At 42.9% G+C, this 72089-nt stretch overlaps 1 protein-coding gene across 2 annotated transcripts; it reads right to left on the reverse strand.

The window, feature by feature from the left end:
- Positions 1–4255: 4255 nt before the first annotated feature.
- On the reverse strand, positions 4256–33001 carry LOC147436766 (Protein kinase superfamily protein). Of its 2 annotated transcripts, XR_015184756.1 has the most exons (14): positions 32295–33001; positions 22656–23096; positions 21729–21832; positions 9440–10131; positions 9280–9320; positions 8796–8864; positions 8611–8711; positions 8450–8528; positions 8240–8338; positions 7916–7984; positions 7649–7698; positions 7328–7504; positions 4718–4855; positions 4256–4621 (listed from the first exon to the last, which is right to left on the reverse strand). XR_015184756.1 is itself a non-coding variant. In XM_086486190.1 (13 exons), the coding sequence occupies exons 1-13, from the start codon at positions 32742–32744 to the stop codon at positions 4780–4782; spliced, it is 2448 nt and encodes an 815-aa protein (XP_086342316.1). In that variant the 5' UTR covers positions 32745–33000; the 3' UTR covers positions 4256–4779. The 2 variants fall into 2 exon arrangements, 1 of the variants encoding a protein (XP_086342316.1); XM_086486190.1 differs by having other exon boundaries at positions 4256–4855; positions 32295–33000.
- Positions 33002–72089: the final 39088 nt, after the last annotated feature.

Here is a 72089-nt window from a genome sequence, read left to right on the forward strand (position 1 = left end):
TCTTTATATGTGCTCGCTTGTTGTTTGCACGTGTGCTTGCAAGAGCTCAAACTCTCTTCTTCTCTCTCTTTACAATAATAATGCACTTTCACAATAACTTTGGAAAGTTAAGCTTAACGTTTGGCGCAATTATTTGTGAATTTTGCAATGAATGAGAGTTTCCAGATTTGGGTGCTCATGGCACTTAGTCAACCGGCAAGCTTTAAGAAGTTTAACAAACATCATCCATGGAAATGGGAAATTTGCTTAAGACATCCACCACAATATCTAATGCTATGGAACGTTCGTCCCTTTACTTGTATTTAGATTGGTTGACCAGATATCTTTGAGCGATAGGCCATGCTAAAAGACCATTGGCCACATGAAATCCCAATGCCTCAAGAACGATTAGCACTTTGAACTTTCTCTGATTTTGTAGGTACAAGACAACAAGCATTAGTACAAATCTTCTAACTAAATAAATAAGTTTGATTTGAATCGAACATAATATCATACTTAAACCTTTTGTGCAAATGCAAATTACAATCTAGCGCCAATTTCAGTGCACTTTTCCAAGTTTTACATTGAGGAATGTGCAAATGAGCACATGAAATTAATGCACGTTATTGAATACATTATGACCAAGAGCCAGATTTACATAGTTTCACTACATCATTACAATACACTAATGAATTACAAACATGTGCCATACTTACAAATGCTAAAATCTCCTCAAGTGCGCAGATCTAAACTAGAGTCTATAAACCTAGTCTATCCTAGATTGAAATTGCTTGATTTATAGCAATTTAAAGAGCCCTCAAGGTCGTGGGGAGGAGGGTTGCACATCTGAGCCCTCCATTTACTGTGCTGTCTACTACAGAATCCCACCCCAAAGCCGTTGGATGGCTGCCAAGTCAGCAGGCAGAATTTCAAAGTTGTATGCCAATCAGGGCTGCCCAAGTCAGCACGTGGAATTTGCTACAGCGCCTAACAACTCAGCGCTCAGAATCTCGTATAATGTGCAACCAACCACGCAAGACCAAATCAGCATACGGAATACTGTACCGCCTGCAACTGTGTTTGTACATTGAACGCAATGTTGCAATCTTGGTCCCTCTCCCCATGACCATTAACGGCTGGAAATGGCCCGGCAGTGGCCATTCCTTAAAATAATGTGCTCCCACCATGGCTCCCGGCCTCCCATGCGATCGCCTATTATTTCAAGAAATGGCCACTGGAGGGCCATTCCCTACACCGTCAAAGTCTAGGGTCAGGGGGCAGGCCTTCCCAGCCACTCATCTACACGCCATTCTGAGTCAGAATGTTTTGCCCACCGTTAGATGCTCGCCATGTCAGCATGCGAAAACTTGGAACCAAGCGGCAAATGATTGACCCCGTAATTTCAGCGGCTTAGCAACTGAGCGCAATTCAGCCCTGTGTGACGCCTGCCCTCTGTGTTGTTTGCGCAACTGCATGGCCCCCTCCCCTGGACATTTGACGGCTGGGAATGGTCCCCTGCTGACCATTCCGTGTTTTCAGGACGATCGTCAATGGCTCCCAGCATTCGCCGGTCGGGATGCCGGGAGCCATTAGTAGTCACCCTGAAAAAAGAAAATGGTCATTAGGGGACCATTCCCTACATCGTCACAGTTAGGGGAAGGAGGGCCAATATTCCAACTAGAACTCGTTTCCAGCTACTGATGTGCGCAGCGTGGATTGCTTAGACCTGCTGCGTTCTTGTTGCTGAGTTGTCGAACGCAGATGCCATTCCCTACGTTGACTGCGCTATTGCTCAGATTCCAGGCTTTGAGTTGGAAGCATTAATTGGCCAGGGGTGTGCAGAATTCCCAATGCTGACGTGGCATTGATCTGTGCACTGCAGGCTGCAATTCCAACGTAGAATCCTCAGGAGACGTACGGCCGAGATCTGACCCCGACTATGACGACCGGGAAAGGACCTGCACTGTCCTTTCCCCGTAAAACGGGCGACCACATGGCGATCAATGGAGGCCTAAACTAGAAGCTATAAACCTAGTCTATCCTAGATTGAGTTTGCTTAGTTGTTTATAGGATTGAAAAAAGCTGATTAATCAAGGGCTCACACACTTGATAATCCAAATCATCCAAGGCTCTGATACGAGTTGATGGTCTACAAGTTGCAAAAGATAGTAGCAAAATGGATCCATTGATAGAACGAGAAAATAAGCAGACAAATAGTGTGAACACAACTTTTTTTTTTCTCATTTTGTTCGATGTATGCTAGTACAACCTCAAGGACTTTCAGCATGCAACTCACACAGATATCTCTTTCCCTCTAAATCCACATATTGAATCTTACATTCTTCATTTGGAAGGGGGTTTACATGAGCAACCATAGCTTGAGGCTTAATCCCATACCTTGTAGACTTAAAATTCATGCATATTTTTGCTCTCTCTCTCTCTCTCTCTCTCTCTTCAGGAGGGGTTTCTCTACTCTTGATCACATCCTAACCCTACAAGCCACTATTGAGGAGGGCAGGTCACATGGGAAACAGATATATTGTAGCTTTGTGGACTTCCGCAAAGCTTTTGATACAAAACCCAGATACTTATATGGGTATAGTTTTCAGTGGGCCAATTTTTTTGTTGAGAAGAGCAATAGAGACTAGATTGACCAAAGCCTATGTAGCCTTGGGCAAACTTGAGAGGATGTGTTCGCACGTTCAGTTTTAGGAACCTCGAACTGAACTTCAGGTTTTTTATACATTGGTGACCTCAGCTATGATGTATGGGGTGCAGATTTGGGACCCCTCAGTTGGTTGTCACGGCAAAGCGAGCAGCACTAATTGATGGAAAGGGATGGACAAGCCCTTGGTATCTATGATTTCCCGGATGATTAAAGCCAAGGTCATGCAATTACTAAAGCAGAGCTAGTTGCCCCTCCGGTGATTATTGAGGCACTTACTAAATGAGTCTCTTTCATACATAGCTGGTGGGACCTTCTCAAACACAGATATGCACGGCTTGCTCTTGAGTCTTTCCCAACAATTGGCCTTACAAGGAGACATGGCCTACTAGTATGGACAAATAACTTCGTGGTTCCAGATGCATGGTCTCAAAATGGATAGACTACCTTCCTTCTAATACTCTTTGGAGGCCCCCCCTCTCATACTAGACTTATACGCCAGGACTTGATTTAGATGGACCTAGGAGGACTTGGATAGAACCTACTAAAGAGTTGGGCACAAATATGGCTTTTTACAAAGAACATTTCTCCAACTCACCTCATATGGCTTTGTAGTCAAGCCAGTTATATGGATACACATTTATCATATGGGGTGCGAGGTGCTATTTGCCAAATACGCACATTCTCACACTAGCTTGAGATTGAGACAGGCAAATATAGAGGAATTTCGATTCATGCCAGGTATGTCGTGTGTGCCCTAGGGAGCCAAAGACAGAGCTACATTACATGTCATTGCTCTACAAACTATGAGATTCACGGGCGATTCCATTGCTTATTCAAGGAGGAATTTGGACCACTTTCCAGAGTTATGGGATATCCAAGATCAAAGATGCTCGAGTCTGTTCTTGCTTGAGTTTAGGGGAGATAGAGTTTGCTTGCTGAGGCAACCAAAGAAACACTCAACGACAAGTTATGATAATTTCAAGCCAACCACTACCACTAGACAAACAAGTTTAGCAACAAAGTTCAGATCGCACCTCCAATAGAGGCACACTAATTGACCATGCGATGGACCGCTAGAAGATTATTCCCTTCTTAGTAGCTTAAGTTTTCTTGCATCCCTCATTATCTTGGGCCTTTGTATTGACTAGAAAGCCTCTAGTCTTTCCCCCACTTTCACTTTCACTACAACATTTTGTTTAGGATGTTTAAGTCTTTCTTTCAACACACAGACTATGTATTAGATTCACTAGTTTGTAACTTGTTGGTCTTGTAGATCATTTTGGCCTTTTGAAGACGTTTAATATAGCATTTCATCTCTCTCTCTCTCTCTCTCTCTCTCTCTCTCTCTCTCTCTCTCTCTCTCTACATTACGCCTAGAATAACCCCATAAAAAGACTGCTTAGACGCTTTGGCTACCAATCATTAATCATCACCAAGGATAGAAAAGAGATCACTACAATACCAAGGATCACACAAGCTAATAGCCATCCCAACATGCCCAAGCATTACTAAAGCTTATGCATCAGTAATTGAAGAACAAGAAATTCATCTGACTGAGCGAGCTCTGCAAATAATAGCTACCCAGTTTTCCTAAATGTACAAAATTAATTAAACAAAAGCAGCTCTTGATTTGCTGTGCTTCTTATTATTAACAAAGGATGAAAACTGTCGTTTACAAGGATCACTCACAAATGCCGACCGTAGCCTTTGAGCACTGCTCTCATTACTTTTTGGCAGTACTCAGAAGCTCAACTTTGAGGGCATTTTGTGTCATGAGACATGGATACACACTTTCGGCATATCCAGCAACGTTTTTGATGTTGTCACAACATGGGCAGGTCTTTGAACTACCCCAATGCAACATACAATTTTTCTGAGCAGTTAATGGCTATATATGTAATTTGTGACCTATCAATACAACTCCCAGCATGTGCTCATTCCGCGCTGCCAAGGTTGTATTGCACACATCCACCACTATTTTACAAACTACAGATGTGAGCATCTCACTCCAAACACCCACTAAAAACAATAACCAACACAAGCCAACCACAGCAGGATCTCATTCTTCACCTGCATGCTTCCAGCAAAGTAGCTGACAATCTTCTTATTTGATCCCAGGAACGCGCATCTCTTCAATCCTTCAACAATCTGTCTAGGGGTTTCAGAGCGACTGTTATCTCAGAGAATGTTGGCCGCATCTTTGGATCACTGTTGCAAACAACAAATCTCTCTCTCTCTCTCTCTCTCTCTCTCTCTCTCTCTCTCTCTCTCTCTGCTAGTCTTTTGCATATCACGGTTGTACTCCCCTACGCTTCGACTCTTGAGACTTTGGAGAGCTTTGTAATATTGCACTCCATTGGCAAACAAAGAAATGCTCCAGGCAATCATGGAGATAAAAGTATCAATCACTAATAGTGTCAAAGATTTATCTACATGTATGATATTATAGGCCTCTTTATGGCTTAATTACTAACTTCAACTGGACTGACGATGGGTATCAAATGAAATGTTCTTTCACAGTACAACGTGATTATAGCTTCATAATATCAATTCAAGGCTGTTATAAAAGCATTCAATGCAATCAGCCTACAGATGCACATATGAGCAATCTTTCACAAGCATGCCATCTTATTGATTGGAACTGTCTTTCCAAGCAGATTTAACCCACACTCTTAAGTCATTAGTTATTTCTGTGGCCGAGCCTAACCTCAATATGTAAGAGTTGCAAGTCACATGCGCCCTTTGGGTTATCTAGGTGAGAGTGAGCATTTTCCATGTTCACCATAACATGTGACTACTTACTAGTGACCATCCTAAAATTAACTATCTACCTATCTTTAGTTTTGCAAAGAAAAACAAATTTTCAATAAAATACATGCACTCTTTTTCTACTAAGTTGTAAAAATCTCCGGGAGCCTAAAGCTTCAGAAGAACAGAAAGGAGTCTGATGCCCGAGCAAAAGATGGCACACGCCACGTATTCACATCTGATGTCACAAACATAGTTGTGTCCCAAGCATCATACTCCATATCTCCAGTATCTTGCTCAACTAGAGATATGGAGGTTGAGATGGGAAGTAGTATCTGCATGATAATAACTATGGGACTCAAATAGTGTTGAAGTCGCTACCTATGATCAAGAAATCCGCATAAGGCACACACATATGTAGGTGCTTATATCGACATGGTACCATGCAAAACATCACCAAACCGGGAGGACAACCACATAGCGTGACGCAAACTAATGCGCCATGACCACGCACCGCCACTAGTCATCAATGCTCCACAGATTTCCATGCATGACATTGGTAGACAGAAGCCTGTTGGTCATCCACACATACTGAATTGGTACGGGTCATCCAGACATGAATGAATTGGTCCATGTTGAGAACTAATGAGGAAGGACGTCCGTCTGAATTCTAACCAGCCAAATGGAAAGCCTAGGTTGTGTGGTGATGTACAAGCTGAAAACCCAGCTCCTGTGTCCATGTCTCTGCACCCGTGAATGGGCGGTTAAAGGAGGGTATAGGGTACTCACAATTCCCCCAAATGGAGCTCGCAGAGCTGGATGGCATAACAGAGCAGTCGCATGTGGATTGGAGCCGAACCATCATCGCTAATCTCAGCTCTGTGAAACTGCCAGGAAGAGGGGCTACTCTATAAATGCTCAAGCAACACGCACCAAGGGAGACGTTAAAAGGAGAGGTGGGGGGGGTAAAGAGGTGGTGTCCATAGGCGAAGAGGTCTCTGCAAAGCTGTGTGTGTGTGTGTGTGTGTGTGTGTGTGTGTGTGTGTGACAGTGTGTGTGTGTGTGTTTCTCTGGTGATGCTTGCTTGGAGTTCTCCCAGTGGGCACTTTTCTCAGTGCACGTCATATCTGCTCTTCTCGTTGTGTTCATTGTTCGGCTTCGAAAGAGACTGTTAAGTCACCTGCTTTGGGATTGCTGCATTACTAGAGTTTTTCTTCGCCGCATATCATCTTGTATGCGGCTCCTTTTCCCATCTATGGTCTTCCACAAACGGTTTTGGGCTTCTGGCATTCTCCCGCCTTCCTTACAGCGATTTGCGATCATCTTTATGTGGGTCAGATTTTGGGCTTATTGGACACTATGGCGTCAACGTAATAGCTGCATGTTCCATCGCTTTGATGCAGATCCCTTTCAATTTTCCAACCTTCTCCTTGGGCAATCTTTACGTTTTGCCTTGAAAGTTGGTGATATCACCCCCAAGATGTATCAGCTTTCCTATGAATGCTTTTAGCTCTCATTCACAGTTGAACACTCTTCTGTTCCTTCTTTTCCATATGATCCTTTCTGTGGGTTTTCCTCGCCTTGAAGTTTCCTACTTGTAAATTAATCCCAAAGATTTACAGAAGTGTGTGTGTGCGTGAGTGTGTAAGTGCACGTGTGTGCATGTGTGTATGTACGTATGTGTATGTATGTATGTGTATGTACGTATGTGTATGTATGTATGTATGCATGTATGCATGTGTGTGTGTACCTATATACAGAGACACCAACATATATATATCTACATGCGCATGCAAACACACTGACACTACCAGCACTTTCGGTTTCCTTCCCTTTTGTTCTCCACAGAGCGTACAATTTTTGGCCTTTGTAAACTTCAGAAATACCTCAAAACCATCTAATCGCAGACAAAAAAGAAAGGAATTTCCCCACCTTTGCCAGCAGCCTGTTATGATTCTCGCAACTAGAGGATCTAGATTTTTTGGGATTTCAAGACGCCTATTTTGAAAACCAACGGCACCGACAACTTGCATAGGATTCATGCCACTCCACGGTTGCTGCAATGTGGCTAATTCCCACAAAATTACTCCAAAACTATAAACATCACACCTGAGAAGCATTTTGAACCAAAAAAATTCAGTCCATAGAGTTAACAGCATCACAATGAGATTCAAACTTTTAGAAATTGAAGCTCTTTTAGTGCACAAAATTTGAGTATACTGTGAATTCCATTCTGACGGTCCAAGAGCTTACTTCTCATTTGAAGGCTCATTTCGTAGGACTTCCGGTGCCATCCACTCAGGCTGAAAGATCCAAAATGACATGGCTTGTGTTAGAAATAATTAAGTAATTAAATGCGAGTACCAAGCCAGTACCAAACGAAACCTTGTTTAGAAGAGCCTTTTGGTGCTACTACACAAGTTAGATAACTTGTACCTAGAGACCTACATTAAGAAAGACTCATTGCTTGGCAAATTGACAAGCGAAAGATGGGACCACAGACTAAAACAGAAAACGCACTGTTCCAGCAGTTGATTTCGATGAAAGAAACGTATGATGCTTGAGGCGTGACAAACCAAAATCACAGACCTGCAACAAAAAGTGATATTCAATGCTTAAAGAAATAAGTAAAAACAGTAATATTCCCTATCTGGCACAACAATTTAGGTGTTACATCTTCATCACTGATAATTTTAACAAAAACATAAAGGACTGCCAATGAGCATTCAAGGCCAAGGGCTCCCTGCCACCACAAACAACTAGACGACCCCAAAAAAAAGATGGTGAAAAAAGAGCTCTCAGGCTGAACTGAAGTGCTAGCTTTAAATTGACCACAATACAAACCTTGACCACCCAGTTCTTATCAACAAGCAAATTTGGAGATTTCAGATCACGATGGACTATTATTGGCCTGCTTGTGTGTAAGTAATTCATTCCTTCTGCCTGTAGAAAAGACGTGTGTAAGGTTAATGGATGCTTACACTTATACACAGACTGAACGAAAAGACATCTGCTAAGATTTTCAGAAACACAGTTTGAGTCAGGCATGCTCACCACATCAAGGGCCATCTTGAGTCGTAATCTCTCATCAATCTGACAATTAGGACGATGCAGTAACCGAAAGAGACTTCCTCTGATATTGAATCAGAAATTCACAAGGTAAGCAATTGGGTGTTGTTATATGGACCAATTAAGGCAAAAATGCTCAAGGTTACCTGGGAAGATATTCGGTCACAATGGAAAGATTTGGTGGACGCGTCACAGCACCAACAAATAGTACTACATTGGGATGCTGCATACGTCGCATAATTCGAACCTGATATACCATAGAATAAGGTTTAAGTGTACTTGCCCTTAAAATTCCTTGTCTGCATCTATTTGAATCAAACAATTGCTCTACCTCGCTTATGAATTCATCAAGTGCATCCCCAAAGAAGTCCTGATCAAGAAATTTTTTGACTGCCACCTCCTGCAGGGCAGGATATGACCATTTTGAATTAAATAAAGTGCACATAAGCATATTGAGTCAAAACTTGAACTAAAGACATGTCTTTAGAAAATAAATCATGCCAAGTTCGTTTTAATTTTCTACCACTCATAACCAGATTTGGCAGAACTGTAAGTATCACACAGAGATGACAAAAAAAAAAGTTGATGTCTCATGCAGCCTTGTCATCATAAACACAGTGAGAACAGTGTCCGCTTTACTTCATTCAACAAAATTAAAACTGAACATAGATGGCTCCAAAATGCCTTGCGATAAGCTCAGCAATAAAATTATTCGTCAAACTTTCAAGGGCAACAAAAGACACACAAAAATTGTCAAATTTGAATCAAAGAATTTCATAGAGCTGAACAGAACCAAGCACAGCCTAGTGACTCACAGTTCCACGCCAGTCACCATGATGGACCTCGCCATATGAACCTGCCATGAACCACACCCATACAAGGTAAGAGGAAATATTTGTTAAAATACCATCCACACCTATGCAACTCCCATGCGTTTCACCCAATGTTTAGACTCATTTACGCAGGAAAATTTACCCAAACCAATGCGTTCTCCAATCACAATCTCGTCCCATGGTATCTGCCACTCTGCTACGTTCTCAAGCATCGGATCCCCTTTGTTATTCACATGCTTGGTCCAACACTCCATATATCCTGAATCTGTTCTTAGATTCAAACATGTGTCAGTCAGCTGTTCGCTTGTTCCACTATGAGTGGCACCATTGTCATACTCAGGTAAGCATCTGAGGTCGACCCCATCAGTAATAACCTTTGGACCAACTTGAGCATCCTGCAGAGGCTCTAGAGACTGTATTCTGAAAGGAGAACCTGTTGCATCCCCGCTAGCACCTAAGCAAAGGACTTTCTCAAACCCTGGCTCACCTTGAAAGCCCACATCTACTGATTTGCAAGGCAGGCCCTGCCAAGCCTGACTATTTCCTTCTGAGGCATCCCTTGAATGACATCTGGGTAACATGTCGGGTGATGAAGTCAAGACACTCAGACCTCCTTTGGCTGAGTCCAAAGCCTCATTGTTACAAACAGCACCTGAAGTTGCATTAGCAAGAGGAAGACTGCCATTCATTAAGTGGTTTTGGGCCTTTTCGATTTGAGAGAAGAGTTCCTCCACCAAAGCTGTGTTCTCAAAAAGATCAATATTCCCAGTAGCTCCAACCATTTCAGCCGGTAATAAAGTGCCTGGGGCTCCCATTAAATCAACTATAAATTCTCTGCAATGCAAAATCACTCTCTCTCTCTCTCTCTCTCTCTCTCTCTCTCTCTCTCTCTCTCTCTCTCTCTCTCTCTCTCTCTCTCAGCTGCTACGCAGAGATCGAGGGTTTACGAGCTCCAGGCCAGGCAGGTTTCAGACGAGCTTTCTCCACCACTGATCACATCTTCGTTCTGCGCTGCCTCATTGATGGGGCAAAGGCGCGGAAGAAGAGGCTTTACTGCTGCTTTGTGGATTTCCGCAAGGCCTTTGACACAGTCCCACGCGAGAGACTCTTCCAGCGCCTTCACAGCATTGGGGTACCAACAGAGATGATTTGGGCCATATATGCTCTCTACGAGAGGGTGACGGGTCGAGTTCGTTGCCCAAGCGGTTTTTCAGAGACCATTGCTAGCACCATTGGTGTTAAGCAAGGATGCCCACTCTCCCCGACACTCTTTGGGCTCTACATCGACGAGATCTCCGACTACATACTGCGAGCAGGAGGAGAGGGGAGCGACTTGGCAGGTACTCCGGTCCACATCATGTTATATGCTGATGATATTGTGTTGATTTCAGAGTCACCCGAGGGCTTGCAACGCCATCTTGAGGCCTTGGACGAATTCAGCACACACAGGGGGTTGACTGTGAACCTTGGCAAAACCAAGGTTATGATCTTTCACACATCCAGTGCAGTGAGGAGCACTGCCACCTTCACAGCAGCAGGAGGACAGGTTGATGTAGTCACCTCCTATGTCTACCTTGGCATCACATTCACCAGCCTACCAGGACCCTTCACTATGAGGCAGGTTGCTGCTGACAGGCTCACCCGAGGATATGCAGATCTGGCCATGCTAGAACGGAGATGCCACCAGGCACACTTTCAGGAGCCCCGCACGAAGGGGTGGCTTTTCGACACCTTAGTCACCCCGGCCTTGATGTACTCGGCGGCAGTATGGGCACCAGGATTGACAGCTGACCAGTGGACACAGCTTGAGAGGCCACAGGTATGTATGATCTCACGCTTGCTCCGCAGCAAGAAGACAGTGCCACATGACATTATTAGAGCCGAGCTCGCCACACCACCTATGGTTGTAGAGGCACTATTCCAGACAGTCTGCTTCATCCAGAGGATGAGAGAGCTACCTCCTGACAGACTTACTCGTAGAGCATTTGAGGCAGCTATACAGCTATCAGAGAGTGGGCATGAGAGAGCATGCTACTCACAGGTCAGAGCATGGTTTGAGGGACACGGTCTTGACATGGAGAGCCTACCACCATTCCAGTACGACCCCCACTCACCATATGTTCACCTCTCTCGCAGTGAGAGGAACTTGGTATTGAGACAGGATCTGTGGCAGCTATACACTAGGAGAGTTTGGGAGTCACCTGGCTTGGGGACGAGGATGTCAGATTACAGAGACCAGTTTCTCACCATATTGTCTGGGGGGTTCATACAGAGACCACGCTACATGGACACATATATGCCACATAGCTCACGGGTGGCGATTGGTCAGCTGAGAGTGGCTTCACACAGGTTAGAGATTGAGATCGGGAGACATACTGGTGTTCCCAGGGAGGAGCGAGTCTGCAGAGCCTGCACAGAGGAGGTGGAGAGTGAGGAGCACTTTGTATGTAGATGCAGAGCATACACTGAGATCAGAGGCAGGTATGAGGCCTTATTCAAAGGACAGCCCACTCTCCGAGAGATCATGGACTCTCGAGATCAGAGACAGCTCGGACGTTTCTTACTAGAGATACAGAGCCATCGGGACACACTACTACAGCCACACACAGCTACACAGACAGAGGGGAGACAGTCGCAGCTCACAGACTTCTTTCAGAGGATTGCCGCCCCTCCCTCACCAGACACTCAGAGGGGAGTGACACTCCCACAGGCGGGGGTGAGCCGAGCTAGACGACGACCACGAGTCACAGGCTACAGGGGCGCGAGCTCCCACCACCGACAGATCGAGGAGATCCGAGCCCGGGAGCGCCGTGCCACTGAGGAGCGAGTGACTCAGATGAGGGCCGACCCGACAGCTTTCATCCGGGTAGCCTTGGCACCAGACCCGCCCATGTACCACATCTTACATCCCCCCATTAGTACAGGATGGAGCTAGATAGCTTGATGCATTCTCATGATTGTACTACCTTGAGCATATAGACATGCATATACCCCTAGAGATAGAGCTCCATCCCTCCTCAGATACTCCACTACCTACATTCAGTTCAGTTTTGTTTCATTTGTCTTTCCGATAGACGGATGACATACACACCATGTACATTTGATTTGTCTCATAGGCCGATTTCGGCCTGACATAGACGTTAAAAATCTTTCTTTCTTTCTTTCTTTTCTCTCTCTCTCATGGAATTGTAGTGGGTCACTTCGTCTTGATGTGGGGGCATTTGAGGACAGATTTACGGGGAGAGACATCGTCTTTTACTCACAGACACACCACATGTCACCAGGAGGTGTCTTTTTCCTATTGCCTTCTTTAAATATGTACTATATATTTTTATTTATTTAAATTTTTACTTGTTTTCCACGAAACCCTTAAAAAGGTGCAAGTGGACATTGCATGGCTAGTGTCAAACTGATGCGGCCGAACGGGTTTCTCACATCGGGAGTCTAGGTCGATCAGTATGGGATTGGTCGGGCAAGTTAGCACTGAATTCTGATGAGTATGGAAGCCTGTGTGCGCAAAAGGGAGTTTGGGCCACTCACCAAGTCACTTACAACTTTATAAGCTGGTGGGAACTAGGAATTTAAACCAAAGGGGCAAACTCGACACATCGCAGCAGGAGGTGAACCTGCAGGAAACTTCAGCAAGAGGGGCTGCCCAAATGAGGGTGGTGGCTGATTTTTGGTCTTCCTTGTGAATTATAAAGTGTGTGTGAGTAGGGGGTGCAGGTTCACAACTCTAATGAAAAGCTTGCCTTCTCCTTTGTCTCATGTAGGGCGATGATTTGTTCTCGTGCATCTCTCTCTCCCCCCTTTGCACATATCGTAATGCCCCACTAGTTGGGCTACTCAAATGATCATGTACAGTTCTGAGGGTTTTATGCGCGTTTACCAAGGCAAGAGCCTTTTGAACAAGTACCGGATTAGCTAATTGCTAATCCCCCACAAGTACGCACAATTCCATCGCAAAAGATTGCGGATTTGGAGAGTTTTCTCGCGTGAAAACTCATCCAAATCACAAGGAGACTATCCCGTTGCATGTGGGAGCCCTTGAAACACGTGTAGACAGGGTAGTTCTCGTACGACGTACGAACGTTTCGTCCCGTTCGGCCAGACCCGTCCCGCCTTGTACGTTCCGTACGGTCAGTTTTTATGCAACCGGTTCTAACTGTTGGCGCTTTTGACTGTTGACTAGGGACCGTTGAGCACACCTTTTGGGGCCGTTTTGGGGCGCAAATTCAAGCAGTTTAAGCACATTGGATTTTATGTGTTGGGGCTCCTTGAGCTTTGGATGCTCCTTCCACATGTGACATGAAGCCCATGTGACATAATGACATAATACATCAGATGCCACTTCTCTCATGCTTTCCCTCTCTCCCATGCTCTCCCTCTCTCATGCCAAGTTTCTCGCACGATTACACAAGAAGGTCGTCATCCATGGAGTTACATCGGCTACAACTACAAGTAGAGGTGCAAGGGCTTCCACTCCCCGTAGTGGATGTCACAAAATGATGACGTGGCATGACCCTGCGGACACTGCTGACATGGACAAACTGTACGGATTGCTAGTGTGGCCACTGTATCGCTGCTGACGTGGCAACAGTACGAACGTCTGCTTTTTGCGATGGCATGCTGACGTGGCAGGCTGTACGAATTTCCGTGAATTACACTAGCTACTTTTTGGCAGTTTTTGGAGCCAATTGCTTTTTGGGTTGAATGCTTTTAAGTTACAATCCTTTGGGGCTCTCCTTTTGGCATCCCTTGTAATGTTTATAAGGAGCCTTGGGCCTCACTCTAGAGAGCATCTGGACCCAGAGTCTGAGAGCAGAGGTTCCTTGGGAGTTGTGCTTTGCAATGATTAATGAAAGATAAATACAGAAAAGAGCGCTAGACTTTGGGGCCAATACATTTGGGCACGGAACTCTGTCGGACCGTGTCGACTCTCTCTCTCTCTCTCTCTATTCGAGTTCAGTGATTATGAAGTTTCTATTAGTGTGTTGCTATTGATTTTCTCGCTTCGAGTGTCAAATCTGGTTACAGTGGTATCAGAGCACAGAAAGATTCTTCTTCTATGGAGGATCCAATCCTTTTTGCAACACATGTAGGTTTTTGTGAAAGAATCTTCGTGTCCCGACCTCGAACTTATTAGCCACTCCCACCCTTCGTACATCGCATATCGGGCGCGCTCCCACCTTCATCGCTCTATCTTACAGGGCATAAGCCATAAAGAATTTTAGATTACTCATGGGTTCTTGTGGAAAATCTGACACAGATAACTCTCAGTGGGAAGGCAAAGAAAAGTTGAAAATCCGATGCAGGAACTGAAGAAAAGAATAAAGATTTGGGCAAATTTTTCAACAGAAAAGTTTGCTAGAACGGAATACAAACGTCAACTACATGTTGGCATATGTGTGAACAGATTGATTAAGTACTCCACCGACCCGAGATTGGCGAAACACCTGAAGAATTACCTCATCGATGAGTTTTACTCGAGATGGCATGAGGCCATTGACACTCCTCTCAGGTCCAGAGAAAAGCTGAAAGGAGAGACGAGTGCCGACTAGCGGAACCTATACTCGTAGAAAGAGGTGGACAGAACTCTTGAAAAGAAGATGAAGACGACCACCATAAGAAAAGCCAGAGAGTTATAGAGCAGCAGCCGAGTGCACGGAAGAAAGGAAATAGGAAGAGACTGATACCAGACTTTGTAGGGACCGCCGACCTTGATCAAACGAATGGAAATATCGAACTTTGCACAGCATGGGGCGAAGTGGGAGACCAAGAAGCCCTCATTTTCTTTAATGGAGGAGCCAAGGCCAACTTCATTGACGGCTCGACTAGGAATTACATACGACATGCTGAGGCCACAGGCGGAGGCAGTTCTAGCGGCACCCGGACGAGATGTTGCCATTACACCGATCACTAGCAAACTTTGTTTGCAATGTCACGAATGTTTGGGGCACGAGGACTTTTATATCATGCCTTTAAAAGGGTGTGATGTCCTCCAAGGAATCCCTTGGTACCACAAGAAGAACGTCGTGGTTGACTACCGGGCTAAGAAAGTGACTTTGACGAATGACAAGGGCAAAGAGATTATACTTCACGCGAAAAAAAGAAACTGAAAGGCGAGTCCGTCACACTTGATGAAATCTAGTTTCTTTTTACTCGATGACGATTGAAGGTCGAATATGTTTGACTTCGAAAACAAACGACAAGATTTTCTGCAAACATAGGCTGATTGTTTCTCTGAGGACGTACCAAGTGAGTTGCCTCCTTCACGTCCTGAAGATTACATGATTGATTTTCGGGTCGTACACCACCAAACCGACCACTTTACAAAGTTAGCGGAGGCCAAAATAAAGAAACAACGAACCAGAACAGATTTTTACATTACGAGGATCGATGATATACTCGACAGACTTTAGGGTTCTACTTGCCGAATTAATCTGAAGAGTGATTATCATCAAATCTGTATTGCTCCTGGAGACGTATACAAGACAGCTTTTAGGACGACTTTTTGGATTTTCAGAGAGTACAGATCATTTGTGGATACTTTCTTTGACAACATTATCATTTTCCCCAAGAATGAAGCAAAACACAAACACTACCTTTTGCAGGTTTTCCAAGCACTGCGGAAGCATAAATTGCTTATAAATGTGAAAAAGAGCAAGTTTTTCTTGCTTGAGATACATTTCTTGGGACACATCGTCTCAGTAAAAGAGGTAAAGGTGGACACAGCCAAAATTGTGACTATTGGCCTGATTTAAAGAATGTTTATGAGGTTCGACGCTTATCTGGGCTTGTGCTCATAATTATCGGTGATTCATTCAAAAATTTCCAGAGATAGTTTCTCCTTTGCATATGCTAACTCAGAAAGGAGTTCCTTTTACTTGGGACCAACAGAGATTGCAGCCTTTGAGACTCTCAAAGAAAAGTTGACTGCTAGACTCGTGTTGGCCTTACCCTACTGCAAAAGACATTCGAAGTTTATTGTGATGCTTATGGTCGCAATTATGAGCAGTCTTGATGCAAGAAGGCTGTAAGGTGCAGAAGAATGAATGTTGAACTTTGCTCAAGATGAGTGCTCCGAACTGTGCTCAAGGTTCCTTTTTTCTTATGGAAGGGAGAGCCTTCCGTTCTTTAATGAGATGGACACAAACAAAGTGAATGGACACGGTGAATGGAAGTGCATGAGACTGAGAGATAGAGAGAGAAGAGAATACGACACCCAAATGTTGTCAACCCTCCTCCGAAGGCCCCACTCTCTATGGTGAGAGCGGTCTACTATTGATTGCACAAATCTCTAGAATGCTTGGACTTGCCGACGATGTCAACGAAGATGAGGACGACGACGAGACGGGCTGAAATCTGAAAACGCTAATGGCTGAAATCTGCAAATCTTCTATCTGCTGAATTCTGACTGTATGTCGATGGCGACGATACGACGACGACGCGCTGAAAACGCAGATGCTGAAATCTGTGTTTTCCGGGCTGAAACTGCAAACTTCGCGGGATCTGACCGTGCGACAAGGATATGCTTCAGGCATGTGAGATCTACGAGGTTCGGGGGTGGTTGTTGTGTTTAAGGGCTGAAAACTGAAAACGTTGATGCTTCTTGGTGTTTCGTCGCGGTGAATCTACAAAACGCTATGCTGATCAAAAACGCTAGGGCTGAAATCTGTCTGTTGCGGCCGGTTGTCCTGCAAATGCAAAACGCTAGGCTTCTTGATTGGTCTTGCTGCTGCTGGGGCTGATCTGCTGTGCACAAAACGCCAGGCTGCATGTGGATGAAAACGCTAGGTCCTTGCACATGCAAAAACACTAGCCTTGCTGATGTGGGGAGTCTTGCTGAGAAGTTGCCTGTTGAGCAAAGTGCTCCTACTGCCTCTTCTGCCAGAAAGTGTTAGCGCTAGGTTTCTATTTATACAAACTTAGTAAATTTGCCCTACCTACTTCATAACAAAAGTCACTTAAAATAAATAAGTGAAAAATGTCAAAAATAGGGAAAATAGGTCTATGCACTGTAAAAATGCTCCTGATGGATTCTGATGGAAAATTGATGATCACGCTGTGTGCAACCAGAGGATATGCATCTAACTTAAGTGTCTGGTCATGCACGGTTAAGGAACAGACTCACAAAAGTGCCAGATCACTTCCTATTCTAGACTTCACTCATTGAACTGAACCCTTGTCGTGTTGTAGCTTGTCCACGAACACATAGGGTTGGATGTGTCACGTGACATCCCCTCCTTTCCAAAGTGAGGTACTAGTACCGAACTGTATGGCGTCGAGGGAGATTGCCAATAGCATCCGAATCCTCGAAGGGACTCTTCGCCGGCCCACTCTAATGTGTGGGTCGTGCAGTACTTGAACTTCATAAAGGTCTGCAAAGCTTGCTTCTTTGGGCCGCGCCGAAAGCGACACAAAGTCTTCTTTGGCTCCTTCGATGCTTCAACTTCGTCTAGAGTCATGCTTCTTCCGTCTTCAAGAATCTCCATGGCTGAAAATTCCTGAAACCACTTTCAACACAAAAACATAAACATACCTATTCCATGTAAAGTGGCTGGAAAAAATATTGTCTTTCTCAAAGACTGTGCATGCAATGTAGATGAACAAAGAGACGGAGTGCCAAACCGTTCACCACACACACGCAAACAATGAGGTCGAATCTCTCTCTTTTATGATCTAGAGCAATCAACTGTGGCAATTCACAACGGAAATGCCCATGCTTGGTGCTCATACTTTCATGTGCTCTTTCTACAACTATGTCGTGCCAAGGAAGAGACATGGAATGTGACTTCCTTGAATGCATACTTTTCAGCTTTTCATGAATAATCCGCATACATCCGTGTTCATTCATGAGTGAAACGTGCTCAACGTACAATATGTAATGCCTAGGAAAAGGGATCACATAAAGACGCTCACTAAAATACAGGAAACGATCACGAATGAAACACTCGAACAATGCGTGCTGACTAATCATGCGAACACATAGTACTTCCTGTGAGAGTTCTTGAGACCTAGGCTTGAGAGCTAAGATCGGTTCTTCCTGAGGGGGTTCTTCGGACCTTGACTCGAGAGTCAAGATCCGTTCTTTGTGATTGATCGAATCTGCAATGAGGTTAGCTTCACTAGAGAAAGTATCCACTAACACATCATCTTGTGAACAATCACATCATCTTCATGCAAATCATCATGCTTGTGAGAAATCACATCGTGATCATCATGCAAATCATCATGCTTGTCAGTGTCATCCAGATCATCATCCTCATCATTATCATGCTTATCATCATGCAAATCCTGTGTGTCATGCTTGGGAGAAGAAGAGACTAAGAGAGTCTCCTTTTCCTAATTCTGTGCAAACTGCGCCTGCACAATAGAAAAAAGTCGCCACAACTCTTTCATGTGTTGGTCGCCCTTCTCTTGTCTTGCTTTGTTCTCGCGATCAAATTCTGCTCGTCTTACTTTGGCTTCCAAGCGTGCTTGCTCGCGTTCACGCGCTATGGCTGCCATTTTGTCTTGGTATTGACGATCAATTTCTGCCATTCTTTCTGTTGTTCTTGCTTTGCGTTCTAACTTCCTGTCCATCATCATCTTGTTGAAAACCTCCATAGGAGTTAGTGCAATCCTTGTCGTAGATGGGGAAGGGGGAGGGTTAGAAAAACCTCCCGGTGGGGAAAATTCTTCTTCGCCTCTCTCATGCTCATCACCTCCAAGCGAAGTATCCATTCCGCTTCGAGTGATGACCATCCACTGAAGTCGTGGGTTCTTAAGTTCACGAGGAACTTGGGTTCTTGGGGGTCTTGGTTCTTGGGGTTCTTGAGGGTCTTGAGGGTCTTCAGGTTCTTCAGGGTCTTCAGGTTCTTCTTTCGCTTGCAATCTGTGTTAGAGAAGGATTTTCTCTTCACCCGAGTTGTGCTCTTTTCCGTGGGCGCACCCTTGGCGGCCTTGCGCTCACACCAAGGTTGCTTTTTCCCACCTCACGTCAATTGGTCGGCCGCTAAGTGCACGGTCCACTCTCAATGAGAGAAAAGAGGCACAAGGCGAGGCTAGACAAGCCCTCCTTTCTTGGGATTCCTGTCACTCTTCAAAAACACGATTACGAATCGACACGCCAAAGCGAACTTGGGTTTGTGCTACCTCAACAAGCAAAAAAAAAAAAATGTGGTTCTTGTGGTTCTTTCCTTGAGTGATACAGAACACTACCAAAGCTCTGATACCAATGTAAGGTGCAACGGAATGAATGTTGAACTTTGCTCAAGATGAGTGCTCCGAACTGTGCTCAAGGTTCCTTTTTTCTTATGGAAGGGAGAGCCTTCCGTTCTTTAATGAGAGAGTGCAATGGACACAACAAAGTGAATAGACACTGTGAATGGAAGTGCATGAGACTGAGAGATAGAGAGAGAAGAGAATACGACACCAGAATGTTGTCAAACCCTCCTCCAAAGGCCCCACTCTCTATGGCGAGAGCGGTCTACTATTAATTGCACAAATCTCTACAATGCTTGGACTTGCCGACGGTGTCAACGACGATGAGGACGACAACGAGACGGCCTGAAATCTGAAAACGCTAATGACTGAAATCTGCAAAACTTCTATCTGTTGAATTATGAACGATGTCGATGGCGACGATACGACAACGCCGCACTGAAAAGGCAGATGTTGAAATCTGTGTTTTCCGGGTTGAAACTGCAAACTTCGCGGGATCTGACCGTGCGACGAGGATCTGCTGCGAGAAGGTGAGATCTGCGAGGTTCGGGGGTTGTTCTGTTGTGTTTAAGGGCTGAAAATTGAAAACGCTGATGCTTCTTGGTGTTCCGTTGCATTGAATCTACAAAACGCTATGCTAATGCAAAAACGCTAGGGCTGAAATCTGTCTACTGCAGCCGGTTGTCCTGCAAATGCAAAACACTAGGCTTCTTGATTGGTCTTGCTGCTGCCGGGGCTGATCTGCTGTGCACAAAACGCCAGGCTGCCTGTGGATGAAAACGCTAGGTCCTTGCAGATGCAAAAACGCTAGCCTTGCTGATGTGGGGGGTCTTGCTGAGAAGTTGTCTGTTGAGCAAAGTGCTCTTGCTTCCTCTTCTGCCAGAAAGTGCTAGTGACTAGAATCTCTTAGACTTGTTGCTTTGGTCTTAAGTCTCTCCAATTTGGTGTCACTTTTTGAGTACTTTGAAACCCCTTGGTCCCCCCACTTTTTTGTATCATCTTGATTGTCTACTTACCATTTTGGTTTATGTAATGCTCATTCTCTTGAGTCTTGACTCTTTACATTGTAGTGTTGTAAATTGTAATTTGTACAAATGTCAGGTTTCTTTAAGAGTAAAGTTTAAACCGAAGGGCCTAGGCCGACTTAAGAATTATTTGTTTCTTTATTTTGAAAGTACGTGACGTTGTCGTACATCGCAAATTTTTTTAGTTCGTTTAGTATCGCACATCGTCGTAAATGTACAAAACGTATGGGACCGTACGAGACCACTATGACGTAGACGTGTTCGCTCTGCTAAAAACGATCCAAAACAAAGAATTACAGACTCCTGTGTTTTTTTGCAAGTTTAAGGTTTCGCACCTAAACTACAAGAGATATACAAGGGGACCCTCAAGAAGGCCTTGGCATGCTTAGACAAGGCTTTGAGCACCTGGTAGTGGTAAAACAGGATACATCAAAGGCTAGGAATAGAGAAGGAAGAAAGTAGCAAAGAGGTGAAGCAACTAGACTCGACAAGGAGGCCAAAAACTCCACCAAAGAATCTCCAATATCACACTCCAGATCTCCATGGCCCATGCCGCATCCTAGTGAAATAAGCATTACCAGGTTTAGTGCTTGGGATTATGTCTTAGAGAGAGGGAATTGGTTTACCATTTGAAATTAGATTTGAGCGTTTTGGATTGGGTTTATTGTGTGGGATTAAGTTTACCAATTGGGATAAGGTTAGTGTTTTGGATTAGGTTCACTATTTGAGATTACATTTTAGTGTTTACTAAATCCTAAGGTTACGTTTATTGTTTGGGACTAGGGCTCTACACTAGATTACTAGCCCCATAACCCAAAACTAGACTACAACGTTTTGGGCAAACTAACCCTACTTTAACTAAAATAGAACGTTAGCTCTATAAGACACAAAGAGACCTAAGACGTTTAAAGTAAAGCACAAACTAAACCTAAAACGTTAAACCTGAAATAAAACTAAACCTAGAACGAGAAAAACAAGTAGATGTCACCTTCGAACTGATAAGGCAACAACACCTCACCTCCAGTATTTAGAAACTCTGTTGACCTTCTACATCTCAGCCTGACTAACCAAACTCTCCTATGAAAAACTAAGTAATAAAAAGAGAGAAAGTAACAAAAGCAAAGTACTACAGCTCAAACGAAACTTAGCACAACCTTCAAGGTACATCACACAAAAAAGATCCAGAAGTAAAAGCCAAACCTTTCAGACTCCAGCTTTACGACATTGACTGCACCTTCATCTGTGCCAGTGTAATGGCTACCTTTTACTAATCGACATGGTATGCCAACATGATCTGCCAAAACCTGCATTTCAAAAGAATAAATTCAAAACTTTCAAAGAAGCAGTCATATCACTTTACGCACCCACAACATAAGCAACAGTCCAGACATTACTAAAACCCAACCATTGGTCCTACAACTAATAAGTACAGAAATTTCATCAAAAAAATTATGCAACCAAACCAGTTAGAAAAATAAATACATCTACCTGACTGCTTTGCCTTTAGACCTGTGCAGGGTCTACTAAAAAAAGGGCTAAAAGACTTGCACAGAACACAAAAAGAGAAAGGAATACGAAGTGAAACTAACTTGATATTTATTTAAAATGATCAAACTAGATAAACAAATAAACTCAAAACAACAATTACTTAAAACAGACTAACAATATAGAAGCTTGCTTAAATGACATATTATACAAGACCTAAACTTAAAAGCCATTCACATCAAGACCAAGAAAGTGCAAAGACATCTTTCCTATATTTCAAACCTCATAAAAAAGCGTAGGCATAAGCCAAAAAAGAAAACTTCTAAATCTTGATCGAAGCTAAGGACTAAACTGAGATTTTACAAAGTACAAACCTAAACCAATTGATTGGGCCAAAACCAAAAGAAAAATTACTCGCCCAATTAAACGAACCAACTAGAAGATAAACCATTCCAATGTCGTCATGCCTAAGAATTACTATGCACCATTCAACAAGCACCTTGACTGATCTAAAGGCACCTACCTTGATAGCAATACCATAGAGCATAAAGACTAAATGCATAACGACCAGCAAAACTCTAAACTCGAGCGTTAAGTATATGAATGAACATAGACCATACAAAATATCAATAGTGAGCATACCTTGAAGAGCAACGCTCGATGCCGAGATAACCCGATTTTCAAGCAGCCCAATGGTAGCACAATATTATTTAGAAATGTCCTAAGCTCATAGCTTTTCATTGTCCACCTTCTTAGAATATCATTTGCATCCACAACAGGGCCTCCCATTTGTTGAACAACGAGGTCAGCAATCTTTTGGACAAGGTCGCTTGATTGTGGGCGAATGCCACCCATTCCACAATCGACAGCAAGACAAAGAGCAGCTTCTTCAAGATGAACCAGATCTGGATCTATTCCTCTGTTGACCAGCACAACCTCATACCCAAGCATGTCTGTTGAAGCAGCTCCTTGAAGATCCAATAGAGAAGGCATCTTTTCAGCAGTGCCAAAGTCAGACACCACACCATAGACATCATAAAACCCATCGACGACTCTTTCATCATAGTCGAGCACATTATAAGTCTGCATAAAACAAGAACAAGTCTCTCTCTCTCTCTCTCTCTCTCTCTCTCTCTCTCTCTCTCTCTCTCTCTCTCTCAGTGTATGCCATAGGAAGTTGAAGACAGAGCTGCATTACATATGTCATTGCTCGGCATACTATGAGATTCGCGGCGATTCCATTGCTTATTCAGGAAGGGTTTTAATCCACTTTCCAGAGTTTTGGGATACCAGGATTAGAGCTGCTTGGGTCTGCTTGGGTCGGTTCTTGCTTGAGTTGAGGAGACATAGAGAGACTCAACGGCAAGTTACAGACTATTTCCTATCTGTCCTGTGAAGAGGAACCCTCTTCGCTGGTGTCATTCGTCCTGTCAGCCATAGTGTAATTCCAAATTCCTATGCTTGTGTCTTCGCCGAAATCCAACCAAGGCTCACTCTTTAAGGAAAACATGATTCTATCTCAGCAACAGAACCATGAAACTGGCACGTAGGACAATAGACTATAGCTTTCACCCGAATCTTTACACTGTTTAACTTTACTTGAACTTTATGACACATAGGAACTTCACGAATAAGCCTCTGACTAGAATTCAACACCTCAAAACAAAACACGGCTTGGCAGTTAGAGCACTTCCAAGCAAACAGCGACACCCTGTAGACTGGCGCCTCTTTCGGTATTCTTTATTCTTAATACACTTGAGAAAAACCTATAAACTTCTACAAGCTGTCCCACTTTTATCAAGCTGAAATTCCCCTACTCTAACCCGATTTCAACACCATCACCACAATAGAAGTCTCCACAGACAAAATCCCAAGAAAAAAGTGACTTTCCACGCACTTTAGAAAACCTGGTGAGAAAATACAGCATGCTGAAATCCCTATTTTTAGCCTCCAATTTGCACCAAAACACTTGTTCATCAGTGATTCCCTAGCTTTCCCGAAGCTCTTGGGACCTATAAGCATCAAAACTGGCCAAAACCCTAAACCCTAAAGCTGTAATTCTTTGTTTTGCCCTCCCATTCGTGTGCCGATCACTCCTGTGGGTAGCGCTCAAGCTCCCACACCGGTAGGGTCACTTGCCCTTTAAATTAGACGAGATCTCTTGCAGAAAATCTCTCTAATTTGTCATGTATAAGCACCCACGGCCTTCCCGAAGCTCCCCTAGCAATATCTTGCAATTTAGGTGCGAAACTCTAAACCTGCAAACAAACACACAACAGGTTGCAATTCCCTGTTTCGAATCATTTTGAGCAAAGAAAACACCTCTCAGAAGCTCCGCACGCAGTGGGATAGTTCCCCTGTAAATCGGAGGAGTTTTCAAGCAAGAGAACTCTCCATTTTCGCATTCCTTCGCGACGGAGTTGTGCATACTTGAAGGGGATTAGCAATTAGCTAGGCCGGTTCCTGTGCAAAAGGCTCTTGCCTTGGCAAACGTGCATAAAACCCCCAGAACTGTACATGGTCATTTGAGAAGCCCAACCAGAGGGGCATTACCATATGTGCAAAGGGGAGAGAGATGTTGTCACAAAACGGACACCGTGCCAATAGAAAGGAACAGACTAAACAGACTTTTAGCACTTCAATAACAACTAAACTGAAAGAGAGAGACGACACACGACACGGAGTGGCGGAATTCCACCCCAAAGAGTATTGGCCCCAAACCTTGGTGCCCCTTTTGGTATTTCTTTATACTGCATCAACACAGTACAAGTCGAAACTCCACGCTCTGCACCTTCTCTAGGAAGCATGCCACAGAATGAGCCCTTAGCACATATTTAAAGGCCCTTGGCCTATGAAAAGCAGTTTACATGAAAAGCCTTCAAACTTAAAAGCTTCTGGTCCAAAAGCAATGTCAAAAAGCTGCCAGTGTAAATCACGGAATTCCGTACAACAATCAACGCAAAATGTGGAAATTCGTACAATCTGCCACGTCATCATGTAAGCGCAATTTCCGGAATTTCTGTGCAACTGCCACGTCATCAACTGCTACGCAACTCTTTCTTTGTGTGTGGGTCCTGCTTTATTTTAATCCTTTATGTCACTTGGGGCCCCATCGGACGGGGTCCCCATATGTTGGTAGGACTTCTTCTTCTGTCACTTGTTCTTCTTAGGGTTTAGGCCCCTCGGCCGACATCTGCAAGTTGGCTCCATTCTTCAGGGCTTTGACACATCAGTAGTTTGTAACATCTCCCTTCTTGAAAGAGAGTAATCGTCCGCGATTACAGCATATCTACAAAACAACTCAAGTTAGCTCAAAAATTTATGAGCGTCATTCCGAGGGACAATTAGTTTGCTCTTTTTGTTAAGGAGTTAGCTTTTCCTTTCGGCGTAGTAAAAATAGCCATTCCGAGGGACAATTAGTCTGCTATTTTGATCAAGGAGTTGGCTTCTCCTTTCATCCAGTTCGGAACTCTTGATATTCCGGCGTAGTAAAAATAGCCATCACACCCAGACCGCGCTGATCTTCCACGAGTGTCTTGATGCACTAAAATTACATACCCAGGCAATCTCATCCAATTAGGAATATTCAGTGGTTGGCACATCACAATGCAACACAAATGCTCACATATACATGTTACAAGACATAGAAACATAAAATCGCCGATGAACACTCCTCCCGCATAATCTAACAAGGTCCGGGCCGGGAGATATTCAACGACTCCCTCATCATTCCTTCTGCATAACCTAAAAAAGTCCCGACTGGGAGATATAGAGGCCTTTACAACCAAACGCCCCCCAGACCGCAACCTGTGTCGTTTGAAGGTGCTGAGAGTAACCACTGCTCAGACTTCTTAATACTCCTTCCGCATAACCATCCAGGTCTAGGCCGAGAGTCACAACAACAATTCTTTTACAGGCATACAACTAAACGCTCCCCAGGCATCGGCCTGCGTTGTTCGGAGGTTTTCTAGTATACAACGGAACGCTCCGCAAACATCGGCCTGCGTCATTCCGAGGTTTTCAAACATACAACGAAACACTTCCCAAGGATCAGCCTACGTCGTTCCAAGGTTCAAACAATACCAAAACAGTATTTCTCATTTCTTGTGAGGTGCAAAGGAAGTGAATGTTAAACTTTGCTCAAGATGAGTGCTCCAAACTGTGCTCAAGGATTCCTTTTACTTACGGAAGGGAGAGCCTTCCGTTCCTTTAGTGAGAGAGTACAATGGACACAAACAAAGTGAATGGACACTGTGCGTGAAGGTGCTGAGACTGAGAGATAGAGAGAGAAGAGAATAGACACCAGAATGTTGTCAAACCCTCCTCCGAAGGCCCCACTCTCTATGGCGAGAGCGGTCTACTTATGATTGCACAAATCTCTAGAATGCTTGGACTTGCCGACAATGTCGATGATGATGAGGACGACGACGAGACGGAATGAAATCTGAAAACACTAAGGGCTGAAATCTACAAATCTTGTATCACCTGAATTCTGACTCTATGTCGATGACGATGTCGATGGTGGCGATGCGATGACGACGCGCTGAAAACGCAGATGCTGAAATGTGCGTTTTCCGGGCTGAAACTGTAAACTACGCTAGATCTGACCGTGCGACGAGGATCTGTTGCGGGAAGGTGAGATCTGCGAGGTTCGGGGTTTCTATTGCGATGTCTGACTGCTGAATTATAAAAACGCTGGGTTCCTGATAATTCCGTCGCGGAGGAACTGCAAAACACTAGGTGCTCTGCTGTCCCAAAAACGCTAGGGCTGAAATTGTGCTGAAGCAAAAACGCTAGTGATCTACTTGGTCCTACTGTCGCCAGGGCTGATCTGCACTTGCAAAACGCCAAGGATGAATCTATGTTGGAAAACGCTAGGCTTGTCTGGGTCTGTTGGCTGAAAACGCTATGTCTTCTTGCTGGGGGAGCCTTGCTGAGAAGATGCACTGTTGGATGTCAGGTCCATGATGCCTCTTCTGCCAAAAAGTGCTAGCACTAGGTTTCTATTTATACAAACTTAGCAAAATTGCCTACCTAGTTTCCAACAAAAGTCACATAAAAATAATAAGTGAAAAATGTCAAAAATAGGGAAAATAGGTCTATGCACTGTAAAAATGCTCCTTATGGGTTTTGATGGAAATCTGATGATCATGCTGTGTGCAACCAGAGGATATGAATCTAGTATAAGTGTCTGGACATGCACGGTCTGCGAACAGGCTCACAAAAGTGCCAGATCACTTCCTATTCTAAATTGACTTGACTGAACTGAACCCTGATCATGTTGTAGCTTGTCCACGGACACATAGGGTTGGATGTGTCACATGACATCCCCTCCTTTTCAAAGTGAGGTACTGGTACCGAACTGTATGGCGTTGAGGGAGATCGCCAACAACATCCGGAATCCTGGGAGGACTCTTCGCCGGTCCACTCTGATGTGTGGGTCGTGCGATGCTTGAACTTCATAAAGGTCTGCAATGCCTTCTTCTTTGGGCCGCGCCGAAAGCGACACAGTCATCTTCAATGCTTCCACTTCGTCTATAGTCATGCGTCTACCTTCTTCAAGAATCTCCATGGCTGAAAATTCCTGAAACCACTTTCAACAGAAAAACATGAACATACCCATTCCACGTCAAGTGACTGGAAAAAATCTTGTCTTCCTCTAAGACTGTGCATGCAATGTAGATGAACAAAGAGACGGAGTGCCAAACCGTTCACCACACACATGCAAACAATGAGATCGAATCTTGTCTTGCTGATCTAAATCAATCAACTGTGGCAATTCACAACGGTTCATTCCATAAGGTCGTAGCAGAGCAGAGCATGGTCCATCAGCTCTTGGACAAACAGTGTTTCTTTGGCGGCGATGGTGTCCCAAGATAGCAATCGCACTCGACCTCCAAGGTCATTTGCTCGTGAAGAGACGTCTACTGAGAGATGTCAAGAAATTTCAAGTTAAAATCTGCTAGGGTTTCCATGGCAAGCATTTCAGGATACCCCACTCTGCCAGAAGTTGCAGTCCGAAGGAAGATGTCAGAAACCATGTAGCTTCGGGCAAAAAAATTTCTTGAAAGCTTGCTAAGTCCTTGGAAGTGTGCGGCTTGGTAGCTATAGACATCAAACATCTACATGGCACTGCTTTTGAGAAAAACAGTGACTCGAAACAAATCTTGGATCCTTCTCTTGCAAGTGATCTTTTTGGCTTATGCCCCATAAGACTATGAGCGGTGAAGACGGGAGCGCGCCCGATGCGCGATGAAGTAAGGGTGGGAGTGGCTAATAAGTTCGGGGTCGGAGCACTTAGCTAAAATTTCCAATGAACTTTCGATCGCATAGAAATGAACAGACTGAACAGACTTTTAGCACTTCAATAACAACTGAACTGAAAGAGAGAGACGACATGCGACACAGTGGCAGAATTCCACCCCAGAGAGTATTGGCCCCAAACCTTGGAGCCCCTTTCGGTACTTCTTTATATTGCATCAACACAGTACAAGCCAGAACTCCACGCTCTGCACCTTCTCCAGGAAGCATGCCAGAGAATGAGTATTTAAAAGCCCTTGGCCTATGAAAAGCAGTTTACATGAAAAGCCTTCAAACTCAAAAGCTTCTGGTCCAAAAGCAATGCCGAAAAGCTGGCAACGTAAATCACGGAATTTTGTACAGTAGTCAGCGCAAAATGCGGATCTCCGTACAGTCTGCCATCATGTCAACGCAATTTTTCAAAATTTCCGTACAGCTGCTACGCAATTCTTTCGTTGTGTGTGGGTCCTGCTTTATTTTAATCCTTTATGTCACTTGGGGCCCAAAGGGACGAGGTCCCCATAAGTTGATGGGACTTCTTCTGTTACTTGTTCTTCTTAGGGTTTAGGCCCCTCGACCGGCATCTACAAGTTGGCTAGGGCTTTGACACATCAGCAGTTTGTGACAGATGCATGAGAGCAAATCATCGCGCTGCATGAGACAAGGGAGAAGGCAAGCTTTCCATTAAAGCTGTGATCACTTGCACCCACTACTCACACACACACTGTGTGGACGATCGACAGCAACAGGGTGTCCGTTCAATTCTGGGCATTTGTCTCAACCTACCAAGACATCAATTCCGTTCGAGCGCCAAATTTGAGATCCCCCAATGGGCAGGCGTCCTAAAATGGTAAGTCCCTTTGTGTGTGTGGGCTCCTAAGGTCAAAGCTCCCTTTAAAAAAAAGTTGCTTCACACATCTTCAAAGCTTTAGACTTGGAAATGATATTGTCTCCCCAAAAAATGCTCCTCGTTGAATGCTCCACACACACACAGTGCTATGAGCTACTGTTTAACAGAGATTGCACAAGTTAAAAATGCTCTAATCATGCAAAATTGATCGAGCAATTGATTGCACTAATAGGGCTTGATTAGAGCAAGAAGATAGTCGATGGAAAGTTCTAGATGAGTGCTTCCTCCACACACAAAAGATGCTACGACAGCACGCCACTGGGAAGATTAATTGAAGACAGTAATCACGCAAAAACCACACTGAATGCAAGGACTTAATTGAAAATATGTAAGAATCCAATGCTAAATGCAACTTCCGCTTCTCCGAATCACCAAAGGGTAGTGGAACATGCTCATGCTCATGCTCATGCCAAAGTACAAATTAGGGAGAGAGATAATTGAGAATGCTAATGCAATAGGGATTAATAGGAGAGAGAGAGAGAGAGAGAGAGAGGAGTTTGAATGACGATCAAAGTGTGTATGCACACTAGATCTAGCATAGAGATAGAGGGTAGGCTAGGATCTGTGGTGGGTAATTAGGAAATTCTAATTACACTATTAGCTTTGATACCAATGGTAGAGTTAGGGCGGAAACACAAGTGAGCCATTCATAATTAAAAAGTGCATAATGTAGCTTCTTATTCATCGTGAAATGAGTACAAATGAGCTCCTTGTATAGGAGAAGGAAGAGGTATCTTGCTTACATCATCTGTGAGGTGTGAGAAATCATTCAAATCAGCCCAAGAGGCGAGTGTTGAGCGGAAAACTCATGTACACCTTCTTAGGGCTGTTTTTGACCCATTTATTGGCATCATATGCAAGTGGAAAGGTGCTAGAAAGGTCCATGGGTTATGTATACATATATGGACATCATTTGGGATATGTAATCCTGCATGTGGACTTAGGGAGAGTCTCCATGCTAGGGGCATAAGCTAGGATTAGCCTGGCATCATAAAAACCATGCTACCATGCACAGAACCATCACCTTGAAGCAGAATGGCAAGACAATCGTCCTTTGAGTTTAACTTACAAAAACCAACCCCGAATGATTTTTGTTTTTGCTTTGTATCTATACACTTTTTTGAACACTATTTGAAAATATTGTTTGCAAATTGTTCAAAATAATGTTGCATGTCTTGGCGCTTGTTGAATTTAGTTGATTTTTGTTGCAATACTGGTTTCGTTGTTGTTTAATAACCTCTGAACGGTGTAGACTATGATCTGGGGATCGTCTAATTGTAAATGGAAGCCTTTGAATGGTGTAGGCTACAGTTTGAGAATCGTTTAGTTGTACTCATAACCACTAAACGATTTAGTGCATCGAGACACCCCTAAGGGATCAGTGCGTTATGGGTGTGATGGCTAATATTGCTACACTGGAATATCAAGAGTTCTAATACGAATGAGATGAGTAGATAGAAATCTGATTGTGGAATTGTTCGGTGTAGTGCATGCTAAGAACATACGGTATGGCAATGATGGTCATTGGCATCTATGCATAAAGGCAGTGTCTGCAAAAGAATCCGTTGAATTTTGCAGTTGTAATCGCGGGCGATTACTCTTCCTTCACGACGGCAAGAGAAAAGGGGGGATTGGGGGGGGGGGGGGGGGGGGGGGGGGGGGGGGGGGGGGTTATATCACAAGCTGATGATGTAGCAATAAAGCCTGCTAAAGCAATTATTGGCGTGGCAGCCTGCTATACGGACACCCGTAAAATGCACCAGGAATCGCGAGTTGGATCTGGAAATTGTGGAAGGTGCTTCTCAGCGCCAGCTTTTGAATCTGATGCCTTTCAACGCATGTTTTAAATATGCACCTTGGGGAAGATCTCTGGCAGTCATGCAGTTGCAGAGTGCACAGCATCTCTCCTCGGCAATTATACCTTGTGCAAAGAATACTGAAAAGGCAGATAGGGTTTTGGGGCCATAGCATCTGAGAGTGGAACCATAGTTACCTGGAACAGGGAATGGCAACATGCACGACATGCCATCCCCTGTTTCGGATACTCACGTCTGAAACACGGAGCGGGGATCCAAAACGGGAAATTAGGATGGGAACGGGGGAACGGGTGCCTGAAAATGGACATTCCCTGTAACTATGAGTGGAACTCCGCCACTTTGTGTCTACTTTGTGGATTCTCTCACTCTGTTTCAATTGTGTTAAGTGCTAAAGTCTGTTTTGGTTTTGTTGTCTTCAGTTGGCACTTGGTGCCAAACGGTTTCAACCGGACAAGAGGTGAAACTATAACAAAGTCACAACGCGATAACGTGGCATGACAACCGGACCGGAAGACGAGAGCGAGAGCTAAACCAGAAGAATGAAGCCAAGTCTGAGCGCAACCACGCGTAAGACGTGGCGTGAACCACGATGGGGATCACAGGGGAGGAAGCGGGGAGGGGGGGGGGGGGGATGGGATGATGCTGCTGACCCTCGAGGCCTGACCAGCGAATCTAATCAGACGTGTGTCAACCAAGGTGCAAGGCCAAAGAAAGGGAACCAGCAATGGCGCAGGCTTAGGAATAGGGATGGAGACTCACACAATAGAAGCTTCCCATTCATTGCCCACAGAGTCTCCTCTCCTATCTCTTTTCCACTTCTCTTGCTACCTATGCTCTACTATCCACCCAGTGTCAGCTGTATTTCTCACACCAGGTTTGCCAGCTGACGATTTGAGAGAGATTGAGAACCACACATAGTATTCTATCTAGGATGATCATTTTGTTTCAGTGTGGTATCGTACGAACAGAAGTTACCGCAAAGCCCATAGTGATGGGCATCTTTCGAAGTCAGCTATATACATTAGAAAAATTTGCAATGCACAGGGCATGGGACACCAACAAACATGGTATGCAGTAGTCGTAAGATGGTTCTCACAACATGCGCTAGACAATGACAGAAAAACCACCCTTCCATTGCGACATCCTCTCCCTATAAAGACAGCTGTCGGTAGAAGCTTGGTCCATAACTGCTACAAATCCTTAGTAAAAGTAACCAAATCAAAGCTAAAAACACTATGCTTGTGGGATGCTTACCCAATAGCGATGAGCTGTGGATTCTGCTGGGGTGCTCCCTGGTGATGGAGGCCGACCAAGGCTGATCCGTTTGGCTGCTCGGATCTGCAAAGACTCGGGGTCGTCGACAGCATTTTCACTAGAGACACTGAGAGCCAGTGCAAGCTGAACCTGGTACTCTTCTTCGTAGAGATTGAAACTGAGGGGAGTCCTCCCTTCTGAGTGGGGACTGTCCAAGCTGAGGGCCGATGTGCTGTCTGCACTTGCAAGGCGGGACCGTGGAGTGGTTCCATTGGAGGAAGGCAGGAGGCTGTGACGGGCATTGTTGAGCCATCCTGAGAAGCCTGATGAGGTAGATGCAACGGATGGGTCCTGTGGAGTGACTGCCTCTGCAGCGTTGAGACCCCTCACACGGCCATCAAAGCTATCATGACTTCCTCCAATGTGCAGCTTCCGGAGGATATGTTTCATGGTCAGCTTTACGACGCACTTCCTGTATGTGGAAAATTCCCTTTTTTATATCACTTGGTGCTATCCAATTTCACGGCAAGATCCAAAGAGCATGAACCCAAATGCTGACACGGGATAAAGGTCATAGATCTCGACCCGCCATCGACAAACTGCAGCGAGATCCTAATGAGCTGGTTAAGGGCGCCATAGCTCGTGGGAAAAATTCACAGGAGGACTTCTTTCACTCTTTTGGGCATTCACACCACCAGCGGCCCATTTTGATTATGCCTTCCTTGTCACGGCATATATACGCTCCCACCAAGTGAGAAAGTGACTGCTTTTCGCCTTTGCTATTAGGAAATCACATTTTTATCTATCTCCAGATTTTCCTAGGAAAACAGAATAAGTTTTGAGTGAAGTGATTGCAGCATCCATCAAAACTTGTTCGCACTAAGACACTTGGTCTTTGTTAACACTATACGGCCGGTCGCCTTCGGCGGCCTCTCTCTCCCTCTTTATCCCTGCAACTGGGCTTTTTTTCATTTTGGACTTTAGCCTTCAGGTCGCAGATTGCGACACGTGTAAAGGGGAGCCCTTCCGTCGTAGATTACGACACGTGTAAAGGGGAGCCCTTCCACCATATTATGTTAGTAGATGTCAACATTTATGAAGTGAAGGAGCAACCATCAAAACTTGTTCGCACCAAGACACTTGGGCTTCGTTAGCATGTCAACATTCATGAAGAAGGGCCTCACAATCGTGAAATGTTCAAAGAAATGCATATACATGTGCTAGATTTGGTGCATTAATAATTAAATGAAGGCTTTGAGTTGACACGATAGGGAGGAAAAAAGGGGTTGTGGTTGCTATTTTGGGTTGTGAGAAAAAGTAATATGCACACTCCCACATGAAATGATCCTTAGAGAATTTGGATATGGATAATGCTTGCAGATTTGCCTATATTATGTACGCTTGAATGGATTTTTCAAGGAAGACATGGCTTTTGGGTGTGCGGGAACTTTTTCAAGGTGAAGCCTATCATAGAATAGGTGACGATGTTCATTGATTTGATAAAGAAGGGCAAGGCTACCCTTGGGTTCTAGTAACATGCTTAGATAAGACAAACACTGCAAGTGAGTAGGCAGATCACGTAGAATCCAAACAATCGATATCTCCTCCTTCTTGTTCCTACGTGATTTATTATATCTCTAGACTTGGCCTACTGCACTCTTTATTGGACCTAGTTTTGGATGCTTGTGACGCCCATATACAACTCCTTAATTCATGGAATCACACCTTTGTACGTTGTTTTTTTAGTTCTCACATGTTATGGTGCATTGAGATCATTAGCTACTATTTCGAAGATATTCGTTTGTGTATCTCATTGACAAGTTGCGATGCTGGCGATGGTTGATTGTGGTTGAAAAGTTGGACATGTTGCAATGATGGGCAGTTGTGTGTTGATTATAGTTCTTGTCAAATTTTGCTTTGCACTCTTGAATATATTATCTATTTCAACGTTCAATACCACCTTCACCCTTTTAGATGATTTGTTGCAACTCTAAGTGATTTGTGTTGGGTATGGGCTATGTCTTATGACCCTTGGAAAAACCATACCTTTGAGCACCTTACTAGAGTTTCCATATCCTCTCCACTTGATCTGAAGCCTCTATGGCATAGAACAGACATGTGTCCCTAGTTGCATTTATGCACTCACTAGTCCAAAAGCAACCCTAGAACAAGGAGTCCATTTTTTGCTTCACCAAAATTGTGTTTCAGTAAGAGCATTGATGAATTTTATGAAATTAATACTCATTTTTCACACTTCTAAAAAGGATTAAGGAAGTTAAAAGAGAAGACTAGGCTTAACACTAGTTGTGTGATTGGACATTCAAGTGTCCTAAGAGACTAAAGGATCCTATTTTTCCACCAAATCTTTGAGTTTATTATATGTAAATAGAAGTAAAATTTTGAAGCTTTGTGATATGAAAAAATTGAGGAATTTTTTCTATGTAAAAATAAATTCTATACTAAGAGAATCATGAAAAGCTATAGGTTTAAAATTCCATCAAAAATTTAAGTTGTTTTCTAAAAGAATTAGTAAAAGGCCTATACTTCTCAAAGAAGATTTATTTATCATGTTAATGAGTCATTTCTAATGGAAAATAAGACTTGAAAAAAAAATGACCTCAAAATATAGTTTTCTATAAATATGAGTCAAAATAATGCAATTTTCAAAATACTGATAATGAGGTATTTTTTGGTTTTTTAAAACTCGTATCAAAGAATCCATATGGTTTTAGTACAAAGCTATGATCCAAAGTGACTCTATAGGTTTAAAAGAACTCAAATAATATTTTTTGGGGATTCAATCTTACATAAATCATATTAATGGAGCCATATTTTGAAGTTTTGTCAAACAAAATTTATTGAAATATTAAGTTGTGACTAAACAAGCATGGAATGAGATTATAGATGCTCCAATTGGGTTTTCCTTGCTATGATTTCTTGATAGTGACAAAAACTTTTGAAGTTATGCTCATTTTAATAGCTAACGTCTCTCCTGAGAAAATCGGGAATTTTCAATGTACACAATTTTGTGATGTAGCAAAATCTCCTACTTGTAGTTTACGCAAACATCAATAACTGTCATCTAAAGTATTCCTTAGAGAGCATATGTCTATATAGCATGATGCAACTTAAAAATTGATAAATAAATTTTTTTATTTCAAGCATGCTCAAATGCACAAAAGTTGTGTATTGTACATGTGCAACATCACACAATCTAATACAGCTTCAAAGTCATTTTCTATTAGGTGAAACTTTATAAATATGTAGAAATTCTATAAATAATGAATCTACAATATTCCTCTAATCCTCATTATTTTTTCTAAGCATAGGATACCCACTCTTCAAAACATCACTTGCAATTTTGTGAGAACATCATCTTTACTGGTCCATTCTTTATCATGATAAACTCAAAAGTACAAGGAGACAAATCTCAAATGTCACCATGCTATGGTAGTGATGTGTGTGAATACACTTAGGACCACCGTGGCACTTTTTCTCGTTAGGAGTTTTTTGTTATATATACGCCTATTATTCTAGAACAAGCCTTGTATTTGTATTAGAACATTCAGTGATACGAATTCATGTATTGTGCGCCCTTTAGCTTCTCCTCAATCTTTGTGTGTATTCTTACAACTTATTTCCAACAAGTGGTATCAAAGCAGGCATTGGCACACTTTCTCATATTGAAATGATTTTCTATGAGAGTTCACATTGCAACGTATCCTTTTTGCAAGCTCATAGAGCTCAGTTTTGTCAAAAATTGAATTTAGCCTTATTTTGACTTTGATTTCCACTACTAGAAATATTGTGCAATTTATTTCATCCTTTTGTGTAGGTTTATTTCCACTCCAAAAAACCCACTCTAGGGGTACATAACATGCAACATACCCCTATTGCAAAGAGCACTTGGAACGTTGTGCACGGTTATGATGATGTAAGACAAGGTACAGGCTCAATGGATGAAGGTGCACGCTGGTGGTTTCTACCACCAAGTTGTTTTGCCTACTTTTGTGCAAGCACCTAAGGTTGCTATATATGCACAGGCTCATGCATTGATTGTGCTTTGTATTAGGTGTTCTATTACTCCACATGTTTGCTCAGCCAAAACAACATAATAGGCATGGGTTAGGCTAGCTTCAAGCCACTTATGCTTATGGATGAAAATGTATCTAAGTGTATTGTGGGCACCCTCCATTGTAATTGAGGAGGGAGTATAAGTCTAGATAGTTTAGTGAATTTTTGGCGATTCATGTGATAAAAAACCGATGTACACTCCTCAACTAAATGGTGTTGCTAAGAGGAAAAATAATTCACACATTGGCATGGCAAGATGTCAGTCCAAATCCAAGCTTTCCCACCTATGTTTTGCCTTCAGGCTCTCATGGTTGTTGCGTATGTGCTAAACAGGCGTTCCACTACATCATTGTTATTTATCACTCCACGATAAGCTTTGCATAGTTAGAAGTCAACTATTGGTCGCTTGCTTAGCCTTGGTTACTTGGTATGTGCACTAGTGCTTGAGCAACAACGCAAGAATTTGGACAACAAGGCTATGAATTGATGTTTTGTTGGTTATAGTTCAGTAGACAAAGTTTACAAGTTGTATCATCCACACACTGACTGTACCTTGATCAATTGAGCTGTTTTTTGGTGGAAGATGCATTTTACCATTTTAGCATTTTTTAGTACATACCAAAAAAAAAAGATGTGACCTCACAAAATGTATAAGATATGTGGTTTCATTTTCTTAATGGTAGAAGTACGAATGTAAGTCCTAATGAAGCACATGTACAACCTATGTAAGATTCAAATGATGTTTTACCCAATTACTAATGTAGGTGTACAATGTTAGGAAATGGGTCCTAGAGTGTTGCCTACAATGGCTAAGAAAGGGCTAGGAGCCTAGAGGCTATAAGCCTAGGAACTAGGGGCTATCCCAAGAGGATACGGAGAAGATATCCTTATGAATGCACACATGGCAAGGGGTTCTATATAGAGGGGGTAGGGCCTAGCTATATAAGGGGTTGGTTGACTGGAGCTTCAGTGTGCGGATCCCATCCACCCTATGTAGAGGCTTCAAAGCAAGGACTAAGGGCATGTATTTCATGCCATCCCTCTGTTCTCACATTTGTACTAGAGCTAGTTAAGAGTGTTTCACATCCGCACACGATTGCAAATTTTAAGTGGTTCTCACAAGCAAAGGTTGTGGAAGCATGTTCCTTGTTTTGACAGCTTTGCCACCCGGTGACCTAAGTTTTTACCCCCTTTCAAGGTTGTTGCAACCCGGTGATGTAAGGTTTTTCCCCCTTTCAAGGTTGTTGACACCCTCCAAATCTTGGTCTGTGGAGTGTAACGTAAATTACTCTATAGATGCTTTCGGATTCACCAAGTATGTTTTTCTTTATCTTCAGTATTACAGACAAGGCCTTCTCTCAAATATCCACATTGCATCACAAATTCTTCTATGTGATTCTACCATGATAGTGTGTGTGAGTGGTTGAGCTTTGAACCCAAGAAATTTTCATTTATAGCTCTTATTTACACACATGCAAGGCATCTATGGTCTTTGAAGAGGGTTAACTTCATGAAATTTTTGTCAAGGTGTCCTAACACTCATGCTTGATGCATGTATGATTGCATGGAATGAAAATTTCAATAGATAGGCAAGGCCACAAGCAGTCAATATATTATGCATGATGCATGCATTAGCATTTTTCATATACATGACAATTTGCATGGATTGGCATGAGAGAGGAGTCTTTTATTCTGGGAGTCATCCTTAGTACAATGCTTGCCAAAATATTTTCCACATTTAGTTCGTTAAACAGCGCTTGATAGCGGTCGAGCAAGGCTCACAAGGGAACATATAGTACACAAGGAAGAGGCTCAAAGGCTCAATTCATGTGGTGTTGCAATGACAGTGTGGATCACACATGGAAGACTTGTGACACCATCACGCTGTGTCTAGCAAGAGTGCCAAGCATATGGTGTTGGGTTCAAGCCCGTGTCTATTAGCCCGTGAGAACAGGACTCAAAGCATACAGCTATAGGCCATCAAATTAGTTGAGTTTGAATGAATAAAAAGGTGTGGTTGCTATCACCTTACCAAAGCTATGTAAGAACCCTTTCATTAATAGAATTAGAGAAGTAGCGTTTTATGTTTTTGTCTCTCTCTCTCTCTCTCTCTCTCTCTCTCTCTCTCTCTCTCTCTCTCTCTCTCTCTCTCTCTCTCTCTCTCTCTCTCTCTCTCTCTCTCTCTCTCTCGCCTTCTGCTGCATCTCCATCTGCACCACCATGGTTCCATAGCCGCTATCACAACAACTAGTATCAGAGCCTACCGGCCCTCAGCTCTTGACTCTACCTCGCGGGTACGGTCGCTTACAGAGAGAGAAGGCCGTCTATCGAGCTGCAGCGAAACGGGGCAAAAGCAGCATCAATACGGTCGCCCCGGCCCTGTGGTGAAACTTCGACACCTAAGCGACCCCTGGTTTGGTGGTTTTAGCCTGCTACAAAGCACCTTCATCATCTTGGCGTTGTCTACAGAGCAGGAAAAAAATTCACTGTGTATTTTTGCTTTGATTTTCACACAAGGATTATTATTTTTGAGCCTGTCCGCCCATTACTTCTTGGCCAACCCCTATGGAAGAGGTGCTTCTCACCTTCCAAGCTGACTTTGTGGAACACTAAGGCATTAGACCACCATCTTGGGGGCAGGAAGCACAAAGCCATTGCTGAAAGAAAATTAGCCACGTCAAGTGAGACTTCGATTGATGGAAAACCTAACCCTATTTTTGATTTTCCAGCAAATGGGCTATTGAATGAAGTTCAGTCAACTGTCGGTTCTTCTTGGTTATTTTATGCTACGGATCCACTAATGTGTTAAAAGGTAATTCGAAATTCCATTAACGAAGATCGACGAACGTTATTTGCAAGCATAGCAAACAAGACCAAGATATCCTTGACATATCGTATATGGCCTCAAAGGTGGATAAATTCAACGGATCCGGCTTCCACACTTGGCAGATCAAAGTTAAAGGCTATTTAATGCGCAAAAATTTATGGAACGTGGTCAAGCCTCTCGCAGCCGACGAATCTGGAACATCCGCTGTAGTTACAAGGGCATTATCTACCGAGCTACAAAGGAAAGACGAACAAGCTTTGGTATTATCCTAACCTCCTTAGAAGACGATTTTATTCATTATTTGGACGATGTTGATTCTTCAAGTGCTGCCTGGATAGAATTAGAGAAGCTTTTTGGTGCCAAAGCTAAGTATTCAAAAATGAGTTTAAAAATGGAATTATATTCTATCTGCATGCGTGAAGATGAAAATATTGCAGCTTTAGCCAATAGACTGAAGAGTATTAGAACTCAACTTGTTTATGTCGAAGCTTCAGTACCAGAAGAAGATCTCATAGCCATTTTGTTAAAAAGTTTGACTGACAAATTTCATCAGATTGTTACTATTTTAAAAGAGAAAGATCCGGTGCCCTCCTTGGATGGTATCATCAATTCATTGCAGGAAGAAGAACGTAGGGTACCTAGTACTAATTCTACTATTATTCCCATTGCATATACAGTCTCGAATGTCGTACCCCCCACCAGTTCTTCTGATACTTGCAGTGCATATGCAGTCACTAAATGTGCTACTACAGCAGCTTCATCTCGACCATTCAATGGAACCAGATCTTGTGCCATTTGTGGGCACAACAATTATCAGACGAAAGACTGTTTCAAGAAGAATCCTTGTGTTCACTGTGGTAAAACAAATCATCCGTCAAATAAGTGCTTTCAAAAGGGTAAAACTCAAATTCATGTGGTTGAGGGAGACACCGAATCTCCAATATATTCTGTTGATGAGGAAATTTATTAGATCAACTCTTTTCATGTTGTTTAGTCAAAATAAATTGTACGGGTTATAGACACTGCCACAAAGATAAGTGGTAAGACCTCCCAATTTTTATCAGTTCTCAGCCCTTTTTTGTTGCACTCTCATGAGGTTACTGGGTACACCATAAACCCAAGGTTTGGCAATGAACCAAAAACTTCATTTTTGGTAGCTAACTTTTTTGACCTACACCCTATCTGTTCAAGGGGGGGGTTACTGTTCTAGCACCAGGTTATGGATACACCAGAAATCCTTTGGTTGTGAGAAAACCTAAAACTCACGGTTGACGAGTACACCAAAAACTCGAGGTATCATGAGTTGCTTGTCCAGTTCGGGCTTGAGGGGGGAATTGTTGGGTTCAAGCTTGTGTCTGTTAGCCCGTGAGAACAGGACTCAAAGCATACAACTATAGGCCATCAAATTAGTTGAGTTTGCATGAAGAAAAAGGTGTGGTTGCTGTCACCTTATTAAAGCTATGTAAGAACCCTTTCATTAATAGAATTAGAGAAGTAGCGTTTTAAATTTTTGTCGATCTCTCTCTCTCTCTCTCTCTCTCTCTCTCTCTCTCTCTCTCTCTCCTTCTGTTGCATCTCCATCTGCACCACCATGGTTCCATAGCCGCTATCACAACATATGGCCCATAGAGAAGGGAACTAACTTATCACCTAGTGAATTCATAACTTTAGAGGCTGCAGGATACACAATCAAGAACGATGCAATGACAAAATCACATAGTGTGTGTTATAGATCAAGCATCTCAATTGCAACCTCCAACGGAATAGACTCAGGAGTTTCTATGGAGGCTAAAATTGAGGGGCACACTATTAACATGCATGAAAATTTCTTGGTTGGTACATCTAGTTTAATAGTTTGAGGCAAGGTGTATGAAGTTCACGTTGCATATAGTCCAAGGTGTACATGCGGGGACTTTACAAATCGCATAGCACAAGGCAAGCCATACATGGCTTGCAAGCACAATTACTTTCTCTTCCTTTGGTACTTTGGATTGGATGTGAAATATAACATGTTTATCCATCAAAGCAAGCTCATAAACAAAGATATGCTACAAGTATTCAACTATTTTTGTACTGTGTAGTCGATGATGCGGATCACCTTATAAGTATTGGACCCCAGGAATTGCCAAGCCTTAAAAATTGTAATTTGGCTTTGAATATTTGTAACATTTTTCAAAAATTAATTGTCATAACGTTTTTTATTTTTGGATGTGTATAATTGTAAAATGTACAACATTGCCCATACTACTTGAGAGAGAGAGAGAGAGAGAGAGAGAGAGAGAGAGAGAGAGAGAGAGAGATTGAATTATCATTCATGGAGGTCATCTATGACCCATGGGACCAAAAACAAAACATGACAACGATTCCATCTAAGTAGAAGATGTTGATACCCTCAGATTGTCTATGTGTGTGTGTGTGTGTGTGTGTGTGTGTGAGAGAGAGAGAGAGAGAGAGAGAGAGAGAGAGACATAGATGATGCAACCTATTTGTTTGGTTTTATGAGCAACGAGAGCACTTGGAGCAAGCTTGCTTTTTGTTTTGATGAGCAATGCGAGCTCTTCAAGCGATCTTTTAGGGCGAGCTTCTTTTTTAGGACACTATCTCTCCTCTTCCTCACTCTATCTTGCCTTCTCTCTCTCATAGAGAGATAGAGAGCATACTGCAATGCATTCCATGCTATAGTTCTCCATGAAAACATAGCCAACACTTGACCTGTCATAAAATATCTAATCTAACTTTACCAAATGATTTTCTTATATTAAATTGATCATTTAATGTGGGAGAATAAACGGGAACAAGAGTTAGAATAGAGACATGTGCTTCTAGACCTATCTCAACACGGGACCAAAAGGAGAGATGGTTGCATCTCAATAGGGGTCCAAAAGGAGATGGTCTATCAAAGAGCAATGTGCAATAAGTGCTCCTAGACTTACCTCAGCTGGGGACCAAGAGGAGAGATGGTTACATCTCAATAAGGGTCCAAAAGGAGGTAGTCTATCAAAGAGCAATGTGCATCTAATGGAGCTTAATGGACCTTAGGGTTAGCTTCATTAAAGACCTCCAATGGTTAGTGTTAAAAGTCCTTTGACCTTTAGGGCTGAGCTTGAGGGTTTGAGGTGCTTGTCGTGCTTGATGACTAAGGTGCTTGAGGTGTTTGTCATGCTTGATGACTAAGGTACTTGAGGTGCTTGTCATACTTAATGGGGGGTAAGGTGCTTGAGTCAAAAAGAGACCCTACAAACTTAATGAAGAAAGTGCTTGAGAAGCTTCCCATACATGGGGGGTAAGGTGCTTGAGTCAAAAAGAGACTCTACAAACTTAACGAGGAAGGTGCTTGAGAAGCTTCCCATACATGGGGGGTAAGGTGCTTGAGTCAAAAAGAGACCCTACAAACTTAATGAGGAAGGTGCTTGAGAAGCTTCCTATGCATGAAAGTCCCAAAGTTAGGGGAATCTTTGACTTAACTTTCCATTCACCCAAAGGGCACCCCTTTTTCAAAGGGCACATGGGACACATGTCAGATTGTCCCTATGCTTAACCACATGGTGTGCTTGAATGCTATTGGTTGGGCTAAAGAGGGTTCCAATGAGCTTCTAGCTCCATCCAACAAATATCTAGATATTTTCAAGCTCTCTCTCTCCAAGGGGTAAGGAGGACACATGTCCAAAGACTACCCATGTACTTGAATGCATGCTGCATGTGATTGGCTAGGGAGGAATGAGCTTGAAACATGTGTAAAAGCTACAACTTGCCCCAAGCAAGCAAGGGGGGTGCTGGGGGGATATACACCACACACACACACACTCATTTTGTGAAATTCATTCTCACTTGGTGAAAGTTGAGGAACTCCACCTCCTTCTCCAAGCTTGTGAGAAGTAAGAGCCTACACCAACACTCTTGGCTATGGAATGCAAATCCAACCAAGAACCATGCTTCAATGCTTAAGCTTGTCATCTTCTCCATCTTCATTACTATGCTATTATGTATGCTAGCAAGAAGAGTGATGATAAGTTGAGGAACTCCACCTCCTTCTCCAAGCTTGTGAGAAGTAAGAGCCTACACCAACACTCTTGGCTATGGAATGCAAATCCAACCAAGAACCATGCTTCAATGCTTAAGCTTGTCATCTTCTCCATCTTCATTACTATGCTATTATGTATGCTAGCAAGAAGAGTGATGATAAGCGAGGAACTATTTCTTTCTCGTATAGAATGTTTCTTCTTCCTCTTCCCTATCCTCATTCCCTGCTAGCTCTCTCCACCTTCGAAGGTGTTTGAGGCCTTGGGAATGAGGCTTGGGATAGTTAATGCTTTCTACAAAGTTTATGTTATGTTTGTGATGCATGAAGCTTTCCATCTTCATTGCATCACCTAGGTCACAAGGAACACACCAAGTCTCTCTTGATGGGACAAACTATAATACAAATGCCTATTGGAGGGGGAACCGGCTCCGTATGAATCCGGTCCTCAACTATTGTCATGTTCTCTGAACTCTCTCTCTCTTGCAAAAGTATTGTTCATGCCAAGTTAATTAAGTACCATGTTTATGTTGCTACCATCAATTAAGTTCACCCGCTATGCTCACAAAGTAATCTCACAAAAGTGCTTCATCTAATTTCCTAATTCCAATACTCTTAAAGTTCATAGGCCATTTCCATTACATGACCTCATGGCTACATGCGTTTTACAATATACCTCTATTGTGAGTTGGCTCATTGCCAAGGTTTTCTTTTTTATTGTAGAGATAGTGAGAACCACATACATAAATGACATACCGTGGGATAGAGTAGACTCAACTAGTGCATGGAGGCTACAAGAGGTTGTCACGCTCTTGGAAAACACATTCAATCTTGATCTATCCAAAGCTGCAGTGAATTGCATGTCATGCGGCAAAAACTAACAAAAATATCTACAAGCAAATCCCATCAATTCACCAAGCATATGAAGTCCCATCACAACCAAACTTGTATAGGACGGATAGGAAATGACTAAAGACGCATGCCTATGGCCTCAAATCCCCCTTTTAACCACTTGGCCAAAATCACACTTATTATCTACAGGGCAGATTTGACCTAACTATTTTTGGTCTCGAATGCACTCTATACTTTTACGATATTGTCCTAATATCCCAACTTCATCAGGTTGTTGATCTTCAAACTCTGGCTCTTCCATCGGCCCCTCGTTGCCTTCTTCGTCTTCATCTTCTAATGGTTGCACAAGATTTATCTTTGATCTTCATATGATTAGAGGGGTAGCTTCCTGTTCTTCCTCTTCTTGCTCCTTATTTTTGACGCCACCTATTAGCCACGCATTCTGGTTAGGAAAAAGTGGCAAGTTGTCAGCCATTCCTACTGCTTGACAAGCAATTCTTGTTAGCACTTCTTGGGCTCCCAAGTATGTAATGCTGGTGGATTTCTTTATGCTCTTTAGGGTGTTTAGCACATGAGGCATTCTCAATCACAGCACTGGCAATTTTGTCTTCAAAGCTATGGTGAATGTCGATGCTACTACATGTTTGGATATGTCTAACAGGGTGGTCTTTTTGAGGAGAAATGAAAGTGTTGTTGGAAGAGGCAGGTGGGTTCTTCGACCCGCTTATGGATTCTATCATGAAATGTGACAGCCTGCATGTTTCTTGTGAAGATCCCCATCCTCTTTTTTCCTTGGACCTCATGGACTCACCTTCTGTCCGCAACATCAAAGCTTTAGCCAATATCTCTTTTGTGATGCTCACTTCCGTGGCTTGGCCTGTGGAATGTGAAATTCTGCAGTTGGATCTCCTTTAATTGAGCTTAGTAGCAAATAAGTCCTTTATACGCATGGCTCCATCTATTAGAAAGGCAGTAGGCTGAGCTTGTGGTGCGATTCTTCAACTTAGGGAGTTTGGGCTACATCATAAATTTCTTTGGGAAGAATTTGCAACTCCACTGCTTGACTGTCAACACTCTTGTTGCTCTTGCATAAGTATTTTTTTCCACTCTTATTGACTCTTCTTCAAGATCATATGGTGGGAGTTCCTGGAGATTTTGCTTCACGGTCTTCTTTTTTGGTGTGGCATGCGAACTTTGCATTGATCCTGGGGTCAATACACATGCTTTTGTCATTAGGTACACTATTTCTTTGATTGTCCCATTTAAGCTGTGATAGATCAAATTCAAGGAAAAAATTTACTACTAAAATCCATAACAACAAAATGCAATCAACAAAAGATCATTTTGGCAAAAACATTACATCTAAGATAATAAGCACGCTTATTATATTGGGCATGATCCTTGCATCAAATTTAGACTTTGGTTGTACACTTAAGATATAGGTATTGAAAATAAGTAGGATTTGGCATTTGGATCCATGAGTGCCAAGTTAGAGTCGTTTTTTGCCTGAAAGGCTTTTGAAAATGACTAAGTGTTGGTGCAAATTCTTGGGACATCCCAACTGCCCCAAAATTGATAAATTGATGTGTATGCATTTGACAACATAATGAAGCTGATGGTGCAAAAATTTTGCAAAGAACATTAGAGATAATAAGACGCTTATTATCTATGTTACCATTTCTACAATTATTTTTTGTTTTTTTTCATGGGGTGGTTGACCAACATGTCCCAATACCTTGAATGTGATTTTGTAAATTTTTGGGTTTGGGGTTGTTCCCTTGGGCTAAATAATATGAAGCACACATGCGTGTGGGGTGAATTTTGGGCCTGGAGATAACAAGCACGCTTAGTCACTATCCTTGCAAGTATTTGACCAAATTGACTAGGAGAGATTCACACTTGTCCTTTAGGCCTAGTAAGTAACTTTTAGCCCCTTTTGAACTTATTTTGATCCCCTTGAATTGTTTTCTCCACTTGGTCCTCTGACTCTAATAGTTCTACCCAGACACTTGGTAGTGGACATTTCATTTAGTCCAAGATTATGAACACATATGTCCCATAGGTTTTAAAGAGTTTTCCTATCAAGTTTTGTCCCATTCAAGGTAGATTTGTGGCCGTGGGGTAAAAAATGAAGCCTTGTAGCCCTCTAAGCTGATTTCTAATGCCATAGGACACAAATGGTAGTTTCTTTCATTCCCACCTGGGTGCATTGTTTATAGTACCCGTGGGGAAGCCTCCTGTGAAGTCAGAACTTGATTTTGACACCGGGAAAAATTTGGGCTTATTATCTATAGACCCCAACAAAATATTCATCTAAGCTTTTGGAATCGTTCTATACACCTATGATATGGCCCCTTCAAGTTTGGTGTATTGGGTCGGCCGCTACAATCATTTTTGCAATCGTTCTTTCCCGAGAAGGTTTTGCTAACCTAAGGTTTTTTTGGACTACCTCGACCATATATGCATGTTTAAACAAGCTTGTTAGTGAGTTAAGAACTTACCCCTCATGTCTCATGTGAGACTGTGCACCATAGAATCTGCTAGGAGCTACTGAATGCATGCACAAAGAAGCCTCCTAGAGCTCTCTCCAATAAGTCACTAGTGAGAATGAGACTATTTTTGGCCTACTTGGACTATACATACCTGGGCTTCCCTACTCGCTTTCTTTGATACCCCTCACTTAGTTCTAATAGATCGCGAGGTATACCTCTCTTTCAAAAATTTATTTGTTTAGGCTTCGATTGCTGCATTTTTAAAGATTTCATAGAATTAGGTAATGTGAGCTTGATTAGGCCTTTCGTCATCGTCAATTGGACAAGGTTTGGCATACTTGCCCGCCTCTTCTTTCTGATCACCAGGATATCTTTCATTTTTCCATTTGAGCCTGTTTCACATTTATTTATTATTTTTGACCTTTTTATTATAAAAATTATGAAATCAATCTAAAAAATAAAAATTTAATTCAAAAAATACCAAGACACAATAATACTAGACTTGGTCGTATTTTTGCGGATTGCTTCATTTGGATCTCTTCTTTGCCAAAAACCACACAAGAATAGTAAAATTTGCAATATTTTTGGCTTTTATACCAATTATTTACACTATTTACATACACCTAGGGGTTATCATATTACATTTTTTCCATTCTCTTTACTTTTAAGGGCATTTCTCATGGATTTTGCAAAAAAATCACAAGTTAACATACAAACACTTCAACATTGCCCTTTTCCTAGCACGCTTCACATGTTGAGGTCCGCATTCAGAATACCTCCCCCCTCCTAATTGGAGTCGTTTGAGACGACAATGTGTAGATCAAGTAGTGTGGTGCATGGGTTAATAAGTTGAGTCTATGCATATCCTTGATTGGCTCTACCATGCTTGTGAGGTCAATGTTGGGGTAAAGGAGCGTCTTTTGCCCGCCCAAACATCCAGTGTCCGTCGACCGCCCGCCCCCGTGGTGTACATACCATTATTCTTCATTACATATGAGAATAAGGAGGTCCTCATCACTATTTCTTGAGGCTGCTCCACCCACACCTGCTTGTGCTTCTCCCGTTTCCCGCATGCATCTCACCGCACGCACGCATGCACGCATCCGTGCACACGCACACTCACAAGTGCTATCAGAGCTACGGCTCGACAGCGGCGCCAATTTTTCACCGGCGACAAAGCTCGATTGGAGCTCTGCACTTCACGGCACCGGATAGGGTTGATTTGGGGCGGATCCGGCCTGGACCCAACAGATCGATGGTTCCCGCCTACTCGGCGCGCGCAAGCCCCTCTTAGCTTGGAGGGAGATCTTGGAGATTCTTGAGGAATCTTGCAAGAAATGGAGATCTATAGAGGTCGGACCAGGAAAGAAAGAGCAAGCTTGGAATTCCTTTTTTGCTTGTGTGTGGTGACAACACACACACACACACACACACAAACACACTGTGTGTAGCGAGCCAAGCAGTGTCGAGCGCCTTGGGAGGTTTGAAAGGAAACGAGTTATGGAGCCATGACCAATCAAAAGCAAAAACAAGCAGTGCATTGAAGCCTTTGGGATTTGGAACCCGTAGCAGAAATTGGGCTCAACCGAATAGCGGCCCGTGATCAGGGCTTTGGGGGGAAACACACACAAGAGCTGCAGGTAGGAACTTGGGAGTGGTGGTGTTTTGAACACACACACACACACGTGCGCACGCTCGCACGCACGCACACACACACACACATTGTATAGCTAGCCACGCAGGTCGTCCAGGTCACAAGTGCAAAGCATCGACTCAATTGGGGTCGACCAAGGGTGCCGTGAGCAACAGAGAGCAAGGGCAATGCTAGGAGAACCGGCAGCGCTGCAAGATCGAGAGACAACACTGCAACATAGAAGCTTGCACACACACACTCGCCTCGCCTGCATCTCGTACTTTCTACAGGCCTTTGACAGGCTGCAATAGAGCGAAAATCGACAGATTGCACAGAAGAGAACAAAAAGAAAAAAGTTCTTTTTAAACTTTTGACTCACACCTTTCGTGTGTGCAATCGACTGTTCCCACTGAACACCCCCTCCCCCCCGCAACTTTCCAACCACCCCCTCTCCTAACACACTCCCCACGCACGGACCCCGACTCTTCAGTTTGGCTTGGAGACAGCTTGTGAGAGAGAGAGAGTGCGAGCATGAGAGAGTGAGAGCTTGAGATAGAGAACGAGCGAGCGAGTGAGAGAGAAGTAGAGAGCGATCATTTTTTGGCGTGCGCTCACACGCACACACAGCACCGAGTGTAGGTGCAGGTGAGTAAGCCCGGACATCACCCGGCACCGGCCCGACTTCGTCGATTTTCTCGATGATTTTTCTCCTTCTTCTCGGCTTCAGTTTTTCGGTGACCCAACATCTGTTTCGACACAGATTTTGGCATTTTTTCTTGACGCCTCGGCGTTCTTCTCTATGGTTTCATGTTTACGGCTCGATGTATCGATTTCGACATTGATAAGGCGGCTATTTGACTAGCTCGCTCCTGGCGGCGGCGGAACTCGACATCGAGCATTTTCTCGACTTTGAGCACAGGCGGCCATAGCATTGGCATTTCCATCCCGGCGACAGAAGATGGCCGTGACAGCCATCCCTGGATTTTCGGCTTCGACGGTTTTCTCCAGTTTCGGCTTCAACGACACATATTGACACATACGGCTTCGACTGCCCATCTTGGAGCGCATTTTTCCTTGTGCGGACACATCTCTTAGCAGGTTTTTTTGATCGACGTGTTTACCGATCGATGAGGTAGTAGTTGCTAGTTTTTCATCGGTTTTACTCACAGGTTGCAGTGCAGCTGTGGAGCACTAGGGAGCAGTTTTTGCATGGTCTTGTGCAGTTTCATGCTATGTATGCATATGTGGATATAGCTTGAGGTAGGTGTAGCTCGTAGGTAGCAGATTTACAGGTTTGCAACGATTTTTGGATAGGTACACATCCCATATCTACTCTGTCAGGAGTGAGCTAGTTTGCCAGGATTTTGGCATTGCATGTAGACAATTTGTCGATCTGTTTACTGAGACATTGCATGTCTATTCTTTATGCGATTTGGTGAGACTTTTTTGTTTTTTTGCTCAGTTTTCAAGGGAAAATCTACCAGATTTTTCCTAGATTCTCGCTATGGTTTATGCGTATCTACAGTTTGCTCTTTGATGGTTTAGTGGTCGAGATAGACCCCCACTTTGATAGTGATCATGTGTTTACTCTCACTTTGACAGGTTTTGTCACGGTTTGGTGTTCTTGTACCCACTCTCGCAGGAGTGAGGATTAACGTATGCTTGTGTGGCTATAGACAGGCAATCACAAGTTTCATAGGTTTTTGCATCTTTTTGAGCTAGTTTGCTCTCTACTTGCGTATATGGTTATGTGCTTTATGCTTAGTTGAGCAGCTCGTCCCAGTTTATGCTTGCAGAGTTTGCAGATTATGGAGTTGGTTTTATGCATATGTTGTCATCCGTTTTGATACGATTGATCATGCTTTTGAGCATTGTGTAGTGGTCGAGTTACCTCCCACTTTGTTACCAGTTTGGCATGGTTTATGATTGAGAATGTACTTGAGGTTTTGCTTAGTTTATAGGGGAAATTCTGTCAGATTTTTCCTAGATTTCTCGCAATACTTTGGTTCTTAGCCATTCACTTACGGTTGCAGATATGTGTGACAATGTACAGTCCACTACGGTGACTTTTGAGAGACGACAATCTCGTTCTTGCTGATACTTGCGTTGTTGGCATTACGGTCACACGGGGCACATTAGACGCCGTTGTTTCATACGTATGAGACAACATTGGAGATGTTTGCAAGATGTAGATACGGCTTTGACACAGGTTAGAGACGCACTTCCAGTGGCAGTCTATGCAAATGACGGTAATGTCACGCTTGCCTCCAGTGTACCTCTTGCAGATTTGTCTATGGATAACACGCTTTCTCCACATTTATTACTGGATAGAGCTTTCCTCAGCTGAGATAGAGCTTGATCTCAATGAGATAGTTAGTAGGCTTTGGTTGTCAGATACTGCTTAGAGATCAGTCTTTCCAGATGCATTGCGATCCGCTAGTGATTGCCAGAGGAGCCCGCAACGGCCTGGTATATCCTATGCATGTGTCTGAGGTTCGAGATAATGTAGTCTTGATTTTGTTGCTGGCATGCTTTGAGAGAGAGAGATGAGACGTGTCTATTTTGCAAATGATCTCCATCATGCTCAGGAGATAAAGCATTTAGTTGTGCAAGACGTGCCAATAGACTCTGTAGAGACAGAGACAAAGCGGAAATGCTCTAGTGAGACACAACAAGTGTTGTCTGACTTTGTGCAGTCAGAGGTAGAGCATGTCTGCTCCCTAGAGACACAAACAGAGCTGACAAATATGGAGTTTTTTGACATGCTCATGTTAGAGGCTGATGAGTTGGTGCCAGGACGCACAATTTTGCCTATGGGTGAGAGCGATGTAGCTTCCCCAGTGTCGGTGTTGACACATCCATACACGATGGGTAGTCCTGATGATGTAGTGATTGTAAATAGCGTAGGGGAGGCGAGTACAACTAGGTTAGCACAAATTTTGTCACTGTTCGAGCGTCTCATGTTTGACGTGTTAGTGTGCAGGCCCGATCTAGCAGCTGTAGTGGGAGCATTTGCAACAAGGATAGTCAATCTACGATGACTGATACTAGCATGATGCTTCATGGAGTTTTGCAGAGCATACAAAGTTGTCTCCAGGATTTACATGCAGGCTCTAGCGTGGGTACGCACACTAGCCTACCACCAAAGCCAATATGAATGCATGTAGATCGGCAGAGTGAGCCAGTGGGCATAGGTTGAGAGAGTCTCTCACCTAGTTTCTTTGTACATACTAGTAGTTTAGCTAGTAGCTCTCACTTATCGGTGCGTCGCCTTTAAGTGGGATATTGTTGGGGTAAAGGCCCTTCGTCTTTTGCCCGCCCATCCAATGTCTAGCCACCCGCCCACGTGTGTACATACCCTAATTATTCATTACATATGAGAATAAGGAGCTCCTCATCACTACTTCTTGAGGCTGCTCCACCCACACTGGCTTGTGCTTCTCCCCTTTCTCGCATGCACCTCACCGCCCGCACCCATCCACGCACATGCGCACTCACAGTCAATGCATTCCAAAACACCATGTTGTGCAAGAGGAGGGTCTTTAGCAGATTGCTCAAAGTTTTTTGATGTTGAGGCTTCCTGTTGATTAATTCTCTTGAAAAGAATAACTTGGAGTAGTTGCTCATTCTTTGATAGTCTGTGGCAAACAACCATCTTTTGTTGATGAATCATTTTGTCAAAAGATTGGTTATTGCTTTGGTGATTGCTGAGGCTTTGGCACCTATTTGTAAACCATTTTGCTCAATTTCTTTGACTCGGCTTGAATTTTTGTATCCACTGGTAAATCGACTTGGTTGGTTGCTTTGCTTTAGGCCTCTTTTTTTGCACCCACACCCACTTAGTCTACAATGGTTGCACTTTCTTTCTTTTTTTTGGGTGGTGGAGTTGGTGTGGTGATTTGCTTCACTTGTTTGATTGTTACTTGGGCATATTCCCCATTCCATAGCAAAAGCCATTTTTGAAGGGGATCGGGGAGCACCACAGACGGAGAGTGAGGGAGAGAAAGAGACACACAACACACAGATATGGGTGGGGAGACTCAATGAGTGAGCAGCCCCCTATACACTTATGCTATGTATAAGGTATACAAGGCAGTGGGCGCCCAGACTCTGGGCGGCCGGGCAAGGCACAGGCGCCTATACCCCAACAACCTCCCACTTAAAGGCGACTGTGCCTTTAAGCAAGGGAACCTAGTCTAAAGACTACAAAAGGCAAGAGAAAACCGCTCTCAACCGATGCCCACTGGCTGGCTATGATCGTGTGCATCCGGATGTCCTGCTCCCGTGTAAGTCCATACACCACCAGACGTACCGCACACGTACTGCAAGTATGTACACAATACTTGCATATCTCCCTCATGCACTATGCCATCATCAGTCAACAAACGACTAACAACCCCAACTGCAAATGCTCCCACTGCAGCTACGATATCCGGTCTCAAGATCAGCATCTCATACATGAGACCACTGAATGCTGATGCAATGCTACTGGCCCTGCTAGCTCTATGGAGCATGGATCAACATATATATCCCTGGCAATATGCATCTCTAACTGACAAGGCGTGTCAGTCACATGCATCTCCTAACTGTCCACAAAAGACGCATCAACCTGTCGTGCAACCTCAGATCAAACCAGCTGCTCTAGGTGTCTGCTGGAAGACATATCCTACACAACTATATCCCCATGCTCACTGTCAAGCATAGAAAGAAATGACTGCATAATCGCTGACATCTCAGCCTCCTCTGCAATCATCCACTGCAAACATGACCACTCAATCTGTTGTGACTCACTAGAGCTCTCATGCTCTAACTCCTTATGCATAGACTCTTGCACAACGTCCTCTTGTCGTGACTCACTAGAGCAAGACCGCTCTACGTGTCTATCCTGCATAGAAGTATCTCGCACAACTGACTCTCTGCTTTGATCAGTCACTAGCAAAGCATGCATGTCTGACTCTGTCACCTCTCTATGTGACTGCTCAAGTCGTGCCCCAACTGTGTGCACAACGAGCTCACTACTCTGCACTCCATGCAAAGCACCCTGCAACCCATGAGCAAAAGAGATTGTCCGGGTCTCTCGCTCTCTGTATGGCTGTAACAAGATTGAGACTCCACCATCTTGCACCAGTACTACGTGCAATGGGTACCATGTGCCAACTCTAGCACCTCTCGCAATCACTAGTGAACCCAAATGCAATGCAAAAGATTGCTCAAGCAGCGATATCCGACATCCACTGTCCCTGAGCTGACCAACGGAGATCAAAATCATCGTCAAATCTGGCACATGACGCACATCTCTGAGCACGTACGATGCACCTCTCGATAATGACAGTCTCACATCTCCTAAACTAGCAATCTCATGCAGTGACCCATCTGCTAGTCGCACACTACCATGCACTCTGCTAGAGTAGCTACTGAACCAGTCACGATACGGAGTGACATGAAAAGTAGCGTACCTGTCTAGCACCCACTACAAAAGAAGTGCACTATCCTCATACGTCAAATAATCAGGAGTAATACAGGAAGCAAATGTGACCTCACTGTCACTAGGGTACTCAGACACTGTATCTGATCCTGCAACTGTCAAGTCAACGGAGCCTATAGCATCTACTGCATCCTTGAAACTAGCCTGTCTCTTGTGCTGTCTCATACGACGAAAGCATCACCATCTAATGTGCCCTGAACGACCACAATGCCAACACGTAACCCGTCAGCGCATATGTGAATGTTGTTGTCTCACAAGAGTCTCAGATGACTCAGATCTGTCATACATCTCATGCAATCTTTGCCAACATGCTCTCGTAGTCATCTCATACATAACAAGAGCAAATATAGACTCCGCAAGGTGCAAACATATCGTAGATAATGCCATCTCATCTAGCTCGTGCCACTGATTGTCAGACAAGCATGAAGGTCTACCTACATCACCACTCAAGGTCTACCTACATCACCACTCAATGGTCCATGCAACCCTAGCTGTGTCAATGCATCAAGCATACACTCTCTCCATGCTGCAAAGTCTAACCCATCAAACATGTGCATTTCGGAGAGATCATGATCTGAGCAATCACCTGTCTCTGCCATGAGCACAATGTAGCAAACTAGAAAGCAAAATCAATGTCTCAACACACCTGCCAACTGTCCAAGAATATGGCAAAGTCACGATGCAAAATCTGTGAGACAATCTGTGAGCATAAAGCTCCCACAAATGGCAATGATGCAAATCCCAAATGCCAAGTGTACGAGGCTCCTATAGAGTAAACCAAGCTCCTGTATGGCTGTAAAATATGGCTGCAAATCATCCCCAAAACAGCCCCAAAATTCAGCTCTTAAACAGCTGCATAAACAAGTCACAAACGTGTCCCAGATCAGCCTACAAATGAGCCATACATGGACACCTGCAAAGAGGAAACAATGGCTGAAAATTTAGCGCCCAAAAAGCCCTCAAACCTGCCTGTAAACTTGTAAACCCGTAGCTGAAACCTGCTGAAAAACCTCAGGCCAGAAGTGATCGAATCCAGCTACCTAGCTCGTAGCCACACAAGCATACATCACAACATTCACTCCTGTGAGTCTGCCAAGATAATTGTACGCCTGTCAAACCGTGAGCTAATCACCAAGCCCACACTGTGCGGTATCAATGCATACAGATGCACAAATCTCCCACCTGCAGAGAACACCACACGCAAATGCTGAGTGCAACCCGCAATCTCTACCTAGATCGCATAAATAATGCGCATAAAACTCTTTGAAAAATTTCGCCAGAGTTGCGACGCACAATGGCTGTCAACACAAAATAACCACTTCCCACCTCGATGCGTGAGCTGAATGCGTCAATCTCACAATGCTTACATGTCTATGGAAGCTCCAACCTCCAACCTGTCGCCGATGTAGCCGTTGCAAAGCCTGCTGAGAAGAGGGAAGATGCTGTACACAGTGGGCTGATCTGTAGAGGAACTGTGGACTGATCTGTGAGCACTAGGAAGCTCCTGAGAGCTCTCCTGCAAGCCTCTGTACGGCTGTCCACAAGCCTCCTCTATTTCTTTGCTCAGATCTGTGACCTCTCTGCCATAGCCGACGAGTTCATCATGAAGCCGTCCATCTATGCTCTCACACATGTCGCTCTGATACCAATTGAAGGAGATCGAGGAGCACCACAGATGGAGAGTGAGGGAGAGAAAGAGACACACGACACACAGATATGGGTGGGGAGACTCAATGAGTGAGCAGCCCCCTATACACTTATGCTATGTATAAGGTATACAAGGCAGTCGGCACCCAGACTCTGGGCGGCCGGGCAAGGCACAAGCGCCTATACCCCAACAATTTTGTGCTGATCTTTAGGCTCTCTTTAGGATCAATGGCTAGGTGATTGTAACTAGAGAATCCATCCAAGAAGCTATAAGCTTCTTTTTCAGCCACTCTCTCTAAAACATGATGGTGATAGTTAGAGGGTACTTATCCCATATAATCACAACATTCACCTTTTTGAAGTTCACACACACTCTTAGTTTTCCATTTTTCTTTTGTACCACAACAATTGGGGACATCTAGTTGGTGCGTTCAATTTTGTAGATGAATTCCGCTTCCTTGAGTTTTTTAATCTCTTCCTCGATCCTTTTAGCAAATGTCTCATTATAAGTATAGGGTCTCTGTCTGCATGGTTTAGCATCATCTTGCATGGGTATAGTGTGTTGACAACTGCGAGGATGATCTACTCCCTTGAGATCTTTATAAGACCATGCAAACACATCCCTATATTCTTTGAAAATTATGATGAGGATTTTATTCTCTTCTAAAGACAAATCCGTAGCTATGTAAGCTATTTTTTATTCTTTTCTAGGTTTTGCTAGGTCAATATTTTTGGTGTTTTCTAGGCCTTCGTATGATATCCCTAGTTCCCTAGGTTGTCTCATGGGTTGCTCTAAATGATCCTTCACTCTTACATAGTGTACTTGTAGTGCTCCTTCTTTGTCATTGTTGGATTCCATTTGAGTGGTCCATACCTCTTTTAAGGTTCTTTTTAGTTCCTTGTATTTAGCTTTTCACTCGTTTTCATCATTGATGATTCTTTTTCTTTTGCTTATTTGACTTTCTATGATTTTTGTTTCGTTTCAGTTTGTCATTTCATGTTTTTTTTTCCCTTTCTTGAGTTGGTGTATGTGCCAGTGATTTTGTCTTTGATACAATTGTCTACATCACCCATTATCAAAAATTGTGTCTTGCCCCCGATTTTTGTTTATTCTCTCTTTTTTTCATTATCTTTGTTGTCATCTTCGATGATGACTGGAAAAATCCAAAGAACTTCTCTTCCCCTCCCCATAGCAATAGTTTTGCTCCATGCTCTTTTTTCGAGTCGGATTTCTCCATGGTAAGAATCTCTTCCTCTAGCTCATCAGTGCATCATAATAGTGACCGGAGAAAACTTGTTGGTCATTCAATGGTGCAATAGTTACCATTTGATTGGAACAATGTTGTAGCCTTCTTCATCACAGAATAAGGTAGGCATGGATTCATTGACACAAACTCCATGGTAGCAAAATTTTGAGTCCACTCAAATGGCTCAAAAAAATGTTCAAGAAAGGGTTTTGGTCTATAATTGGTATCATTGACCAACACATCCAAATAGGAGTGTCTTTGCTCACCCATAATGGTTATTTAATTTCAACAGATATTTCTAAATCAAACTCTTGGATAGGTGTTTTTAGGACATCCTTGTAAGAGTGGATTTTTAGGTTCACACGTGTAATTGATCCAACTTGTTTCAATTTTAGATAATCATTTCCCTAGTGTTGGATCAATTGTATCTGTCTCATGAAAGGTTATTTCAAAATAACTTTGTAAATTAATTTTTTCTCAAAATCCCCAATGGCAAATTTATGGTGGTAGTCAATTCTACATGAATTGACTATCACATTTTCTAATTATCCCTTTGGTCATTTGATGTGCCCATCTACCAATTGCAATTTCATTATTGTCTGCATAATTGCTGGTCTTCCCCAGGCTTCCTAGACTGCTTTCATTTCTATTGCAATGCTTGCCTCGCTGTCCAGTATAACCATGGTGTTAACGTTGTTATATTCCACTAGAAGAGTTGTATTTCCTTCAATTCCCTTGTTGTAATCTCCCACCTCATTCAAAGGAATGGATTTGACAAGTTTATTGAAGATTCTTCTAAGTGTAACTCTTTGGCTTTTTCTATCGTTAGTCTTGTTATCCCTACTTTCTCTAAAGTGCTTTGCAGATCTTTCCATAGATGTGGTATGATATTCAACTCACCCAATGTTATGGTGAATTGAATATGTATTGACACGATTGACTGCAGGTTATCCACATCTAAGGTTTGCTTTGCCCAATTTAGTTTTGTGGTCTTGCATACAAATCATGTTTCTTTATTATCTCTCAAGTATGAGGGTAAGGTCTTGAGTGTTTGGGCTTTTGAAAAGCCTGACCTCTCTGATCCCTAATCTCCATATAGAGGCTGCCCATCTAACTCCATGGGTGGTTGGTCTAACCTAACTTCTTTGATTGGAGCTGATTTTAGAGTCAAGCTTCCATCGTTTACCTCTCACTTTCTTTCCCACAAGTGATTTGGCCAATCTTCCTTCACTAAAAGGATTCCTTCTAACCTAACTGTCTGGTACTATGATTTTATGTTCGTCATTTTCAACTAAAGAATAGTTGTTTCTATTGGTTTTGGTTGTGTTTCGTCCTTTGCTGGATTTCCAATGGCTTCCATTTATTATTTTTGTGCTTCCAACATTGACTACATGATTTGCATTAAGTTTTGGTAAGCTTCTAGCTTCATTACATCCATATCAGATGTTGGGTAGTTCTTCCATGTTAATTCCGTTGTCTGGCTCAATTTCAAGTTCGCTTAAAAAGCTTTCAAAGCTGTACTGATGGGCTTGTAATTTTTTTCTACCAACACGGATCCTCCAGATTTTGGCTTTGGTTCTTTGAACTCACTTGACATTGACTTCATTATTTTCTCAAACATCTTTTGGGCTTTCTCTTCAATTTTTCTTCGTTGTTGCTGTCTTTTAAGCCCGTAGCATCATCGTCTCTCTTTCTTGGAGTCTTTAGAAGACTTCTTATTGCTATCAGACTTACTAGCACTGGTTTGTTTGTTTTTCTTAGCACGTTCCCTTATCACTACCTTGACTAGAATTGTAGGTTCATTGTCTTAAGAGCCAAGCGACATGACTTGCACTATATTGATGGTAGTTTTTCTTGTATTTGCAAGATTTGTAGAACAATCCTAAGGATAATGTCAGCCTTTTTTACCACATTGCATGCAATAAGCTTGAATTTGCATAGCATTCTTATCAAGCTTTGGACATATACACAATTATGGAAATTTCTCACTCTTGGTTTAAGCGTTTTTTTCACCATGGGTGACCTAGCTCCCTGGTTTACAATGAAGTAAACATGTGTTGTCTCTAGAGGTGCTTGATAGACTAGTTCTACCATGGAAGTTTGTGGTTGAGTATCCATTCCTCAGCTACCACAATTGATGAACTAGCCTCATTATAGGGCATGATTGGTACTATGACCTGCTCTTCCAACAAAAGTTGTAAATAATTGAACCAAACTTAGAGAGAGAGAGAGAGAGAGAGAAGAGGCGAGTCGACAGGGAGCGATAGAGTTCTATCTCTAGATGCGCTTGCTGCTGCAAAGACTGGCACCCCTTTCGGTATTTATTTAGTATTGCTTTGCAAAGGTACAACTTGCGAGGATCGACTTCTCTTGGCATAGAGGCTCAGAGAAGTTGATCCTTATGGAGTTGTACCTTTGTGAAGCAATACTAAAGAAATACCAAAAGGGGCGCCAGTCTTTAGAGTGAGTGCATCTAGAGATGGAACTCCACGATTTTGTGTGGACTCTCCTCTTCTCTCTCTCTCTCTCTACTCAAGTTCATTTTAGCTATCTGCAATTTTTGTTCGTGTGTTGCTATCGATCTTTGGCTTGGAGTGTCCATGTTTATCAAAGTGGTATTAGAGTATTGTTCCAAGGAGTCAAGACATTTTGATACAACAGAGTATAAACATCAACTACATGTTTGACACGTGCATGAAAAGATTCACCAAGTACTCCAAGGACTCAAAATATGTGAATCATTTGAAGGATTACACGCTTGGGGAGATTCACTCAAGATGGCATGGACTATCCATTCTCCTCTCAAGTCGGTAATGAACTAGAAATCAAAGCTTAGTGCAAAAAAAAAAGCATGTTCATCTTGAGGATGTCCTATACGTTTCTTCGTCTTTAGAGAGTTTCAATAGTTCATATTTCCTCTAGTTCTAGGGAGGATGAGAAAAAGTGGAAGAAGCAAAGTAAAAGCAAGAAGGGCAGCTCTAAGAAAAAGTCTAGAAAGCATAGAAATAAATCTAGCAGTTCAAAGGAGGAGAGCTTGTCCTCTTTTAACAGTTCAAGCAGTGAGAAAATGACAAAGAATACCAAAGAGTTGGATGGTGGTCAAGTAGTCAAGTTTGACATATTTTTAGGCTACAAGGACATCCATCTTCCAGATTGGGTTCGAAGTTCCATATGTATATTTCATTCTAGATTTACCTACATTGGTTGATCTAGCTACTTTAGTTTGGAGAGTTATGGCAGTGTGCGCGTATGTCGCAAGTGTCAATGCAAGGAACTTGCCGATACACCGTGTGCGAGCCAAAAATGGCTCCAAGCACAAAACAAGCCTAAACTAGTAAGCTCAAAGATGGCGTTGGTGTGTCACTCACCGCTCTACGCTTCCTATCGTGGAGGATTCCTCACCGCGAAGAAGAGGGAGACGCCGCTACGCCGCGCTCAACCGCCTCGCCGCCGTCGTGCCGCCGCAATGCTCGATCGCACACACTCTCTCTCTCTCTCTCTCTCTCTCTCAGGCATACACACACACACAAGGAGATGAAGAAGAAGAAGATGGAGATGGAGCAAGAGCACTCTTCAATTGCACAAATGAGAGAATGAGTGAATTTTAGGTTTAGTTGACTTTTATACGAGCTCACCCCATTCACACTTGGGCGCCCATGCTTAGCCAACTAATACCTTGAATGTTCCAGTTAGAGTGCGCCTCTCATCGGCGTTCACTCTTACCCTTTTCCTATTGGATCGACAAGCCCGGTACCTGACTCTACCAAGTAAATAATACAACGTCCATCGTAGGTGATAGGGTGTCCGTGAGCCGTGAGGGTTAACATGCCCCCCTTTTTGATGTAGATTCCGTCCTCGGAAGCTATTGAGTTGAAGCTTGTTCGTTGAGGTGGAAGAGCATTTGAGATGAATGTTCTTAGCCTTCTTCAGTCACTGCAAAATCAAAACATCGGCACAGTAATTGCATTCTCATATACAATTAAAAAGCATATGCAGTTTTAGGCAGACAATTGATTGGTAACAAAATTTTAAACCATTTGTTAGCAATAAACATTAAAGCAATATAATCACATGCATAAACAGATGTAAAGGTAAAAATTAAGCAAGTATGGGGTCGTTAATTTAATGATCGAAAGGCACTAGAGATCGACTATTAATACCATGGGTAAGCTTCTTAATTTTCTCTAGTCAATTAAGTTGTTTAATCGCGAGAGCCAAGTATTTCATGTTCGAGGGCTGACTAGAAGTATATGTAGAAGACCTTGTAGTTAAGCTATAATAAAAGGAATTTCTCATGAAATCATTGCCCGACTGATTACCTTTTCTTTGATCCCCCAAAGTCTTTTCACAGTGATTCAATTTTGATGTGTGTGCTTATTTTGTATGCCTTGGGTTTTTTGCTTTTCAAGGAAAAGCGCCCACACTGGGAACCTCTAGGACTCTAGTACCATAGGCGATACATGTGAGTGAAGTACCAAATCAAGCTGAGATTTCTCTTTCAGCTTAAGATTTTACATTGTGGCACTTTGATTTCTTGTTTGTTTCGTTTTCAGCATTTTAATTTTGTAACTTTGGGGAGTCATATAACATTGTTATCCTCCCCAGGCTCATCACACTAGTAAACTTCCTTTATAATACTTAAGCTAAAGGTCAATAGGGACTAAGTCCACTAGAAAGCCGTAGTACATTTCACACAATGTTGCCTAAATCGGATTAAGAACCTAAGTAACCATTGATAATTAGGAAGGCATTTCCCATGGTATTAAGAGAAGATCTCTAACACCTAGCTTGGTCAAACTACCTTAGTCGGACTGCTTGATTTTTAAACCTAGACAAGTGATTATGACAAAAATTACATTGAATTTAATGTTTGATACTAAGCAAATGCACTGAATATTATGCTACCAATCACAATTAAAGCAGACAAACATGGATGCAAAAAGATAAGGGGCAATGCTAATGGATAAGAAACACCTGTTTGTGTTGATGGTCGCGCTTGATTTGAAGTGTGGATGAGAGAAAGATTCTATGAACGTCCAAATCCTAACCACATCAACACGTTCCTGTACACACGAGGAAACACAAAGAATACCTCTAGGAGGCACATCAGTGGGAAAAAGAACTTTGCTAATCACTCAACCCTAAAACAGAAACACTCCTATCGTACTAATCCTACCTACCCTCCATCACTCGAGTGCTGAGGATCAAAGGTGTTGATAACATAGGTTTCTGTTTCAGTGTACCGGATGTGAATGTGTAGGTCTCGGTCAATGTTTTGACTTTTATTGTGCATACTCGTTTGCTAATTGCTCTTGCTCTTTATTCTTATTTTTTTGTGTGAGTATAAGTCTTTATATATACATTCCCTAAGATTGGGAGATTGAGAGGTCAGGGAGGAAGGTTGAGAGGGAAATCATTCAATAGGCTGACGTGAATGAACGCTTCTCCCCTTCCTTGGGTAGGTCATACCATTTGAAATGTGCTCGTCACCCTTTGAAACCAATTGTTCCAATTGGTACTGGATGAGGATTTTTGCCACTAGTTTTCTATCACCTTAGGTGCCTCATCGAGTTGCAAGGGTGGTAAGGTACTCTCCCAGGATCGAACTTGAAGTGGTTCATCAGGTGATTCTTGAACACTGGGAGGTGTGGATTTTTTTGTAGCTTTATGGAGGTCCGCTATTATAGGTGGAGGATGTGGAGAAGCTTTTACCTCTATGGATGCATTACATGAGAATCTAGAAGCTTCATGGGACTCCCTCCTTCCTGCGTTAGGTGGAACAAATTGTTCTTTCCCAAACTAGCTCTGGAGCGGGTGTGTAGCATTCTATGATTTTTTTTCTTTCCGTGATCGTTGACTCGTTTGGGAGCCACAGGATTGAGCTCACATGGGTCAGGTGACAAGTAAGAACACAATCTACGTTTTGGTACCCATATTTGATCATTTCCTTGATAGTAGCCTTGGGCTTCCAATAGTCATTTAGGAATCCACCGCCACGTTTCCTTACATTTCTTGGAGCGAGTGGGACGTTGCTTACAAGGCTTCTGTTTTTTAGCACTAGCTATGGTCGCTAAAGAAGCTTTAGGGACCCACTTGTATGTTTTCTTTGTTATATGAGGACGAGTCTTGTCAGAAGCTATCTGCATTGCTTCTAGCATATTTAAGGGTATGCGTGGTGGCATTTCATCCCCCTCAGGTGTTACCCAGGTCGTCCTCTATTTCCCCGAGTGTCTATGGTTGCTGCTAGGTGGACCCAATCCACATTGTCCAACTCAGTCATCCCAGGTAGTACATCTATATAAGGAGAATCTTCCCCAACATCAATGTCCGCTTTACACGTGTAACAATACTGCAATGGGGCCGAGTGAACTGTGGTGTCATATCTATGATCAATTATAAACCTGTTTCCTAGAGGATGTGCTCGACCCCTCACAAGATCCACTCGAATGACAGAATCTTGGAACTGCAGGTAGACATGGTTTTTAGACCAGTCATGCACCATTTTTGCTTCCCTCATGAAAGGACGTCCTAAGATCATCTCCGATGCCATAGTGTGCTTTGAGAAATCCATAACAATAAAGGTAATCCTTATTTTATGTCCAAAGACCTTGATCTTGAGATCTTCTAGCATCCCAATAGGTTTAACAATAGACCCATTGGCCATCTTCACTACTATGGTTGTGGTTATAAGGTGAGGTCTTCCCATAGTTTCCCAGCAATTTTTAGTCACAATGCTAACCCCAGTGCCACCATCAAGGACTCCCTTCACAGTTAATCCCTTAGTAGTGATTGGTATGGTCGCATTGGATTCATCACCCTCAAAGTATTGTCCCAACTTGTTAACAGGTATTTCTATAACAAGGTTCTCATCCAGGTTGGGTTATGGATCTAAGTGTTACTCCTCTATTGGGATCTCCCCAGCTCCATCCATCTGTGCAAATTGTGGTAGCCCAAACTTAAGTTCTCCATTGAGGAAGGCTCGAAGAGCTGAGACGAGCTCAGGGTCTTTATATAGTTTGGACATGATGGTTGTTCTAACTTCTGAAGACATGAAATCCATCAATTTGGTAATGTTTAACGGCACCCTTTGCCCTTGAGTCCCTTGATGTGGGGAAGATGGGATCTCCATTTATTCGATAGGATCAAGTATTCCCTCTGTAAACATTCTTTCCATCAAGAAGTGAGTACACCCACTTTCCCATGACTTTAAGTCACTTTCTTCTTGGATAACACTAGGTATGGCTAAGGGTCTATGGACTTGGTGAGGTTGTTGTTGCGTAGGGAACACGATGTTTGTAATCTGAATCTGCCTAGGTGCTGGTTCTAGATCCCGTTGGGTATCTTCTACCAAACTCCTTAATTGCTTGACTCGCTAAATCTCCTCTGTAGGGTTTGGATAAGTTCCTATCTTCTTCTTGGATCCTGGCCATTGTGGCTCATGAAGATCTTCCTTGTTGGTTCTATCTTAGTGGTCGTTTTGGTCTCCATGGTTTCACCTGAATCAGAATCTTCTTCAGCGTCGTTCATATATACGGGGTCGTCACCAGTCCCTATGTTGGTCTTTGAACTGGGGTCTGACTTCGTTGCTTTTTGCGATCTCTTCCTTCGTGTTTTCTTCTTTTTCTGAGAGTGGGCAATTGATGCCGTGTCTCTTTCCTCAAGAATATAATTTTGTTTTTGGAGCATCGATCGTGTGAGTACATTTACTGGTACCATAGGTGTACTTTGTAATGGCTCCTCGGTAACTTCAATCAAGTTTAATGGCGTGATCTTCGGTGCATTTGGATTATTTGGACATTGGGGAATCAAATGATCTATGCCACATCGATTACACATGAGTATCGGCATTGTAGACGTGCTCGCTTGATTGGTTTGCAATAGTGTGGTGTTCTTTTGTAGCCTAATAGGACACTCGGCCACACGATGCGGACCTCCACACTCATAGCATTGAAGAGGTGGTCTCTTAGCAGTGTAATTGATATTTTGGCCTCTTGCAGCAAGAGCAACTACTTGATAGACAGATTTGACTTGTCCCCAATAGTCCTCCAAGTAGTATTGTGGACTTTCTTCAAGCACATCCATCCCATAGGCAATATTAGGATCTATATCTTCCTCACAGCCTTCCAAACAAGCAATAGATGACTCACAACCCACTTGATTCACAGAAGTGATTCTCGGATGTGGTGGTTGCGGTCCTAGCACTTGAGGTGGTAAGGGTGTTGTTTGAACAACATTTTGGGCCCTAGGGACCATGTGTTGTGTTGTTTGTTCAAGAGGTGGGGCCGGCATCAATGCAGGCACTCGAGGTGTGTCTGTCCATGCTAAGGTTGGTCTATTGGCCATCGCGCGCTTAAATACTATGCAATCCTTAGCTTGATGACCATACCTCTGACAGGCATTGCAGTTCCCATTGAATTTTACTCTAAAAGTAGGGCATTCATTGGTACTATGCGGTCCATAGAATACTAATCACCATTGCTGCTCCCTTCTTGGATACATATGATTGTTTTGCGGAGCACGATTGTCTCTGAGACTCTCTTGAATAGCCTTGGTGAGATTTGCTAAAGTCATCTCAGATATCTTTGGCTCTTTAGCAATAGGCTTTAGGGTCATTGGCTGATGCCCTGATGCTTGCGAGCTAGTAGATTTAGGCTCCACAAACACTCTTTCTCCTTGAATCATTAAATTATCCTCCAACTAGATCGCATTGGTGGTGACTGCTTCCCAAGTGGTGATACCTCTAATGACTAGGCCATTGTAGGTATCCTCGTGTCATAATCCCCGAATGAATCTATCGAGCAATTGATTATTATTGAAGCGCTCATTTGGTTTACAACGAGAATTCAAATGCTTCAAGCGACTAATAAAGTGTCTCACCGACTCTCCTTCCTCTCGTTGGGCTTTTTGGAGCTGAGAGGCTACACCCCAAAGTACTCCCTCTCGTATGTATTCTTTCAAGAATAGTCTCCTAAGAGTAGGGTAAATCGTTTTTTTCTTCCACCCTTAGGGTTCTATACCAATCCCCAGCCTTTCCACTTAAGGTTAGGCTTGAAGAATAACTCTTATACAGGTCATTGTGTTCTTCTAGAGAATCGCATATTTGTTCAAACACTTTGATATGCTTTCTCACATCCCCGTCTCCACTAAATTTTTGTGTGAGCTTGGCTATTTGTACTGCCTTACTTCTAGGATCTCTATCAGGCGCGTTACGCATATTCTCAGCAATAGATCGACCAATAGCTTGAGCAAATGTTGCCAAGTCACCTAAGTGAGCAGGCACCGTGGGTGAAGGCGCTCAGAGACTACATGTGGAGTAGGTATTGGGCTTGGCGCATAGGAAGCCCTTGGGTTCCACGTTTGGTACGGTGTTGTGCCATGTGGCGGTCCATAGTTCATATGGGTTGCCCTAGGCATTGCAGACGTCGGATGTGACATGCTAATGCTAGCCGGTATAGTCCCATGTAAATAAGAACTTGGGTGTTGTGGTTGTGGAGCATAGGTTGTTGAAACAATGGGAGGAGTAGAGACTACATGAGTACGATGATCCATAGGTGCATACGATTGGTACACACTTGTAGGTACTATTGCAGGCATTGAGCTACCATGTAGCGGTGATTTACTAACAAATGAGGTCCATGGAGTGTTTCTTGGCATGCCCATCATTAGGGTAGGCATGGTAGCTATGGTGTCATCAAGGGAAAGATGAGCTAGACTTGGAAAGGTAAAGCTATCACTTGTGAGCTCAGATTGCACCAAGACCTTTGACGAAACAACATATGGGGGATCCATTGGACTTATCGAGGGGGTCTCCATTTGTGATAAGGTCAGTTGTTTAGCTTTTCTTGTATCCAAGAATCTCATGAGACTCGTTAAAGACATGTTGATCCCCTTGTTCTGTCTCTCTAACTCGATAACCCTATGGATGACCTCACAAACTCTGTGATAGGTGTCACCTGTGTATAGGTCGGTTAGAGTTTCCGTTTATAGTTCGTACTCCCAGTTCTCATTTAAGAATGCTCCATATAGGATTGAGGTGCTAGGGGTGTCCCCTTGAGCTAGATGCAATGTTGCTTTCTAGGGGTTGGTCCGTAGCGACTGCTAAGTCAGGAGCACTCGATTGCTCTCCTAGCAAAGATATTGACATAGGACCTTTCGATTTTAACTCTCTTCGTTGCTCCGCCTTGCGTAAGCTCTCAATTTCCTTTTCCGTCGCTGCAAGGATATATCGCTCAACCTCTTGCACTTCGGCAAGGCTTCTACCATCGAGTAATATGACCTCGGAGGGGAATAACTGTGAAGAGTCAGGAGGTGTAGTGAATGAAGTATTCACGTTCACATTCTCTAATGACATAGGCTCTACGTTGGTCATGAATGGAGAATTTACTTCCCCACCCCACTCATTTACATCATTAGCTCCATGTTCGGAGCGAGTGGCTCTACTAAAGGTTTCCTTCAAGCGGCTAAGCACGCTCTGCCCGGACCGCGGGCCCATGGCATGCATGTCTTGGCTTGAGCTATCGGGATTAGGCATTAGGAAACCCTCCATGACGTTGTAGTCAGAGGAAGAGTCACTAGCCGCTATGTTCGGGTCTTGGTTTGTACTACCTTGGGTCCCCGCTGAGGGCGTGGAACCTAAAGTAGGTGGATATTGAGAACTCGCGTAAGTCGAAATTCTCTCTAGTTGCTCCGTCTCTAGCACACGACCAGAGTGCAAATGCATGTGCCTTTGGCACCCTACAAGCATTGGCGAATAACCTCGAAGGTTAATTGCTTACTTTTTTAAGCGTCCGTTTTCACTAGTGTTTTTTACGTTTTTAATGTTTTTTTAAAATGTTTTTTAATGATCGATTTTTTTGATTAAAGTGTGTGATAGCTCAAAACGAGCGTATCACTCAGAGGGCCGCGGTGTGCGTTACAGCACAACGTTCGGTCACCTGAAGCTCTGTTGGTCCTCAAAAAATCAATTTTAGCTACGTGTGAAGCTAAAATTCGTAATTTTAGAAGGCGACTGGTGCCTAAGCCTGAGCGTGAGCTTGCACTTGGGTCTGGGAGATATTCCCGATCCTGGTCCTACCTTAAATTTTTTTAAAAAAAAATATTTTATTTTATTTTTTATAAAGGATAAGGTCGCCGCGGCCTGCGCGAGAGCACACACACACTCTACCTACCTACTTCTAACTAATACACCTACTGTTACACACGAACACACTCTATTAGCTCTCACGGGTCTACTTCCTACTTACTGTACATTACATTACAGAGAACTAACAACCTTAATACTAATACCTTACACAGAGAAAAAACACAGTACCTTTGAAAACTCCATTAACAAAAAAAATACACAGTAGTAACACAAAACCTTCTTCTCAACACACACACCCTCCTTCTTTACCTTTCCTACAATTGAAATTGCACCACAAAAGAAGCACAGAGTGCCATTCAAGCTTGGTGTATGGCATTCCCCAACAGCGGTGCCAAAAATGTGCGCGTGTGTCGTACGTGTCAATGCAAGGAACTTGCCGATACACCGTGTGCGAGCCACAAATGGCTCCAAGCACACAACAAGCCTAAACTAGTAAGCTCAAAGATGGCGTTGGTGTGTCACTCACCGCTCTACGCTTCCCGTCGTGGAGGATTACTCGCCACGAAGAAGAGGGAGACGCTGCTACGTCGCGCTCAATCGCCTCGCTGCCCATCGTGACGCCGCAATGCTCGATCGTACACACACACACTCTCTCTCTCTCTCACGTATACACACACACACACACACACACACAAGGAGATGAAGAAGAAGAAGAAGATGGAGATGAAGCAAGAGCACTCTTCAATTGCACAAATGAGAGAATGAGTGAATTTTAGGTTTAGTTGACTTTTATATGAGCTCGCCCCATTCATACTTGGGCGCCCATGCTTAGCTAACTAATCCCTTGAATGTTCCAGTTAGAGTGCGCCTCTCATCGGTGATCACTCTTACCCTTTTCCTATTGGACCGACAAGCCCGGTACCTGACTCTACCAAGTAAATAATATAACGTCCGTCGTAGGTGATAGGGTGTCCGTGAGCCGTGAGGGTTAACAAGCAGTTATCTATGGGGCTCTCCGAATACCAAGCCCCTCTAGTTATTGTAGTGACAGTGAGACATAAATGTCATGCCCTGGGACGGAGTCAACTCGACTAGTTCATGGAGTCTACGAGAGGTTTCCAATCTCTCAAAAAACACACTCAATCCTTGTCTCACCCAAATCTACACTCTACTGCATGTCAAGCGAGAGAAGCTATCTACAATGCCATAGACAAATCTCACAGTTCACCAAGCAAACAGAATCTAAACGAGACAAAACTTATATGACAGTTTGACATCATCTAAAGACACATGCATGAACCCTTAAATCCCCCTTTTGAACACTTGCTAAAAGTGCACGTATTATGTAATGGAAATGGCCTATGAACTTTGAGAATAGTGGAATTAAGAGAATTAGATTGAGCAGTTTTGTGAGATTACTTTGAGAACATAGAGGGTGAACTTAATTGATGGTAGCAACATGAACATAGTACTTAATTAACTTGGCATGAAAAATACTTTTGCAAGAGAGAGAGAGTATTAGAGAACGTGAAAATAGTTGAGGACCGGATTAACCTGGAGCCTGTCCCCCCTCCAAAAGGCGTTTGCATTATAAATTCTCCCTTCAAGAGAGACTTTGTTACAATACAATCTTTGTGTTACTTGTGACCTTGGTGATGCTATGAAGATAGAAAGCTTCATGCATCACGAGCTTAACATAAAATTTGCAAAAAGCATTAACTATCCCAAACCTCAGTCCCAAGGCCTCAAACACCTTCGAAGGTGGAGAGAGCTAGCGGGGAATGAGGGTAGGGAAGAGAAAGAAGAATCATTCATAAGAGAAAGAAATAGTTCCTCACTTATCATCACTCTTCTTGCTTAGCATAGTACAATAGCATAGTAATGAAGATGAAGAAGATGACAAGCTTAAGCATTGAAGCATGGCTCTTGGTTGGATTTGCATTCCATAGCCAAGAGTGTTGGTGTAAGCTCTTCACTTCTCAGCAAGCTTGGAGAAGGAGATGGAGCTTTTGTACTTTGCACTCCACACAATGAGAGAATGTGTGTGTGTGAGTGTGGGAGAGTATACCCCCCTCTCATGCTTGGTCCATACCTCTCTCTCTAGTAATATTTAAATATATCCTTTAAAACATGTGTACTCTTTTTTCTCTTTGAGAGAAAGAACTTAATTATTTATTTCTATGCATCTAAATTTTCATTGGAGCCCTTTAAAACCTATCCAATAGGATTCAAGCACATCATGAGGGTCACATGTGGAGAATTTTTTGAACATGTGTCTTTTATGCTTCTTAAGTCATTTGGTTTGATTTGAATATTTTAAGCAGTTAGTTAATCAAACATGTGTCTTTTATGCTTCTTAAGTCATTTGGTTTGAATTGAATACTTCAAGCCTTAGTTAATCAAGCATGGAAACGTTCATGCTCTTAATTTATCTTTGAATTTAATATTTCAAAAACCTTAGTCATTTAAGCAATAGTCATTAAAGCATAGAAATCACCTCAAGCTTTGGGCAAGGTTCCCACAACCACTTTAAGCATCTTAGCACCTCATGCTTGGGTAGGATTCCCACCTCGAGGTTAGCCCTAGCTTACTTAAGGTCTTTTAAAACTAACTTTTGGAGGTCTTTAGTGAAGATAACCTTAAGGTCTTTTAAGCTCCATTAGATGCACACTGCTCTTTGATAGACTACCTCTTTTTGGACCAGTATTAAGATGTAACCATCTCTCCTCTTGGTCCCTTGCTGAGGTAAATCTAGAAGCACTTATTGCACGTTGCTCTTTGGTAGACCGTCTCCTTTTGGACCCCTTTCGAGATGCAACCATTTCTCCTTTCGGTCCCTTGTTGAGATAGGTCTATAAGCACATATCTATATCATAACTCTTGTTTCCCTTTTATCTTCCTATATTAAGTGATCAATTTAATATGCAAAAATCATTTGGTAAAGTTAGATATTATATTTTATGACATTACCTCTCTCTTGAAATCATAGTCATCCTCGACTATGAGGTAGAGATGATAAAGCCTAGTCATTAGTCCATGTTTCTTAGCGGGTAGAGGATCCCTTTTTACCCTATGACATCATTCCAGAATGGATGACTAATCCATTTGGTGCTAGAGAGACTTAGCTGCCACAAGCATGTCTGCTCTTTAGTCCATATCATACTTCCAAAGGAGAGTGACAAGTTCTACTTGGTGTTTGGGAGACGTTGTCACCACCAACATGATCCTAAGCATGCATACTTTTTTAATTTTGTGCACAATAAAAGAAAGAGAATGAGTCTTATAAGACAAAAACGCTGTTCATTTAAAATGCATTTTCATTTTCTTACTCTAGTGTAGCATTGGAAGCATTGACAAGGTTCGTATTATCCTTAAGTTAGGTTCCTTGTATCCATCTAGCATCTTTAAAAGGATAATTTTTAAACTTAACAAGATATCATTGGATAATCTTACTATTTCTTAGTATCTTGTCTTCGTGTCGAAGAATCGATTCGGGTTGCAACACCTCTTCTTGATCTTCGATCTCTGGCAAATCCTCCATTATTGGTTCTTTTGGTGGCTCTCCTTTGTAAGGCTTGAGTAGGCTCACATGGTTAGCATTGTGAATGAGCCAATGGTTAGGCAAATTTAACTAATAATCCATCTCATTGATTGGCTTAATAATTTTAAAAGAAAGGACCGTAGTGTCTTTTTGCTAGTTTAGCATAATACTCTTGGTGGCTTGTAGGATTCTTGCCCATAATATGCCTTAGATGAGCCTTGAGAAACTTTAGCAAGACCCAATCATTTTTCTTAAAGGCTAAGGCTTTTTTGTGCTAATTAGCAGCAACCCTTTTTGCCTTTGCTTGGAGATGGATATAACCTCTTTAATCTTTGAAAAAGATTCTTGTGAGTCTCGGCTATATTTATCAGCAACAAAGATCTTCCCATGTACTTTAAGTAGTAAGGGACTTTTGGATCTTCCCTCTTTAACCCCGAAAGGTGCTTTCCCCATAGAATTATGTACAATGTCATTGTACGCATACTCTATAAGAGGTAGATACTTCTCTCATTGAGAACGTTGATCTACTTCCATGACATAGGCTTTTAGTAGATTCAAGAATCATTAGTTATTTCACTTTGGTCATCCGTTTGTGGATGATAGGCCAAAAGAGAAATTTAATCTACTTCCTAGATTCTCAAAGAGACCCTTCTAGAAATTACTAGTCATTCTAGGATCTTTGTCCAACACTATGGATGTTGGCAAGCTATGACACTTGACAATTTGAGATCTAAAGAGGGTTGCCATTTGATGTGTCTTAACAATCTTTTTGACAGGCATAGAGTGTGTTTTCTTGCTAAGCTGTCGACTGAAACAATGCTTCCCTCGATCAAATTTCAATTTTTGGTGTGCCACCCCTTTTGAAACATACTCTTGTATGTTTACTTTTCATGGTA

Source organism: Adiantum capillus-veneris, chromosome 17, assembly GCF_014529385.1.
Source record: "Adiantum capillus-veneris isolate H3 chromosome 17, ASM1452938v2, whole genome shotgun sequence".
Taxonomy (NCBI): Eukaryota; Viridiplantae; Streptophyta; class Polypodiopsida; order Polypodiales; family Pteridaceae; genus Adiantum; species Adiantum capillus-veneris.

What these genes read in the sequence shown, in the direction of transcription:
- LOC147436766 (XM_086486190.1), bottom strand. Translation starts at nt 32,744, where the DNA reads ATGAAACATATCCTCCGGAAGCTGCACATTGGAGGAAGTCATGATAGC. An exon ending in CCACAGCTCATCGCTATTGG is followed by an intron (nt 23,097 to 32,294) that starts GTAAGCATCCCA and finishes TGTTTTATGCAG; the next exon opens with ACTTATAATGTGCTCGACTA. An exon ending in TCAAGATGGCCCTTGATGTG is followed by an intron (nt 8,339 to 8,449) that starts GTGAGCATGCCT and finishes TCTTTTCTACAG; the next exon opens with GCAGAAGGAATGAATTACTT.